This window comes from Artemia sp. Qi Xiang Cuo, chromosome 2 (assembly GCF_049724085.1).
Source record: "Artemia sp. Qi Xiang Cuo chromosome 2, ASM4972408v1, whole genome shotgun sequence".
Taxonomy (NCBI): Eukaryota; Metazoa; Arthropoda; class Branchiopoda; order Anostraca; family Artemiidae; genus Artemia; species Artemia sp. Qi Xiang Cuo.
Window position 1 is genome coordinate 22,175,981 of NC_142795.1, and position 72,089 is coordinate 22,248,069.

Here is a 72,089-nt window from a genome sequence, read left to right on the forward strand (position 1 = left end):
TAGCTAAATTATTGTGCTAGGCCTACCTGTGAATTTACCAGCCTGTCAATTAGTACAAGCTATGTAGTCTTCTAAGTCTTGTAATTAAAGAAAGAGTAGTAGCTTGGTAACACCTCCCTAGCATAGGCTAGGCCTAGGATATTTTTGACCCTGGATTTAGGCTAGCCTACTCCTGGAAGTTTCAGTCACCTAGGCCCTAAGTCAACTTTCCAAGGCAGATAGAGGGCCCTAATGCAGCATTTTGCCAATGATCCTTTAGTTTCAAGTATTAGCATATCTATCCTATAAAAGAGAGCAGGTCACTTCCCAAAAACAATTATTCACCAACATATAGGCTAAACTTACCTCCTATAGTAGGTAGTCTTCTTAAGGATCGTGCTCCTATCAACGCATTTCGAGCAACAGAGTAACCAACATATGCAAATCCAGCAAATATTGCAGAGCAAACTGCTATTTTACCTGTTTGCTTGTCATTTGAGAAACCAACAGAGTTCATATTTATTAAATATTATCTATACGCATAAGACCCCTAAGCAGCGTTGCTCACGCTTTGAGATAAATTGTACAAGTTTTCCGACCAAAGCTGTAACACAAGAGATTAATTTTTACTATCTGAAAGTAGGTTAAAAATTCGCCGCTCGCGTCGCTTTGCGACGCCAGCAGGTGGTTATGTTTAATTGATTTTGCTGAAAACTGAGAAAAAGTTTTAGGGCAAGAGCAGGAAAAACAAACCCAAGGCAGTAGCAACGTCATAGCCTGAAATATGAAGAATGATTATATAGACATTCTCAGCTTAACAATATAGCAGTACCAAACCGCTAACAGCATTTTAGAAGAAGGTTTCATTAAAATTTCTGAAAGCATTCTCGAAGCTGATTGTTGGGATTAATCCTTTCTGTCGAAATTTTGAGCATTAAGGCGAATAATGGATAAAGTAAGAAAGCCAATAACGTAGTGTCAACAGCTTATAATCCCCCTATAGGATGAGTAACGAGCGGCAGAAGCTACAAGAAAAAACATATCAGCTATCACGCCATGAAAGTGGCTATCACCACAGATTCCCATAGGTCCACGGACTAGGCTATCCACCGGCCAGTTACGGGTTGGCCACATAATTTACTAGTCATTCTACATAAGTTCTTGGTCGATTCTGCTAATCAGAACTAAGTTAATTTAACAGAGGTATTTCGACTATATTGCAGAAAAAATCAGGTTAAATCGTAAAAAGGTAACAAAATTGTAACATTAAAAAAAGTAACATTTATGCTAGTTGATTATTTTTTGTGCTGTTTCTTCTTGTAGCCCAACTGTTTCATAACCCCTTCCACAGTTCTTCCACATTGGATGCAGAACCATTTTCAAGGATAGTTTCCAGTTCTCTGAGACGATCCGCTTTGCACTGAGAAGCCCGTTCAAGGCAGTGAAACCGAAATAATTTTTAATGCTGGTTTTGTTCAGATTGACAGCTGAGAAAGTTTGCTCAGCAGCAGTTAGAAGTCTGTAGGAGAATAAGTAGGCTTAAAGTGAAACGCCCAAGCAGAAGAAAACGCTTTGACCCATTAACATCTTTTGCCTGTAAACCCGAGTCCAAAACATGGCTGGATCTGAGTAAATCGAAGAACCAAGCTCAGAGCAAAAGAGTGATCTCTTCCACTCTTGGACGATATCTTCCAGGTCATTGTAACTAAGTAAATTCAGAAACTGAGCCACATGTGGTGCCAGGTTTGGCAGATTTTACTGTAATCCCATAGCATAGCGTTGATGAAGCCTATTAAATTTTCTTACCGATGAACACCTGGAGTTGAATAAATGCTTTCTCATCTCATCACAGAGCACGATCAAAAATTTCCTGCACTCTTTTATAAACTCAACTGCACCAGATAGAGATACCTTTTCTTTGGCAAAAACACTTCCATTCGGCCCCCACATTCCACGTCCTTGACATCAACGTAGTAGCAGGTGTCATGTGGGCTTAAGAGGCGGAATTTATTTTCTTCGGTATAACTAGACAACAAAAAGTGGGATGCTATTTTCTTGTACGCTTCAGCAAAAGGATTATAGACAAGATGAATATGGGTGTCTTCTTTATGAAATTGCTTGTTTAGGTCTTCGATATGCTTCAAAATATACACCAGGAAGGCAAAGTAAGCCTCGAAAACCGCTGACAGCAGATTTTTTTAGTATAGCAGTGGCCATCCCCGGCTTGTTGGCCTCTTTAAGACTTTCCGCACGGAAGAATAAAGTCAAGCAATCCCACTGCTCCAAATGTCAAGCTACAACGGCGTGTCTTGACAGTCTTCGAGTTGCTATACGTCTCAAAATTCGATGTTCTTTCAATTCCATTTACTTTTGCAATTCTAAAATCTCACTGGCCCGTTCTGGGCTGCGACAAATATAGCCCGTATACATCCTAACAAAAACATTCAATTTCTTTTGGAAATTGTTTGCTAGTAGCACTAGTCCATATGTGAATGGAATGACATGAACAGAACAACCAAGCACAAAAAAAAACTTGAGCAGTCTTATGACAGCTTCGCCTAAACACCACCTTGCTCCTCCATTATAACCAACACATTGTCTGCGGCAAATCCTATTAGGTTTGCCTTGGAGCTCCAATTTCTTGAAAAAGAAGTTTAGTTATAGTCCGGTAGATATATTCGGCTGTTCATCGCTGAACTTCTATAAGTCACAAGAAGGAGTCTCTTACAGGAAAACTGTCTTCTCGAACAACACCATTCAGATCAAGATGGTGAACAACTATGACCAGGCTCTTTTTGTTACACAAGTCTGTGCTTTCATCAATTATTATCGATTATTTCTGCTTCTTCATGATTTCACACAGATCTTCGAAACCAACTTCACCAATAACGGAAATTTTAACTTTTGATTGTACCAAAAAAATTTCAAACGTACCGTATTGTACCAGGACCTCTAAATTGTACTAAAAACGGTACAATTGTGCAGCTTTGGCAACGCTGTCCTAAAGGTTCAGAGGCATGTTTTATAGATATACCGTGTATATTCATAAATTATACCTTTACCAAATTATACCTTGCTTTTTACATTTAGGGCCTGTTTTCTTATAAGAAACGCTTTCCAGTTCACTTCTCACTTTCTATATTTTATTCTGGAATAATATTATCATCAGTCAGTCAATTATAATATATAGGCAAGTTTTTCTTGTCTTATTAAGGAATGATTCCTTTCCTGTCAAACCACATTGACGAATGGTAAGTACGTGCTACTAAAGCAAGTTTTTATCATCCCTGAATTTGATCGAAATGGGAAGGAATCATTGGTACCTGTGTATTATACAATATACAGTCGAGAAAAAACTAGTTGCTGGCTACATAACAACAAAACTCACTTAGTTAGGCTAGATCAAAACTCTTTTGTGTCCATCGACGCACTGTTTTGTTTTGGGCAACAACCCCTTATCTTGGAAAAATCTAATCACCTCTTCTTCAGTCCTTGGCAAATATCGAATCTTAATTTGAACATCCGTGGTCAGACACTGCCTTCTATTACTACATGTTGCAAGCTAAATTTCCTTCACTCTTTTATAAACTCAACTTCGCCAGATAGAGATACCTTTTCTTTGGCAAAAATCACTTCCAGTCCGCCCCACATTCCACGTCCTTGACATACACGTAGAAGCTGGTGTCACGTGGGCTTCTGAGGCGGGACTTATTTTCTTCGGTATAACTAGGTAACAAAAAGTGGGATGCTATCGTTTTGTGCACTTCAGAAAAATGATTATAGACAAAATGAATCTTGGTGTCTTCTGCATGAAATTGCTTGTTTAGGCCTTTGATAGACTTCAAAATATACACCAGGAAGGTAAAGTAAGCCTCGAAAACCGCTGACAGCAGATTTTTTTAGCATAGCAGTGGCCATCCCCGGCTTGTTGGCCTCTTTAAGACTTTCCGCACGGAAGAATAAAGTCAAGCAATCCCACTGCTCCAAATATCGAGCTACAACGGCTTGTTTAGACAGCCATCGAGTTGCCATATGTCTCAAAATTCAATGTTCTTTTAATTCCATTTACTTTTTCAATTCTAAAATCTCACTGGCCCGTTTTGGGCTGTGACAAATATAGCCCGTATACATTTTGTCTAAAATATTCAATTTCTTTTGGGAATTGTTTGCTGGCAGCACTAGTCCATATGTGAATGGAATGACATGAACAGAACAACCAAGCACAAAAAAACTTGAGCAGTCTTATGACAGCTTCGCCTAGACACCACCTTGCTTTTCCATTATAACCGACACATTGTCTGCGCCAAATCCTATTAGGTTTGCCGTTGGAGCTCCAATTTCTTGAAAAAGTAGTTTAGTTATGGCCCGGTAAATATCTTCGACTGAACATTGCTGAACTTCTATAAGTCTCAAGAAGGAGTCTCTTACAGGAAAACTGTCTTCTCGATCAACACCATTCAGGTCAAGATGGCGACTAATTATGACCAGGCTCTTTTTGTTACACAAGTCTGTGCTTTCATCAATTATTATCGATTATTTCTGCTTCTTCATGATTTCACACAGATCTTCGAAACCAACTTCGCCAATAACGGAAATTTTAACTTTTGATTGTACCAAAAAAATTTCAAACGTACCGTATTGTACCAGGACCTCTAAATTGTACTAAAAACAGTACAATTGTGCAGCTTTGGCAACGCTGTCCTAAAGGTTCAGAGGCATGTTTTATGGATATACCGTGTATATTCATAAATTATACCTTTACCAAATTATACCTTGCTTTTTACATTTAGGGCCTGTTTTCTTATAAGAAACGCTTTCCAGTTCACTTCTCACTTTCTATATTTTATTCTGGAATAATATTATCATCAGTCAGTCAATTATAATATATAGGCAAGTTTTTCTTGTCTTATTAAGGAATGATTCCTTTCCTGTCAAACCACATTGACGAATGGTAAGTACGTGCTACTAAAGCAAGTTTTTATCATCCCTGAATTTGATCGAAATGGGAAGGAATCATTGGTACCTGTGTATTATACAATACGCAGTCGAGAAAAACTAGTTACTGGCTACATAACAACAAAACTCACTTAGTTTAGGCTAGATCAAAACTCTTTTGTGTCCATCGACGCACTGTTTTGTTTTGGGCAACAACCCCTTATCTTGGAAAAATCTAATCACCTCTTCTTCAGTCCTTGGCAAATATCGAATCTTAATTTGAACATCCGTGGTCAGACACTGCCTTCTATTACTACATGTTGCAAGCTAAATTTCCTTCACTCTTTTATAAACTCAACTACACCAGATAGAGATACCTTTTCTTTGGCAAAAATCACTTCCAGTCCGCCCCACATTCCACGTCCTTGACATACACGTAGAAGCTGGTGTCATGTGGGCTTATGAGGTGGGACTTGTTTTCTTCGGTATAACTAGGTAACAAAAAGTGGGATGCTATCGTTCTGTGCACTTCAGAAAAATGATTATAGAGAAAATGAATCTTGGTGTCTTCTGCATGAAATTGCTTGTTTAGGTCTTCGATATACTTCAAAATATACACCAGGAAGGCAAAGTAAGCCTCGAAAACCGCTGACAGCAGATTTTTTAGCATAGCAGTTGCCATTCTCGGCTTGTTGGCCTCTTTGAGACTTTCCGCGCGAAAGAATAAAGTCAAGCAATCCCACTGCTCCAAATATTGAGCTACAACGGCTTGTCTAGACAACCATCAAGTTGCTATATGTCTCAAAATTCGATGTTCATTCAATACCATTTACTTTTGCAATCCTAATATCCCACAGGCCTGTTCTGGGCTGCGACAAATATAGCCGTATATATCCTAACAAAAACATTCAATTTCTTTTGGAAATTGTTTGCCAGCAGCACTAGTCCATATGTGAATGGAATGACATGAACAGAACAACCAAGTACAAAAAAAACTTGAGCAGTTTTCTGACAGCTTCGCCTAAACACCACCTTGCTCTTCCATCATAATCGACACATTGTCTGTGGCAAATCCTATTAGGTTTGCCTTGGAGCTCCAATTTCTTGAAAAAGTAGTTTAGTTATGGCCCGATAAATATCTTCGACTGTACGTTCCTCAACTTTTGTAAGGCTCAAGAATGAGTCTCTTATAGGAAAATGTTCTTCTCGATCAACGACATTCAGATCCAGATGGCGAAAAACTATGATCAGGCTTTTTTTGTTACTCAAGTCTGTGCTTTCATCAACTACTATTGAGAATTTCTGCTTCTTCATGATTTCACATAGATCTTCGAAACCAAATTCGCCAATAACGGAAATTTAAAACTTTGATTGTTGCAAAAAAAATTCAAATGTACCGCATTGTACCAGGACCTCTAAATTGTACCAAAAACGGTACATTCGTACCACGTTGGCAACGCTGGCCTTAAGGGTCAGAGGCATGTTTTATGGATATACCGTGTTTATTCATAAATTATGCCTTGCTTTTTACATTTGGGGCCTGTTTTCTTATAAGAAACGCTTTCCAGTTCACTTCTCACTTTCTACATTTTATTCTGGAATAATATTATCTTCAGTCAGTCAATTATAATATATAGGCAAGTTTTTCTTGTCTTATTAAGGAATGATTCCTTTCCTGTCAAACCACATTGACGAATGGTAAGTACGTGCTACTAAAGCAAGTTTTTATCATCCCTGAATTTGATCGAAATGGGAAGGACTCATTGGTACCTGTGTATTATACAATACACAGTCGAGAAAAAACTAGTTGCTGGCTACATAACAACAAAACTCACTTAGTTTAGGCTAGATTAAAACTCATTTGTGTCCATTGACGCACTGTTTTGTTTTGGGCAACAACCCCTTATCTTGGAAAAATCTAATCACCTCTTCTTCAGTCCTTGGCAAATCTCGAATCTTAATTTGAACGTCCGTGGTCAGTCACTGCCTTCTATCACTATATGTTGCAAACTAAATGAGCTTTGTGGCCATGTAACCGGTTTGTTCTCGAGTATGTACTGAATGATACATAAGTACCGTATCATTGTTTAACAGAGCATGAAAACTTTGTCATCCTATATAGTTAACAACAGGTAACACAGCAGTAATAGCAGTACTTAGTAACATAGTATTAGCAGCAGTAGTTGTAGGAACAATAGCAGCAGTAATAGTGTATTATTACTAGAAGTAGTAACTGCAGTATTAGTAGCAGTAATAGCAGGTACATTTTGCCTTTTGGTCAGATGAATATCCAACTTATGATGCCCAAAAGTTTCCTCTTGATACGGCAAGGCGTTCCAAAAATATTGCTTATATGCCCGTATCAGCAATCTTTTTGCAAGCAGTATGTTTTTATTTAGTTTGAATATTCCCTCAAAGTTTTCTCAGAGGCCTATTTTAACATCTTCAGCTTTAGTAGTACTCACTACAGAAGTAGTAGTTTTAGTAACAGTAGTGATAGTAGCAGCGTACAAATACTGCCTTTTTTTGGTCAATTCATCATCTCCCTTATTATTTCCTGATTGTTCCAAATTAATGTACCGAGTCATTCCTGAGTTACACCCTTTTGACAACCCATATACACATAACGTGTTTTGATTTAGTTCAACAATCCCCTCAACATTCCCTGAAAGACTCATCTACTTGCCCTTTGTGTTTGGGAAAGTAGAAGTTAAACTTGCATACCTTTCGCAATAACATATACTAAATGTAAACAATGATCGAATTGCCTAACTTATAGCCCACGCCCTAAGGGTTCTGGGGGGAGGGGACTGACATCCCCAAACGCATAATTAATTAACCTTACAAAAATATTGAAACAAATGTCTCTAAGGTTGTATTTGTATGTTTGTTTAGGGAAATGATGGGCGTTGGGGGGGGGGGGGTGGCGGTGGTTGCCCTCAAATCAATTTTGGCTCTTAAAAAGGGAACTATAACCGTTGCCTCAGGACTCTGGGGGTTGTGTCAACCCCAGAAGAATTGTTATATGTATTAGGACTAATTTGAACGAAATGGCTATCTCATTACTTCAGTTAGACGTATTATATATATATATATATATATATATATATATATATATATACACACACATATATATATATATATATATATACACACACACACACACACACACACACACACACGTATACACACACACACACACACACACACACGCGCGCGCGCGCGCGCGCGCGCGCGCGCGCGCGCGCGCGCGCGCGCGCGCGCGCGCGCGCGCGTGCACGCGCGCGCGCGCGCGCGTGCATATATATATATATATATATATATATATATATATATATATATATATATATATATTTATATATATATATATATATATATATATATATATATATATATATATATATATATATATATATATATATATAAAGTAATTTTTTTAAGAAAAAAATGACGTGTTTAGTATGATGGTTGCTTTTGTTGTTTTGTTGTCTTTACGCTAAAGTTTTTTATTGTTTAAAAAAATAAAGTTGTGAGACAGAGTCAAACTTTAGCGTAAAGAGCGAGGTGTTGAGGAGGGGACAGCCCCTTTCATATACGGAATAATTTCTGTTCGTTTAAAGTTTTAATGTCGCTCCTTCCTTTCAGTTAAAAAAACTTGTTTTTTTAGTTAATTTCTGAACGTTTTTGAATTAATGCAGCTTTGATTTTGGCTCACCGTACATGAATAATTAAAACGAAATTCGCATATTAATTTTCCTTTTTTTGGCTAATGGGCTTTCTCGAAATTTTGTTCTGACGTAACTTACGAATTGACTTACGTAACGAATTTCTATATTTGTATGTTTTTATTACGTATATTAGGAGTTCGCTCCCTGGTCAATACCTCGCTCTTTACGCTAAAGTTCGAATTTTGTTCGAATCACAAACACCTGAATCACAAATGCCGGTTAATTAGAATAGATAGCTTTTTGAAAGTACTAAAAAAACTTTACTGTAAAGAGCGAGGTATTGACTAGAGGGCGAACCCCCACATTTACGTAATAATTTCTGTTCGTTTTAAGTTTTAATGCTGCTCCTTATTTTTAGTTGAAAAAAAACTTGTTTTTTTTATATAATTTCTAATCGTTTTTTAAAAAATGCTGGGAAATCTGGCGCCCCCTTCATAGAAATCTTCCTTCCCCCAAGTAAATATCCTCCATGGAAAGATTCTCCCCCTTAACCCCTACTCTGACCCCGACCCCCCACTAGAATAAAATTCCTCCTGAAAACACCTGTATACTTCCCAATAACCAATACTATATGTAAAGAATGGGCAAAGGTTATAACTTGCAGCCCTCCCCCCGGGAACTGTGGGGAATTAAGTCATCCTCAAAGACATATGAATTAGATTTTCGACTATGCTGAACAAAATGGCTATCTCAAAATTTTGATTTGGTGACTTCGGGAAAAAAACGTTGGAGGGGGCCAAGTTGCCCTCCGATTGTTTTGGTCACTTAAAAAAGACACTAGAACTTTTAACTTCCGTTCAAATGATCCCTGTCCCGATATTCTAAGGTTACTGGATCTATAAGTCCATCCCTGGGAAAAAAAGCCCAAAACAAACAAATAAACAAGCATCCGTGAACTTTCTTCTGGCAAAAAAATACAAAATTCCACATTTGTGCAGATAGAAGCTTGAAATTTGTATAGTAGGGTCTCTGATACGCTGAATCTTATGGTGTGATTTTTATTAGAGTTCTATGACTTTTAGGGGTTGTTTCCCCTGTTTTTGAAAATAAGGCAAATTTTTTCAGGCTCTTAACTTTTGATGAGTAAGACTAAACTTGATGAAATTTATATATTTGAAGTAAGCATTAAAATCTGATTCTGTTGATGTATCTATTAGTATTAAAATCCGTTTTTTAGAGTTTCGGTTACTATTGAGCCGTGTTCTTCCTTACTTACAGTTCGTTCCCACGAACTGTTTGATTGCAAGACGAAGAGCTACATTGATCTTAAGCCAAGAGTGGTACCGAGATTTAATTACTGCCATAGCTAAAAATGTTTTTTTTCACATAAGTATGTACTTGAAAATTGAATCATAATTTTCATAGCTTTCTCACTCAGTAATGGGTATTCATTTTTTAGAGAGACCCAAAAATGAGCTCTTGATAAAGAGGACTTGAATTTCAATTTGAGACTGTCATCACAGGAAAGATCAATGAGGATTTCTGTTTCCTTTATGCTTAATTTGTCCTCTTCGACGTTGGATACAAGTGCATCTATTATCCACATATTTTCATGCCTGTGATCTTGTTTCCTTGAGTAATAAAATTGAAAATATTATGTCAGTGACTGTAAGGGCTCTCGAATAGTCATGATACCCCTAGAGGGTTTAGATTCCATAAATTTTCTTCCATAAATTCATCAACATTTGTAGATGTCCGTCTGCCAACCGCGTTTGCCAGAGTGATTTTCTGTCGAAAACCGTCTATCTTTCCTTATAATGTAAACACATCCTTAAGTTGTCCTTGAAAACAGTTCGTTACCTTACTTACAGTTCGTTACCACGAACTGTTTGATTGCAAGACGAAGAGCTACATTGATCTTAAGCCAAGAGTGGTACCGAGATTTAATTACTGCCATAGCTAAAAATGTTTTTTTTTCACATAAATATGTAGTTGAAAACTGAATCAAAATTTTCACAGCTTTTTCATTCAGTAATGGGTGTTCATCTTTGAGGGAGACCCAAAAAAGAGCTTTTGATAAAGAGGACTTGAATTTCAATTTAAGACTATCATCAAAAAAGATCAATGAAGATTTCTGTTTCTTTTATGCTTAATTTGTCCTCTTCGATGTTAGATACAAGTGCATCTATTATCCACATATTTTCATGCCTGTGATCTTGTTTCCTTGAGTAATAAAATTGAAAATATTATGTCAGTGACTGTAAGGGCTTTCGAATAGTCATGATACTTTGACGGTTCAGATTCCATAAATTTTCTTCCATAAATTCATAAAAATTTGTAGATGTCCGTCTGCCAACCGCGTTTGCTAGTGATTTTCTGTCGAAAACCGTCTATCTTTCCTTATAATGTAAACACATCCTTAGTTGTCCTTGCAAGATCATTTAATAGAGAAAAATATTTGCCAGGTATGCCAGCTTGGCTACCCACTCATCATCAGACAAGAGTCCTTGAAATTTTTGATTATTTTGCCGCTGAAACAAATAATCTAATTTCTTCACGCAAGACGAACAGTCGGCTCAGCATTTTGCCCCTTGATAGCCATCTTACCTCTGCATGAAGAAGAAGGTCAGTATGCTGGGAACCCATTTCTTCACAAAGCATTTCAAACATCCAAGAATTCAGAGCTTTATGTGTAATTTCATTCACAAGTTTTATGGCACTGGATAATACTTCGTTTATTCCTGCGGCCTTTTTTTTTTTTTTACCACAAGCTGCTCACGATGTAAAATGACAAAATGTCTAAGTGGCCAAAATTTTCACTCATACAACAGCTCCTGAGTAATGTCCAGTCATTTTTGTAGCACAAATGCCAATACCTTTTTCCACTCGATTTCGTGTTTCAGGAATTTAACTATCAAGGGCTTTAAAAATCTAAGAGCTAGTTACTCTGCCCTGCAAGTTCAGCGGGGAAAAAAGTTGTTATTGTAATTCTCCTTGAAACTTAACCTTTACAACACAAAAGACAAATGCTTTGTTATTGAGGTCTATATATTCATAAAGTTGAATTGAATAAAATGGTGAATTTTTTCAATTGTTATAACTTGATTTTCAATATCTTCAGCAATTTCTTCAATTCTGCTGCTGAAAGTGTTAGCAGACATAGGAATGAACTTCAGTCTCTGATAGTTTGTTTTCACAAAACAGCTTCACAGTTTAGTAATATGCAAGGTTTCATTATGTTTTCTCCTATCGTATATGGCTTTGTAATTCGGAGTACTATCAAGTAGAAGCCATTAATAGGGACTTATCTTCACCAGCCATATTTTTTAAAGCCCCTGTTTCCTTTACCATACCTTCATGCGCTCACTAAAAATATTCAAGTGGTTTGTCAACTAAATATGGGTGTTTTGATTGCAAGTGAATTCTAAGTTTTGACGGTTTTAAAGCATCGTTAGATAATCTTTCATGATAAATAACACAAAGAAACTTTGGATCCAGCTCACTATCAGGTTCTTGAAGAAATCCAAATTTCAGGTTGTCTGAATCACATTTTCTTGACATTTTGCGTTTTTCTTTTCGCCTCTTTCTCTGACGAGGACGCTCTGGTAAGTCTAATTCACTGATCAGCTGACTATTATTGCTAAGGTCAACCTTTCATCTTTAATTTTTCCAAAGAAGTGCAAAATATTCACTTGCCTTTTCTCGCTCATTATGGGTCCTTGCCTATTTTTACTCAATAGTTTCAGTTAAGTCCATTTATTAAATAATTTTCAAATTAGTAGCTGTGTACTACACATGTTTCAAATTTGTGAACACGTACTCACATAAGCATTAGTTTACTTTCATAGAATCAAGAAGCTTATGTCGGGCCGCAGAAAATCAGGGACGTACAAGCCTCATAGGAACTAAACTAATACTGGAGATTGAAAATTGAAATAGAACGAAAATTTTTCGCAGAAACAGAAAGGCGAAAGGATATGCATCCAGTCATAGATGCATGTTGATTCAAGAACGTACAACAACATTTGTTTTTAGCGTTTTTTAGTTGCAATAAAGCTATATAATATTAAACGTAACTTTTAAATTCTTAATAAAGTTTCCATCTTTTTTTTTCTTTTTTTATGTTCATGAAATACAATAAATACACATTGTTTAATAATGGTCCCTTTTCTTCGTGTACCACCTAAACATTTTCATGGACCACCAGTGGTCCATGAACCACAGGCTGGCGACCGCTGGTTTAGAGAACTATCTGGAAAATTGAAAGGCTTGATCTGTCAGTGTAAGGAAAGTTAGTAACCAGCATTCTATGTTCCTTGACAATAGTAGTAAGGCCAACACTGATCCAGATGTCTCACCAAACCTGGGGGTCTGTATCTGGCAAGATGTCGCCCCTAGTGCTGTCATCTATTCCACTATATGTGTAACAACTACGAGCACGCCCTGTCTAAGGCCTATGACAGCTCAGTGGTTGTTATTCCAATTTCTTTCACTGAGAGGATATAAGGCGGAATTTTAAATGCATTTTATAATAGTAATAAAGTAGAGCTCAGAGAGATAACAGAGTGAGTATATTTTTCTCTTCCAGTTTTATTTGACAAAACATACTCTACTAATAGAAATGAGTGATTTGTTTACATTATTGGAAGTTGATAGCAGTGCAAATTACAAGGGGGTGTCTGCTAGCCCTCGGATGGGATAAGATTTTCACAAAATATGAGATATCATTCAGTAAATTCATGATAGATTGTTGCTAGTGCTCACCAGTGTTTTATCTAAGTGCACACTGATTTGCCTAAATAAATTATGCAATACACAATTTTTATAGGATAATCCATCAGTAGGATTTGGCATTTCATTGTTAGATTTCTTGACTGCCACATGTAAATCTATATATGTGGATGACAAATCCACGAAACAATCTTCACTGGATTAAATTTGAAAAGGAATGTTTTCAGAGAACGGTTGTTGTGGGTGGAATTGCTCATAGTAACCATGTTTTACACTGACCATTTTCGGAGATATGTCTTTAATGTGTTCTTCGAGACACAACTTAGTCTATAAGGGCCTTAATGGCTTGACTGCAGCTGCTTTGTTAATAACCTCTGGATAATTAAAACTGTGCCTATTTTACTGCTTCTACTTTGAGAAAAAAGTAAGGAATTCCAAATATTTTGATCTCACCCTTTTATGATCTTGTCAAAAAGCCCTGTAAATGGCCAACTACACTGTAAATGGCATACATATTCTCACTATATATATATATATATATATATATATATATATATATATATATATATATATATATATATATATATATATATATATATATATATATATATATATATATATATATATATATATGTATATAAATATTTATATATATATGTATTTATAAGCGGTCATGAACTGACTACACATAAGGGTGTATGCAAATTTGCCTGGAATGATATTTGCAAAAAAGGCATAAAAATGTAAATATCTGCATGTTTGCAAAAGTTTTAAAGTTGGGGGGGAGTGTAAAGTCTATGACTGCGAACTATTACACCAGAAAGTTTGTTTTAAGTTTGAAAGTGGTCGTTGTTTTGGTTGTGACTAGATTCATTTGAATCAAGGCTATGGCGAACTCAAAATACTTTTTAATAATACTAAAAAGAGTTATCATCAACTGTCGAACTCTCTCCCGTGTATTATCACTATGAATATTGAGCTCAAAAAAATCGAAGTTCGCTACACCAGCCCACTGTTTCCACCAGTCCTCAAAACCGACATGAATACGAATTATCAACGTCACCGAAGAAACCCTTTCAGGAGATATCCATATTATGTTCCAGCTCCCTCCCATTTAAATTGCCAAATCAGTCTATCTCCTCAGTCCCATTATTTACATCAAATGAACCCAATAACTTACAACAAGTCTACAATAACAAATCAAGAAACCCTGGTTTGATACATTGCTGCTCCTCCTACACATTTCCTAGAATCCTTCTAGCGAATGTAAGGTCACTGGTAAATAAAATGGATGAATTTCAAATTAGTCTTGAAAAAAACCAGATAGATATTGCTTGCCTTACCGAAACATGGTCTGCAACTGAAGACTTTTGTTCCATTCCAAATTATGGTTCCCATTTTAAGCCCAGGATAGACAAAGATGGTATCCCTCTATCTCATGGTGGAGGAGTAGCTTTTTTTGTCGGTCTACCCTTCCTAATCGGGTTCTTTCATTTTCCGAAATAGTGAACAACTCCAAAACCGAAGTTCTATGGCTATGGACCTGGCCCAAAAACCTCCCAAAAGAAGTATCTTGCATGATTTTTTTTAATATTTATTACCCTCCTCGTAGTGGATTTAAGAAGAAGCTGACGGCATATCTGCAACTTTATACTGACAAAATTCACTGAAAGTAACCTTATGCTGCAATTACATTGTGTGGTAATTTTAATGAGCTATACCAAAAGTGGCTTAGCTCTGCTCTTAGCCTTGATCAAGTGGTCAAGTCGCCTACTCGCGGTGATAAAACCCTAGACTTAATTTTTACCAACATTGAAGATAACTACTGTGTCCCCAAAGTGGCCCCTCCATTAGGAGCAAGTGACCATCTATGCATCTTTTGGACCCCCTTATCTTCCTTTCCCCTAAGCAATTTATCAGTTACTCTTATAGACCCATTACTGACGAGAAGGTTGCCCATTTCAAATTAAAACTTAGTTCCAAATCTTGGGCCAATATCCTATGTCTTACCAGTGGTAATGAAATGGCTTCTAAGTTTTCAACGGAACTTTCCCAGTTATATCGTGACACCTTTCCAGTGAAAAATGTTACTCGCAAATCTAACTGTAAACCGTGGATAAATAAAAGAATTTGTACCTAATAAATTAACGAGATAAACTCTTTAAGAAAGGATTTTTCTAAGAAATTCGAAAACTTCAAAACATCATTGTCAGCAAAATCCTTAAAGCAATAAAGGAGCATGGCGCTCACGTCCTCAATATGCTATTGTATTTTGACACTAGGAAATTCAACAAAACTGACCAAGATCTGATAGGAAAGGTCTCTTCAAAGTTTTTCTTACTGGACAGTAATCGTGACCCAGTGGGTGCGGATGTCATAAAAGATCATTTTGCTTCAATTTGTAAAATTTACCCGCCACTCCAGCATATGCCGGCCAACAGTGGAGTGAGTGACATTCCTGTGATTGAAATTCATCAGACTCAACTTAAACTTGAAACTCTTGACTTAAATAAGTCAGTATACCCAGGTGATATCCCTACTAAATTGATTGTGGAATGTGCCCAGTATTTAAGCGTACTTCTACCTGCTATTTTTTACCAATGTTTTGTAGATGGTATTTTCCCAGTTTGTTTTAAACGAGCTATTATATCTCCTATACCAAAAACTAAGCCCCCAAAAGTTCCCTCTGACTTAAGACCAATATCAAAAACCCCAATTTTCTCTAAATCTTTGAAAATTTTATTTACTATTTCCTTTTTGACGATATTCATGATAAAATGAACCCAAATCAGTTTGGCTTTAGGCCGAATCATAGAACCACGCATTGCTTAATTTATATACTTTATACTATTTTCAAACATGTTGAGTTGAATAGTTCCTACGTTGAGGCTGTTTTTGCTGATATTAGCAAAGCCTTCGATAATTTGGATCATCAGACAGTTATAGATAATGCAAGGGCTTTAGGTGCAAGAGATTTTGTTTTACCTATGTTAACTAGCTTTTTGTCTGGCCGTGAGCAATGAGTAGTCCTCCCTAATGGGGATTCATCGGGTTTTTTATTGATTCCCTCTGGAGTACCTCAAGGGGCTAGGTTAGGTCCTATAGCATTTTTGATGGCTTTTAATAATGTTTAACCAAGTTTTGACAACACTTTTGAATTTGCGGATGATTTGACATTACTGAACCTTTGTCACACATCTAATACTTTGAATGTTACACTCGATTCACTAATTAACAATTTAAAGAATGATCTGGACAATGCTAAACTCAACTTAAGCATAACCAAAAGCAGTTTTATCTTATTTCCTTTTTAAAAAAGTATACACCCTATAAATAATTACCTTTCAATACCAAATTAAAAACTGTTAAACTGATTAGTGTGCAGTTGGACAATGACCTTAACTAGACTTCCCACATTTCCCACTTATTTAATTCAGGTTGTTTTCTCTTTAAATCTTTCTCTCTTCTCAAACGTTGCTCCATATCAATCCAAAACCTTAAAATAATTTATTGTTCTTATATAAGACCCTGTCTGGAATATGATTGCCCTGTCTGACACCCTGTGTTGACCAAAGACCTATGTTCTAAAATTGAAAGTGTTCAAAAAAGAGCAGTAAAAATTATTCTGGGGACGGCCTATACTACATACAATGAAGGTTTGGCTAGACTTGAACTTATTACATAGGAATCACGACGTCAAATCCTTACCATGAACTTTGGTCTCAAGTGCCTTAGTTCTGACTATCTTCAAAGTTTTCTCCCTCCCTTTAAAGAAAATCTCCCAACCTTTCCTATTACAAGACTCAATGCTCTTAGAGCTCCAAATATCCATCGAGATCTGCATCCTCAAATGTTGACCATAAGGCACAAAAATTCTTTTGTCTCCTATTTAGTTTCCTAAGTTAATAATTGATGTAACTTTTGTCTTATGGTTATCCCATGACATCAGTTTTATTATTGATTCAATTTTTGTTTTATGTTTATCACATCAAATTTGTTTTGTTATGGTAATTCTGACGTGTTTACGCTAGCTTTTGTGCTATTTTAGCCAATAAATCATATTCATATATATATATATATATATATATATATATATATATATATATATATATATATATATATATATATATATATATATATATATATATATATATATATATATATATATATATATATATATATATATATATATATGTGCTACCGAGAATATTTTGTCTGAGACAAAAAATTTCCTCTTGCATGATTGAGAAAAGAGAAAGATGAGATGAGAAATCGAGGCTACCCTTGATCATATATCTCAGGAGCAAAAATTTAATTTTGGTCAAAATTCGTTCTCGTTTGGTTAAAAAAAAATTCACACACTCATATGAGTGTTAAATGAAATTAACCAAAACCTTGGGAAGATAGGGCAAGAAAAGAATTAACCTTGCAAACATTTTAGTTTTTCCTATTTTAAACTCAATTCAAAAACAGCAGATACAAATTATAGTGAACTACTACTTACACAAATACTTTTTCTACTCTAGAAGTCCTAACCTTAAGTGATAGGCATTTTCAATTCATAGACAAATTCGAAAAATCCATCGTTTCCTCCGAAGGACATTATTCACTATGCCCCCTTTCACCTGCACCAGTCAGTGCCAACGGGGTCCACAAAAGTCGATAAGTACCATCCGCATGCAGAAAAAACCGTCCCTTGAACTCTTTTGTGGCTTTTGTTTTCAGTGGCCTTAGCCAATAATGACCTTTGTTGGTCATTGAAATTAGTTTCTGACCAACAATGTTTTTGTTTATTTGCAAAAAAAATGCCATTTAGTGTGGCATCAACTGCGACTACGATCGTTGTTTTGGTAATAAACGATCGTGAAATTATTTAATTTTTTAAAATGAATGTCTTCAAGCTATACTTGATTAAATGAAATTAAACAAAACCTTACAAAAATCATGGCGAAAAAACCTAGTAAACATACTTATATCTCTTACTTGGAACCGTATTTGTAAAAAAAGCATGAAACGTAGGTCATTTTATAGTCGAATTCAAATAGTTACAAAATTTCGAGCGTCATTTTCATGGTTGTAAAAAAAAATTCACCAACAATTATAACTACAATTTAGCCCAATCACAACCTAAACTAGCAAAGAGGTTACAATAGTTGCTCAACAGATTCTGCTCGCCTTGCACATTTCTGGTGGGCTCAAGAAAATATCCATTGATTGAACAAGTCGTAATTCCAAATACCTTGGATAAAGTTTAGCACCAGAAGGGGCCACTCCTAAAAAAGAAGGTAAATTTATTGAAAGTGATAAGGGCCAAAAAGCCCCAATACAATTCACAAAATTACTAATGGACATGGGAAGGCTAAAAAGACTTAGGGAGGGTACTTTTTTTGGTTGATTCGCAAGCTGAAAGATACACACAATTTGGTGCTATTTTCAACGCTCTAAATTTTATTGTGGCTATATTCACAAATTCCATTTTGAACACTCTTAGAGGAACCCTTAATGTGAACCTCTGTTCCTCAAGTTTTTGGTAGAGATACTAAGATAAGAAATATACCATTTGATCCAAATTCAATGCAAAGTTGATATTACATTCATCTATTCCAGATGGATGGATTTATTTCATTCAACTATAATAGACTGCTTAATCTTACTTCACCATTTTTCGATATTACCATGAATCATGATGCAGAAACACAGTTAGCTTACAAGATAGAGCAAAAGAAGAAGGGGGGGCGATATTGTATTTTTGAAGTTATATTAAGAAGCTCTTTACTTTTAATCTTAACAAATACTTGTTATCTTTGGAGCTATTTGTTATTTTTTCCTAAAAAAGGGAGGGGGTAGTTCAACTATTTAGCAAAATTAAATATCTTTTGACAAGAATCTATAATCTGATCCCTAGAAGCTTAGAAAGGCCCAACTAGTAAAGTTTTCTGGCCAGTTTTGTGCGACAACAAAACATAGACAAATAAACACGGATACGTGATCTTTCTTCTGGCAAAAAAAGCAAAATTCCACATTTTTATATAGGAGCTTGAAACCTCTATAGGAGGGTTTTCGGATATGCTGAATCTGACAATGTGATTTTCATTAAGATTACTTGATGGATTGGGGGTGTTTCCTATCTTTTTCAAAAATTGACCAAATATTCTCAGGCTCGTAACTTTTGATGGTTATCATTAAACTTGATGAATTTTGATATTTGGACTATTTTAAATAAAATGGCTATCATAAAATTTCTATTAGGTGCATTTTGGGAAAATACGACGTGTGTATATGTGTGTGTGTGTGTGTGGGGGGGGGTATCTGCCCTCCGATCACTATGACTCTTAAAAAAGGCACTAGAGCTTCTGATTACCAATCCAATGAGCCCCCTCCGAAGTGTATATGATCAAGCTTTTAATAAAAACCATAAACACCCCCAGGACAACCCTTGCCCTGTGGGCTGTGGGGGGTTGTCATCCTAAAAGACATAATTTCTTGACCTTTCAACTACGTTGAACAAAATGGCTATCTCAAAATTTTGATCGGAAGTGTTTGGGAAAAGATGGGTATGGGGGGGGGCATTTGCCCTCCGATCACTTTCGACTATTAAAAAGGGCATTAGGTCTCTCAATTTCCAATCGAATGAGCTCTTTTTGAAGTTTTTACTACAAAGCTTTCAATAAAATCTTATATGCCCTCAGGGCATAACTTACAACCCTTTACCTGAGGGTTGTGGGAGGGGGGGGGGTGGGTTGTATGTTATGTCTTCAGGACATAACTTACAACCCTTGACCTGGGGGCTATGGAGGGGTTGCCATCCTCAAAGACATAATTTCCAGGACTTTTAAACTACGCTGAACAAAATGGCTATCTCCAAATTTTGACTGGATGTGTTTGGGGAAATGATGGGCGTGGAGGGACAGTTTTTTGCCCTTATATCACTTTGGACTATTAGAAAAGGGCACTGACCCTCTCAATTTCCAATTGAATGAGCCCTTGTCGAAGTTTCTACGACAACTCCTTCGACACGAAGTGCCCTGGTCTAAAACAAATAAATAATAAATTGTGCCAACATCGTTCTTTACTTAGGCAGCACTAATGCGATGCCTATGATTACCATGAATCAAAAAGCAGAAATCACAAATATCTTTTGGTTCTTTAAATATCTTTTGACTAGAATTTATAATCCAACCCCTAGAAGCCCAGAAAGAGCCAACCAGTAATTTATTTGACCGGTTTTTGACTGACCAGGCTTAACCTTTTCTATGCATAGGAGTTAGTACAGGGACTTAAGAATTTAGGCGGTATAAGATATTAAGAACAAATACTTGTTCCGTTATATTTCGACAATATGTGTTTAGACAATAGTTAACGATCGTATTCCGACAGTGTATTGACGTAGAACGAATGTATGTTATTATCTTTATTCTACAGCGAAAGATCATAAGGAGCCACACAGTTGCGTCACTATTCAGTTTAGGGTCTCAAACAGTATGACCTTGACGTTAACGTAGATCTTTTGCTAAATCGTTCTTTCCCGTTCATTTTTGTTCTTCATAATTTTTTGGGTCTTTGTTGTCATTCAGGAATCCATTTATCCGTGAAAAGTTTTTTGCGTCTGCGGCAGACTAAGTTCAGTGAAAAGCATAATCAGAGGTTACTTAACGAGACAGAGGTACTACCAATCCGACTGGTGCATAAGACAATAGCGGTGCCTCTGCACACTATTGACAAGAAATCCAATATCTATGTGGTGTCAAACAGTATGGATAACTTTTAAGAGTGGAGACTGACATTTTTATCGAAAAAAAAAAAAAAAAAAAAAAAAAATAATATCATCGAACATCCGGCGTGTCTTTGTATTTTTTCAGGTGAAACAATAATAAAAATTGATTTCATTGGTGCAACTGGGAAAATTACTGTAGTAATTAGTGTCTGATCTCTGTTTCTGACAGAAAAGCGACTACAAAGTATGAAAAATGCAGATTTTTTTTTGTCTATACTGGCGGCGGTTTTCACTCTTATAAATTACCCATTCTCTTTGGGTAATATAAGGAAGTTTTAGAGGGGGAACTAGTTGTCAAGATAGTAATTAGCTGTCCATCTAATGGGTATTACATCTTATAGACAGATATCAGACAGAGTCGTAGTGTTCAAAATAGTCATTTTCCCTTTGTGTGTCATTTGATCATTGGACACCATTTGGTTGACACGATTTAGTTGTTTGTTATATTCTGTTGATCGTAGGTCTTGAACACAGTTAAATACACTTTAAATCATACAGTTAAGAATTCAAACTAGAATTTACGACAATATGGATTCGTATATTTGGAAAGAGCATCGAAAGACGCACCGAATGATGTATTTACCTTCTAGCTAGCAAATTTAACAAAAATTTTAAGAACGCATCCTTCTCTAGAGATAGCCCAGTTAATTATCAAATCTATGATTAAAATAGTTCGAACGTACATTAATGGGTGCCTTTCATCCTGTACAATATCTGCTTAAGCCAAAATGATCCCAAAGCGAAAGAAAAGAAGGTTGACCAAGGGATAGATATAGTCCTGAAAACTCTACTGGGACTATTTTACTGTCGTCCTATCATTTCCGTAAATAAAGATTTCCCTGAAAATATAATATTTACATAATGTTCATTCTTTACGAGACGGAAAACCGTCAAACGTTTCTAAGGTAAGTCCAATCGCTGTTAAGACAACAAGAATAAGGACAAAGTCATTCACGACAACATTAATGGATATACAACATTATGGGATAAACTTATTTTTACAATACTGTATTCAATTGTTACTAAGATCAGTATGATTAAACCCTACGTATTCTACATTTCTGACACAAGAAAGGGGGAAGATGTCCCTACATTGGTTTAAAGGCCCGTATCTAAATCCACCCCAAATAATAAACTTTTGAGATCTTGAGTAAACAAAATACTTTTTTCGCTTAACAGAAAAAAGCTAACAGTATTACAGCAAAATACAAACTGGAAACCAATCACAAAAACAGAAATAACTAAAACAAACACTGGAGTAAAAAAACGGGTTAAACTTAAGAAGCCTGGCAAAGAATAAAACTAACAAGTTATTACCCCTTCCCCCAACCCCACCCCTCGTTTCTTCTTCTTTATTCTTTTCTAGTTGGTAAACCTAAGAATTAACTTTAAAGAATTACGACAACTTTGTATCTATATCAGACAGCTCAAGAAATTCCTATAAAAAAGTAGAAACATTAGTTTTACACAGAGACTATCAAACACACACACAACAAGTGTTGAACTTGATAGCTCTATTCCATAAAAAGATAGTTTAATTTAAAAGTTATTTATATCCTCAAATAAATTATGACTTGTGAGTCTGGTTTAAATAAAACTGGAATGTGCCTTGGTACACTCGTACAAAATAACTTAAAAAAAACCAACTATTTACATACTTTTTCCTGATTTGTCATTTTTGATGAATGTCGCTTTTTAACGGTATTTTGTCAAGTTCTTTTATTCACAGGGCATTAGACCCCCCCCCTATTTTGTTTTTATATCATCACTTAGTATTCATCATTATGAGCAAGGATGGGTAGGGGGTGAAAATATGGCCAAACCCTTCTTTAAAAAAAACGTGCTTGCTTACTCATCATTTTCATTTTGCGTAAATTTCACAGAAGAAAACTATCTACACTTTCTCGTGCTTTCTTTTCCAACCTAAAACACTACTATTACTAACTGGCCAGACATGATGAAAAAAAAACGAAAAAAACAACAGAAAATTAATGTAACTAGGCTAAATTGAAGACTAAAAAATAGCAAATATTTTTTCCTGAGATATAAAATCTGAGCACTGACAAATTATTTCCGCTTGAGCGTACTAAACATGAAGGACGTTTAAGGCCATCTGTATTTAAACCTAAGCTGTTTTTACCCTGCTCCATATAACTTATTCAAAACAAACGTGAAAAGAAAGCACATAGGAAAAAAGAAAGCGAGCTCACTTTTGGCATGCTCCATAGTCCTCTTTAAAACAGCTTGCAAAGAAGCCTGGGTTTTTTCCAACGATACCTTTACGTCATTGTCAGTTTTACTTGTCCATGCCAAAAACAGGGCAGCGAAAAGATCCCCGGTTCCCGTGAAAGTATCTCTTATGCAAGGAATAGTTATTCGGTACATTTCATGATTTCCACCTTTAAAGAATTTAATATAAATAGAAATTAATGTCATAAAATTATATAATAAAAAATGGAATCGTTAAAAAGTGTTTTCTTTTTGCTAGGTAAGTCAGCCATTACCTGTCAAGCAAAAATAGTTCAACGAATACGAAGTCCCTCAGGAGGGGGGGGGGGGCTCGCTCAAGTCCCTCCTCTAGAAGACCGAACAATGTAGAAGGTCCAAATTTTGTGTAGCATCTAATGATAATATTGTCTATCGTTTGTGGTTTATATTAGTGAGGGAGTTGTTATAAAGTTAGTTTTTTTTTACTTTGGCAGTTTCTTAAGTTAATAGAGGGACCTGCCTCCTAAACAACAATCCACGAGAAAATCGACCCGGCTTTGTTAACCAGCTTATATACCGCCCTTTAGACTTTAGAAGACTCAATAAATAGATTTTCTTAAATGCACAGATTACCAAATCAGATCGTAAGTGTAGCTTACGCCCAGAAGAAGGTAAGTTACAATGGGAATTCGTGCAGAATTTAATCCTGTTAGTTCTGATTATATCTTTATTTTTTTCCACGATCTTAGGTTTTTTAAATCTTCCAATTTGGGTTTTATTTCGTTTTGCTTTCTGCGTTGTTTGTTTCTCTCATATCATCCGGCTTGTTTCGTTCACATTTAAGCTAAAAAATGCGAACATGTTCCTTTAAACTTTCTCGTATAGCGCTGAAAAAGGGAAGCAGCTGTCCTCCCGATTTATTTGTTTCGTATTCTTCAGTATTCTTGTTGGCTTTATAAAGCCCATTTTCGGTTTTTCTTTATTTTTTATTCTTTGCTATAGATGTGAATTCCGGGAGAAAATGGGAAAATTTTCTGAGAAAGACACCTTTTTATAGGATAAATGCGATTTATTTTAAGTTTTAACATTGCTCTACTTTTATTTTGAGATAAACCATTTTCTAAATTCTTAATTTCTTTCTGTTTGCAACATTATATTCGAGGTTATCCTAAATATGAGGCTATTACTCAATCGCCTCAGTTCCCAGCTCCTTGGACCTAACTTTGCCCAAACAATTTTATGGTTGAAGTATCCATTTTTCCAGAGGAGGGGGGGGTTCTCAGCAAGTATGGCTCCTGGGAACACCACACGTCCTCCCACCTTTGTGCAGATAAGCATACCGTAAAGTGAAAATTCTGAGAAAATAATAGCTTTAGAACTATAAAAAAAACTATTTCTTTAGCTCCTTAAACATATTTGTATTCGCCCTTAAAGCATATATGCAGTTGATACAAAATAAAGGGTTATTTTGCTAAAATAAACAGTTTTTAAGCTTCATTTGACCGAGATAATCCGTCTGAGACTTCATTAATATCGAGTTAAGTTGCATACAAGTTTTAGCGTAAAGGTCAGTGGATATTATTACGAGTGGGAAGCATGTACCTGAAGCCTTAAAAGACACATTATTAGGTCCACTCTTTTAAATTTCAGGGATAGGTCTTGCAGATAAATGTGAAGAAGAGGGATGAACCTTTTATCCCCAAATCCCCCTACCTTCCGATGGATAAATTTGGTCTAAGTTTACAAAATAGATGCTGGTGGGTGACACTCCTGTCTTATTGCAAAAATGATATGTTTGACATAAAAGACTGAGTTCACAACCTTAGTTCCACAGAAGACTCGGTTATTTTATGCCATCTATAGTATGTTCAATGTTATTATGACTGAGTTTGCATCTTTGCTGGTAACTTGAAAAAGTTTCTGAATTACTTTAAGGTTATTTTTTTCCTGTTGTTGTTTACCATCTAAAGATAGATTTTTTGCCAAGTAGTGTTTGTATGACCTTCTCTAATTACTAGAATAAGCCCTTTTCCCTTGGTATTTTCACTAGGACCATCTTTTTTTGTTGATTGGCACGTCATCTATAGTATCAATTTTTATAGCGCCAGTTTTGATTTCTTATCGTTCAGAAGCGTACTGGGAACAAGCAGAAGAGGGGAAGCCACCCCCCCAAGCGACGTATTGTACCCGCCGGTATTAAGTTACCCGTAAATTGCGGGGGACAGTTGAGGGGGTCCTTACACTTCCCTTGTTCCGAGGTTCCTTCACTCTGTATGTATTCAGCATTCGGTGCTGATGACATGGACCGCTGGGTCACTCGTTTATTCCCCTGTTCTGAATTTTGTCCAAAACAGTATCGAAAAAGGCTTTTCAGATATTATGAAGAAACATATGTCTGAATTTTTCACGCTCGCCCAGGTTTCTGATGCGAGGAAGCAAATCTTCCATTTTTGCCATTCTGGGGAAATTCAGCATAAGAGAGTGGGTACAAATGCGTTTATTAATAGTGTCTCTGATATTATCGATACTATCGCAAAGTATGATGCTGATTATGTTGGTCTGCCAGTCTTTGTTATCTGCAAACCTAGTGAAGTACCACTTATTCTTGCCGATGCTTTTTGTGCGTTGAGTTGCCGTGGAAACTCCTGTTTGTCTGAGTTACGCTCTTTGTCTGAGTATGTGAGAGCTCTCCTGCCTGGAACAATTGGATGTCCTCCGTCGTTAATGCAAGAGTGTTCTGTCTCTTCAAAACCATCCTATACAGATATTCTAAAAAACCCACATACTGACCTCAAAGATCCTATTGAGCACAGAGTTCCTGGAAGGTCATGATGGTATCGTAAGTGTGAGATCTGATCCTGTCATGAAAAGATGGGCAGTCCATACCCGAGATAAAGCCTCAGTCGTCTCTCTCGCTTCCGCTGCAACTAGTCAGCTAAATTTATCCTCTCATGTCCTTAATCAAAAAGTGTTTGGTATTGTGATTAACATCCCTGTTCTTCTGCAAAAATTAGAGCTTATTAGTATGATTCCCGGTCTTGTTGATGCAACTAAAATTGGAAATTCCAGATCCTTCCGCCTTGAATTTCTAGACGATGCTGCCTGAAATAAAGCTATAAATGAGGGTTTGCATTTGGGATACGAGCTTTTTAAAACTAGACCTTTCCAAAAGTTACCTCCTAGATGTTACCGTAGTCAATCGCAAAACCACATTGTCAGAAATTGCCCACTCTCATCAAATAATCAAAAGTGTTCACGGTTCGCTAGTGGACATGGTAACAAACACGATAATCGGTGCTATGAAAGCTTGAATTGTACCAACTGCGGGGAAATCATGTTTCCTATGTTGTCAGCTGCCCAGTGTTGAAAAAAGCTCTGAATAAGGATAAAAAATGATTGCTAGTGGCAATAGATTTCGCTTTGTTTCTCTTAATATTGACTGAACCAATGACAAAGATCTTCTTATTGATGAGCTTCTTGATTATGATATAGTTTTCCTACAGGAACACTTTCTAACTAAAGCCAATACAGATACTCTTAAATGGTCACCCAGCCACCACATTTATGTACGTTAAGCTAAAAAAACGCACGATCAACCCTCTGGGGGCCTTGCAACTTTAGTTCACCTCGCTAAGAAACCTGAGCTTTCTTCTGATCATAATTTACTGGCCATAAAATGCGGTAATATGGTCTCATCAATGTCTATATGCCATGCAATCGCAAGAACATTTCTTCCCTCTCTGTCTTCGCGGGTTCTTGTAATCGACTCAGGACTCTTCTGCTAAGAGTGACGAATCAGGGATTAAATTAGATTGTGGCTGGTGATATCAATGCCAATATTTTGTCCCAATCTGAAAGAAGTGACCTGTGAAAGAGAGCCATTGATCAGACAGTTTGTGGTATTAAACTATAAGCAAAAATCATAAGTGGTCACAGTCTCAAGTAGTCATAGTCACAGTTGCAAGTAGTCGCTGTTGCACCAGTAGTAGTAGTTGCACCAATAGTAGTAAAGTTTAAAGTTAATAACCTGTAGCCGTTCCTAAGATATTGTAGATACGCACTTTTGATAGTCTGGATGCACATATGTTTTAGTTGTGTTCAACATCCTCCTCGACTTTTCCTGAAGCTCCAGCCTAATACACTTAGCCTTTGGACACACCTGGGATTAAACATTCCCCCTTTCCCAATAATAAATCCTATGTGCAAACAATGGACAAATTGTATAATTTACGATCAATGCCTCTGGGGCTGTAGGGAATCAGGTCAAACCCGGAGGTACAGTTATTTGACATTTACACTATTGAACGAAATTGAAAAAATTTGGTCGCATGTCTTTGGCGGGAGCGCAGCTACAAAAGATGTGCGAGGGGGGTTGGAGGCCTTCCGATAACTTTTAAAACGGACATTAGAACCTTCAATTTCCAATCCAATGGGTCATCTCCAAAGTTTCAACGACTACCCTTTCCATATGAAGTGGTTTCAGAAAAAAAGAAAGAAATAATACATTGAAGGGTTAGGGCTCTTTACTACAGGCTACACCTAAGCGTTTCGTCTGACAGATACCTGCCAAGATTTCGCTCAAGATTCTGCCAAGATAGCGGCAAAACTAACAAGAAACTAGATCTAGACATAAATATTCACTCACCCATATTAAAGAAAAATAAAATTTACCCAATGACAAGCCAGATTTTATATCTGCTAAGCTAAAAACTTCTAAAATTGGGAGCAACTTTTTATATATTACTCAGACCCAAAAATTCTAACTAAATTTAAGCTGGGCAATTTATTTATTTTGCTGTTGTACTAAGCCTACAAATATTGGAAGATATAAGTCCTTCATTTTCAATTGAACTACATGTATACAACTACCATAAATCTTTTGATTTTTTAATTTAAAAATTTTTTCAATTAATTTCAATAATAATAATAATAATTTGATTTTTGTAAGATTGTTTAACGCTATTGTTCTGTAGCAAATATAGTATGTCGTGCCGTTTTGAATTTTCTTTTCGCACATATATTATGTAAATTAGATGGTGCTTTTATCGTTTCTTAAATTATCGCCTTCGGCTCCCACCTTGGACCCGAAACTCGTTTGTGTTTAATCACTATAGTATAACTGTACTGCTGCTTCAACAAGTATTGAATTTTAATGATTAATTTGTCACAAGACTGGAGCCATATCTCGCAGTGGTAAGATAATGGGCACATTAAATAGTAAATGTTTGTGTTTATACTCGTTCACTTAGAAGTCTTTTTTTTTATTCTGGTCTCTTTCGTATATTTGCTTGTCTTGTATTTTGCAAAGCGTCTAATTGTTGTCTATATTGTTTTATTATTTTGCTTTCTTTTACTGCTCCATCTTCTTGATTTTGTATGATGAGTTTTTAAATAAATAAATTACCTGTAGCAATACTAGCGAAGCTAATAAGTTCATCATCTGACCCCAGATCTGTACTTGAAAGAACAACAATCTTGACACCTTCCTTGTGAAAATAATTAATTACTCGGACTGCATCTTCTTCACTTGCAATTTTGATTCCGGTCAGAAGCCTATAAGATTACAATTCATACAAACAAATGTATAAAAAATGTTTTGACACTCAACGACAGGGGGTTTCCATTCTTTTCCGTAAGTCTTAATCCCTTAAATCTCATCCCACAGCTATAAAATTCCTCCTCCCCCCCTAGCGTTGACAACAAGGATTTTGCCAAAGCATTATTTTTTATACCATTATGCCTAAAAGAATAGGTTGAGAAAAGAGTGAGGGTGAGAATGAGAAAAGAAAAGAATAGCTCATATATTCATGTTTTTACAACAGAACGAAGAGCTTTAAACTTTTTGCAAGAGCAGGTTTTGTTCAAGGATTTGAATATGAAAAATATGTAAGAGTTGGTGGCGTCAATTCACAAAAAAATTGGTGGGAGGGGTGAATATATTTACCAAAAATACAAGGGGGCGATTTTACTATTTTTTCATTGAAAATACCAAAAAGGCAATTTTGTTTGAAAATATCAAAAATGGTATTTTTCAAAATCTAAGGGACAGGGGAAAAAAATAATGGGGCGAATTCCCTTGCCTCCACCCCATTGCCAACAATGATAAATATGGCACTCAATAGTCGCCAGAGTAGTTACTCCAACTTCAGATCGAGGTTGGTTGAGATATGACACCGCCTTCTGCTAGATCAGAAGAATTTAGGTATATATTCCCTATTCCTCCGCACAAAGATTGCATCGAAGTCCAGATTCCCAAAAAGCTAGACTAGGGCATGAGTCTTCACTTTCGACAAAGTTTGGTTTATATTTGACCACTGTTTCAGGTAGATGTTCATATGACATGAATTTACTGACCCTATCTCCTCTCCCCAGAGAGGGTGGATTGTGTTCAAACACCCAAAAGCTACGAAATTTCCTCTTTACGTTCCACAAAGTTTGATTAGTTCTTTTTGTTATATGTTATGATATAAAAAAAAATTGTGTAGAATTACCCAATTGTTGCCCCAATTAAAGGCCATTTTTTATCCTCCAAAACAACTCTTTACGGTGATTAGAAAATTATAGGCATACAGGAAAACTGCTCTTATTTTATGCCTGAAAAAAAAAAAGTCTGAAAAAAGTTGAAGTAAAAGCAATTAGCGCATAATATCCCCTAAAAAAGATATAAGCCCAGGTAAGGTCCCCAAAAAGAACAGCCAAGACACTTATTCTTACTCTCAATTCAGTTTGGTTGATATCCAACAACCCTTACTGCCAGTTGCCCTGATTACAAAAATTTGAAGACCAGCCCCGCTCCTTGAATATCTAAGAACTTTGGGTCGGTAAATGGTCCGCAAAAGTTATAGTTAGGATAGGCCGAGGATTGGTCAAGATCCAGCAATGCCTGCTGCTAATACTGAAGATAACTTAGGGACCTCCTCCCACAGAGGGGTTGTTTTGTGTCCAAAAACCCGAAAGAAATAATTCGTATTGAGTTTGGTTGAGATGTGAGACCTCCTTCTGGCAAATATGCAAATGAAAAAATTCCAGAAAACCCGCTCCCTTTTGGTGTTAAATCACTTCTGGGTTTGTTTAAATCTATTTGTGCGACCGAGCTTAATATGTATACAAAAATTTCAGAACATTTGAATAAAATCGAAAAGTATAAAAAAAAAATCAGAACTTGGGATGGTAACATTGATAAAATCCTTGGCGTTTTCAAAAACTGGAATCGACAGCTTAGGGGGAAAAAGGTAAAACCATAGTGTCGCTGTCACAGCAAAACTATCCTGTATGTAAATTTTTCCACAAAATATCAATATTTTTCTGAGTTTTCTCATCATTTATTGTGCACCCTTCCACCATCCATCTATTATTTAAATTTTTTGAAATTGTACACCCCTCCCCCTTCTCCTTAATCTGATCGAAGCTAAAAGCTCCATAAAAAAAATGGCCTTGGCACACAATAATACCTATAAAATAAACAATTAGAAGTAGTTTACTAGCAGGTAGATATTCACAATCAGCAAGCTTATATAAATAAGAGCTAAAGAACTACAGGAAGAAAGTAAAAAAATTTCGGTGTTTTCATATAATACCAAAATTAAAAAAAAATTATTGAAAAAATATTTCGAGTCCAAATTTCTCTATTTTTCTAAGTCAGTTTGGACAAAATCCTGAAATGCCAAATTTGTACCCTTAAGAATTCAGATAATGATGTGACTTTTGGTGCCATAAATCCACCACTATATTACATTACAAACTCAAATCAATAAAAAATGTATATATATATATACCAGACAAAACCAAAAGAAAAAACAACAAAAACAAAACAGCAAATAAAAATATACCTGAACTTACTCTGCCTCATACTGATTTGGAGTGAGAATGTCAGCTACTTTGACCACTTCTTTTGCATAAATTGGAATTAGCTCTTTAGGCACATACATTTTTCCGTTGTCACCTAACACTGGATCACATACTGTAAAATATTTTTAAATAAACAAAATTCTATAAACTCTATAAGTCAGCAATAAGGAAGACTAAAAGTGATTACGCAAGGATTGGTGGTCGAACCGCGCGGTAAATCCGGCGAACCAGCAAAAATAGGGTAATTACACGAGAAATAAATGAAATTCAAAACAAAATTATTAGATCTATTGTAGATCCTCCCTTCAACTTGTTCAGTGACTGCAAGGTAATTGAACTTGGCTGCCAAGTCGTGAATAGTATAGAGCCGTGACACCATTGGTTATTAATAATTAACTGTCAATGTAAAAATGTAAAAGTAAACATTCAGAATTCAGAACATTAACATTGTCGGACGTCCAATAATCCAAATACCAATCAAGCCACCAGAGTCTGAAGTCACAAACCATCATGGTCTTCAGTTAAAAACTTGCTTAGTCAGAGGTCCATTATTCCATTAACCCAATTGCCATCAAAGATTGTTTTCTCGTCAAACACTTTAATTTAAAGTGAATCTTTACAGATAGTTATCTTCAACGTAGTTATATGTCTCTTCAACGTGATTATTATATATAAATTGCAATTCTAACCAGTTTCAACTATGAAATGCATTTCAATCACTAGAAAGCTTCTGAAGGACAAGAGTCAAGATATAAATGAACTGGACTAGAAAAAAACAGTGTTTTCACAATCCACTGAATTCTAGTTTAAACTTATTTTTTTTTTTACCAGAATAAATACTCTCAAAATGGCCCTCAATGAGAACGTTTAAAATAAAGATTTTGTTCACAAAAGTGGTTAAAACTTTTTAAATTTCCGTGTTATTTGTTCTTTCATTTTTCATTATGTAATGATTCTATGCTAAGTGTCATAATTGACATGTCACCATGGCATGATGTCCTGACTAAAAAAAAAGTTAAGACAATTTTGTTTTTTTGTAGTTGGACCAATCTTGGTGAAAAGTTTACCAAAATTTTGAGGGACAAAAGACGTTATTTTTAGCCATCCGGACTTTAGTACAAGTTTTGATCCGGTGTTAACCAATGTCAGTTTTACCTATAAACAACCACGCTCAGGTCGCTATGTACTTGCCCTCGACTCATCTTCTTCAACTTGTTTAATGACTCAAATTTGGACATTGATGCTAAATCTTAATACAAATTAGGATCATTAGCATCGTTGAGCTCAAATGGTATTGCGCCCCAATTTACTGAGGAGCAACTGAATAGAGGAAGAACTGAACCTAAGCACAAACTACTTACATTCTGTGTAGGGGGTGGGGGGAGGAGATGATAAACTAGGCCATTTGTGTTTAGACCTAGGAATATTACACAGTTTACACAAAAAGAGGCTGCTTAGATTAAACACATATACGGTACACAGAGAATTGAGAATAATATCTTTTGATCTTCTGAGGACGTTAATAAAAACTATAACTGAAACAATTACTTGCCATATAGATTAAAACGTGAATCACCATCTTGAGGTATTTCAGTCAATATTTTAGTCCCTCGCCAAATTCTTGAAGGCTTCTTTTATCTAAATCTGTTTACATCGCATTGTCAGTGTTTATTAACAAATTTTTGGAGTGAAATAAAGTCAGCTTTTATTTATTTTTCAGCAGATTTATTGCGAAAATATTTCAAAACTGATGAAACAATATTTTTTTCTTTCAATATAAATTCTGTTCTTTCAAAACTGCTCTTTTAAATCGATATATAATTATATAAATCACTTGAAAGCCGGTGTTAAGTTGGCTTAAAAAGAGATTCTATTATCCGAACCTCTTTACGTGGTCTTGTCAGTGTTTATTAAAAAAATTTTGGAGTGAAAGAACTGAGCTTTTGTTTATTTTCAGCAGATTTTTTACAAAAATAACCCAAAAACCGATGAAATGATATTTTTTCTTTCAATAAAAATCCTGTTCTTCAGGAAGTAAGTAACAAATTATATTAGGTTGTTTTAGATATTAGAGATAAGTAAATCGATATATCATTATATACATGGATTAAAAACCGGTCTTACGTTAGGGTTCTCTTTCCTAATGTCACTTGACCGTTATCTCAAAAGGCTATCAACCAAAGAGCATTATAATTTTTTGTATTAAAAGCAGTTGCACTGAAGTCCAGAAAACAAGTATGGTAGTCATTGTGAGATTTTTACAGAGAGAAGAAGCATGTTTTGTAAAGATGTTACGACTATAGAATGCCCGTAATTACCTCACTCATTCTAGATTCAGCATACTTACTATAATATAATCTTGTAATATATTTAGGTTATCAAGAAAAATCTATGCCCAAGCCACATTTTGTTATACTACATTATTTATTTCCCCCTAATAATATGGTGCCGCCCCTTTTCCCTCCAATTGTTTTTGTTCACTGGGAAATGGTAATGGACATGTTATCCTTCTTTTCCAACGAATTAAAAATTCAATCATGACAGCAAGTTTTTATCTTCTTCGTATTTCTTAAGTAATTTCTCTTCAAAATGATACATAAAGCCATAAAATGACATAAAACACTGTACACAAATAGAGAACCCAGATGTAAGCGAAAAATTTCCCCCAGATATTTACATCTTACTCTTTCTTCTTTTACTAAAACTATAAGATTATAAACTCCTCCTGTGCATTTTGGTTCCTAGAGGTACTCCTTCAAGGCTCTGAATTCGGTCATGTTAACTTCTTTCCAAATTAGGAATTTAATCCCTTCCAGTATCATCCAAAATTTTTCTTTTGGTTTAAGTTTTGAATTTTTTAAGACTTTTGTCATGATTTTTTCCCTACATTTCAAATTACTTTAATTAATTCCACAAGCATTGGAAATGTCTCCTCTTGTTTCACAATTCCATTATTGTCCCTATGGTCTTTCAATCTCAATCTTCTCTAACTTTATTCCCCTCCCTTTCCCTCTCTCTTCGGGTGCTAGCGTTCTTGTCTATACCGCCATTTACAACTAATTTTAGTACAAAGGCTTGATAAATTTAAAAAACAATAAACGCCAGGTCACGAATCGGCCAGGTTCTTCATTGCTTTAAAGTCTCATTTTCATCAAAGATACGGACAACTTAAAATGGCCAAAAAATGGTTTGACATGAATATACCTTTAGTCGTTTTTTACGGTATTATACTGTTGTATGTGTTTTTGCTCCATCATATTGTTTATACCGTATTTCTATATCGCTTATAGAGCTTAGCATAGAGATAAAAATAATTTTATTCCAAGCTTCCACTTCCCTTGATAAAAAAAAAAAAAATCTACTTCAATCTTAATTCTGATTGACCAGCCCTAAAATAGTCTGAACGTCTAATATTGCAAGGCTCTTTAGAACTTTGCATGAGTTTTATCATTAACACAGTAGCTGAATGCAATTCTGTTATATCAAAAGGAACAACTATAGTGTGTCTCTGGAAATAGTCTTACCCAATGAGCATGGGAAACTGATAGAAGAGGAAAATTTAACATGTTCACATGGGTGTCAAAGAGGAAGCTTTGACACGTTCACAAGGGTGTCAAAACTTTGACACATTTACATGGGTATCAAAGAGGATGCTTTGAAGCGTTCACTTTAGTGTCAAAAAGGAAGTTTTGACACGTTCACATGGATGCAGAAGAAGAAGCTGTGGCATGTTCACAGGGCTGTCAAAGAGGAAGCTTTGACATATTCACATGAATGTCAAAGAGGAAGCTTTAACACGTTCACATGGGTGTCAAAGAGGAAGCTTTGAAATATTTCACGGGTGTCAAAGCTTTCACACATTCACATTGGTGTAAAGGGGAACTTATGACACGTTCACCTGGGTGTCAAAGAGGGAGCTTTGACACGTTCACACGGGTGTCAAAGAGGACGCTTTGAAACATTTCATGGGTGTCAAAACTTTGACAAATTCACATGAGTATCAAAGAGGAGGCTTTGATGCGTTCACTTTAATGTAAAAAGAAACTTTTGAAACATTCACATGGTTGTCAAAGAGGAAGCTTTGACACGTTTTCATGGGTGTCAAAGAAGAAGCTTTGACACGTTCACACGGGCGTTAAAGAGGAAGCTTTGACATGTTCACAGGGGTCTTAAAGAGGAAGCTTTGACGAGTTCACAAGGGTATCACACCTTTGACAAATTCAAAATGGCATAACAAGATGTTTGGACACTTTCGCAAGGTCGTCAAAGAGGGGCTTTGGCACGACCAAAAGGGGGTCAAAACTTTAACACGTTCACATGGGTGTCGCATCTTTGAGAAATTCACATGGGTGTAACAGAGGAAACTTTGCGACGTACACGTGGGTGTCAAAGAGGAAGCTTTGAAACATTTCATGGGTGTCAAAGCTTTGACGCATTCAACTGGGCGTCAAAGAGGAGCTTTTGACACACTCACATGGGGGTTAAAGAAGAAGCTTTGATAGGTTCACATGGGTGTCAAAAAGGAAGCTGTGACATGTCCACATGGGTGTCAAAGAGGAATCTATGAAACGTTCACACTATTGTCAAAGAGGAAGCCTTGACAGATTCATAAGAGTGTCTAAGCTTTGACAAATTCACATAGGCGTCACTGAAAACTTGGGCACTTTCGCATGGTCATCAAAGAGGAGGCTTTGACATGTTCACATGGGTTTCGAAGCTTTAACACGTTCACATGGGTGTTATAAGTATTAAAAAAAACTAGCACCACTGACAGTCCAGCACCAATGGCATATAGCCTAAACTTATTTGTATTCAACATAGAATTTCATGAAAGCAGAAATGTTCTTTTACTTGTAAACTTTTTTTTATTAATTGCACATTTTTTACAGCGAGTTTAGAATGTTAAATACCGAAAAATTTTAAGAACATGCACAAGTACGCCTTTAATATTTTTTTGGTAGAAGCTGATCTTTCATTTGACACCCGAGCTAAAAAAAAAAAAAAAAACAAGAAAAATTGGATAAGATTTTCATTTATGTCATTTATAATTAACATGGTTTTTCTAGATAACGTTAAATAGTGTTGATCTTTTTCTTAGAGAAGATATTGAGTCTCCTTCCTTAGCATATTCTCGAAATCTTTTACCTAGAGCCCTATTCTCCCTTTTATCAGCTTGTTTGATAACAAATAAAAGTTAGAAGACAAGCGACAGTGAGAATCCATATATTGAAGCCTGCCGCGTGCCAAGTGCCAGGGCCTGATGTCTAAAATTATAAACGTAACTACAACACGTATAGCTAAAAAAAAACTCTTAGTTACCATAGACTAGATTAGGATTTACTGACTTAAGCTCCTTCACGACTTCCAAAATTTGACGAAGGAATGATTCGTTGGCAATATATCCAGTCAGAAGATGAGAATACTGTTTTAGGAGATCATTGTCTCGGAGACCCTTAATTTGATCATCTGAAAGTATAAGATTGCATTAAAGAAACTTATACTCATAATCCTAAGAAGAATCACAATCCTATTTGGCAAAATTACATCGAATGATCATGCTAATTAGATAACAATGTAAAATCTGCCAAATAAATCTATAATTTCTTTGATATAAATTATTAGCTTTTAGTTAAATTACAAAACCAAACTGGAACTGTCACTACGTAAATAAAGATAACAAAAAATAATAATAAATAAATAAATAAAATTTGTAAACAAAAATAAAAATCAACAGTCATGAGCAATATTTATAAACTTCTCCCGTCAGAGTTCTAATTTGTGTATGCCTCTGGCATTGAATTCTTTAGATTGATCTCGAAGCCACTTCCGCACATAATTTTCAACTTCATCATTTGATCGAAAAGGTTTTCCACGTAGTAACCACTTTAAGGGGTACGGCCAAATGTAAATCTGATGGACGAGGTCAGGGAAGTAGTGGTGACTTGGAAGGGTCTCCCAACCCAGTTTAGAACAGTTTCTAGATTTAGCAGAGATCCTTATGGGTGCATGTTTTCGTAGGAAAAAATCACACCTTCGTCAAGAGTCCACGACGTTTCGTTCGAATGGCTATGCTTACTCTTTGTTATCATATCATTGTAATGATGTGATCGTTACATATGCTCATTAGGTTGTTACTGGCTCGTAGTGTTGGGCGATACTTGTGATACATCAATGTATCGGACCAAATATCGATACCGAATATCGAAACGCATTATCGAAACCGATATTTTTTAGGGGTCTCTAACCCCCTGCATTCCCTGCGGAAAATCCACCACATGAAAATCTGCAAATTTTAAGCATACATCTTCGAGATTCTTTGCAGGTTTGAATTCTTTCATCTAAAAATGGTTTTATTTATCCTTATCTTACATCTTACCCTGGCATCTTTTTCGCAAGAATTCAAATCCGGGTCCCGAGTCAGATACGTGTGAATTATTACCAACTGAGAATGAAAAGTTCACAACAAATGATGTTATAATGAAAAGTTTGGATTTTGAATGTTGTCAAAGCTGAACTAGCCGATCACACAGGGTGAATTTTCTCAGTCTGAAAAATTCTGTAAAGGAAAAGGAGCTATCTGTCACAGATAAATTAAGATAAGATAATCTAGCTTAATTGTAACTAAACATATATATATATATATATATATATATATATATATATATATATATATATATATATATATATATATATATATATATATATATATATATATATATATATATATATACTGCTGATGCTATTAATGCTCATCTTATAAAAATTGCCGCTGAGTGGGTGATGAAGAAAAAGGTTGAAAAAGGTGCTCACTATGTTGCGTAGTCTCCAAGATTTGAAAGGTGGTAACAAGCTCGCTTGCGCTTCTCGGTAAAGGGGACCTCATACTCACTTGTAGTGACTCGGGTGTTATTTCAAATGTGATTGCATTACTGAAACCCTTTGAAGAGGCAACTATTGAGCTCTCTTCTAAAAACTACCCCCAATTTCGAAAGTCCTGCCTTTGTCTAAGATTCTAAGACACCACCTTCTTCAGGTAGATTTCGGTGGATTCTAAGATGTGGCTGATGAGCTTCGAAAGGTTTTTCTGAATAAAATGCATTGTAGGTTTATAGGCCTTGGTCAAGTCACACCCGTCGCAATTGCCACACATGTTGACCTGCGATTTCACCTGAGGATCTTGAGCAAGCCGTGGCCAGAATTGCAAACGGGATAGATTTGGCATTAATTACTGCTGAATTTCAATCCAAAGATACCAGAACGGTGGTAGTCTCGGTAACACAACCATATCGTAATCAAGCTGATCCAAGGGGCTCACATAATGAAGTTCTTATAATTAATGCAGGACATGCTTCGACAGCCGATCATGGGTCTGCAAACTTTCAATAGGGAGCCAACAGTTTCAAGAGAAACTTGTCCACTCAAGTGGTGGAAGTCTCGTGCTATGGGGTCCCAAAAACACCTGTAAGAAGTTGCATTGAAATTCGTGTCTGTGCCCGCTATCAATCTCCCTTCTGAAAGAGTGTCTACCAAGGCTGGTCAGATAATCACTGAACGGCGGAACCGACATGCTCATGTTTTGGAATAGCCAGTAGTTTATTTTTCTCTTTTCCTGAGCCCGAATAGTTTCAAACCTGGGTTTTATTATATTGATTTATGTAATCGAACTTTATTTTTATTGTTTGATTTTATATTATTTGAATTTTGAAAAAAAAGTTATACAAAATATCCTTTATTTACCATTTGTGTTATTGAAGTTCTGCAAATCCACGAGATAGCAAACAACTGATCCGAAATATCGATATCGATATATCGAAAGTAAAAATATCGATATATCGATTAATCAAAATATCGCCCAACACTACTGACTCGTTGATCATCATGACCGTCCCAATAGGCAGGCTTCTGTGAATTTCAGAATACTGTAAGCATGACTTAAGGTGGGATTTATCTTCATGACCATGCTCGTCTACAAACTGGGGTGGGAGATCCCTCCAAATACCCATACTACCCTAATTTTGCCTTTCAGACTATCATTTGTTTATTTCCCTTAAAGAGGCTCTACACAGAAAACATTTTCAAACCAATGAAGAAGTTGAAAATCTGGTTCAAAGGTGGCTTCGATATCAATCTAAAAAGTTTTATGCCATAGACATACATAACTTCAAACAACGATGAGATGGTTGCTTAAATGTCGCTGCGTTGAAAAGTAGCCAAAGTTCTGAATTGATTAAATAAATCGTTTCTGAGCTACAGCGATTTGCCTTGTTACTTATTGAATGTAAACGGCTAAATAAAAGAAAAATCTTTACTCGTAACTGGAAAAAATTAGCTCACCTAATATTAAAAAATTGATCGTAAAATGATAGAAACTACTGAAAGGGAAAGAGAAAAAAAAAGCAGGATATTGCACCTTTTATATAAAGGTTTATTCAATTTTTGCTCTTTATCAGTCAATCCCAAAAGAAGGTAATCTACTTTTCAGGAGAAGATTCATGTCACATATCGAGTAAAATATCTTATATCGGGAACCGTTAAAAAAACAATTAAAGAAGACTAGGCCCATCGATTCGCATTTCACAGAAGAAGCTTATAAAGTATCTAAGCATTTGAGGGGCTGTGGTTGGCTATCCTACATTCAGACAATAGTTCCTCAACAAGTTTCTAAAAAACTTTAAGGTTCTACTAATACGTCAATCCACCTCTCCCGCCAAGAAATGATTAGAAGGACTTCACAGAAAATAAAAGAATAGGCCTAAGTCATAAAGCTCCTAATAGTTTTTATACCGATCATGAAACCAGTAACTTTTACAACATGATTGTAACTCTGCAAAAAACTCAAGAAAGCTTAATCTTCAGTAAAGCGACAGTTTTTTTTATGATTCTACAAATATAGGAAAATGTCAAGAGCGAGTTTGTTTAAAACAGTTTTCCAAAAACCCATTGCATAAACCGGGAAGCAGTAATTTTGTTGGTTTTAAGGTTCAACTTTGATCTTTACTTTCATCAGAGAAACTTTTTTATGAACCAATATTAATAACCTAATGCAGGTAAACGAGGAAATTTGTTTTGGATCGGAACAGCATTCCAAGATGGCCAAATTCTAAAAGACGACGGAACAAGTGAACATTTTTGGAAAATATGTGGGAAATCTTTTAATACAGGGAAATATCACGAGCAATATCGTTTGAAAGAGTTTTTCAAAAATATATTGCATAAATCGGAAAGCAGTAATTCTTGTCTGTTTTAATTGCTCTTTAATTTCATCAGTTTTTTTTTTATTAATAGCATATAAGGTATTCCAGACACTCCGGGCTCCTAGTATAATAATAACTTATTGTTGGGCTACTCTCTGTACATAAAAAAAAACACCAAAGACAGATTATGAGAAAAAAAAAACAAGTAAAAAAAATAATAATAAGTAAGACATTGACGGGAATTTTGTACAATTATAAACAATTTAGACTTTTAAGCATTCATTCAGCTTGTTAGAAATACTATCTGATTTGACAGTCTCAAAACCACTATCCTATCAAGAAATATAGCTATTACGATTAAAAAAGGAAAGCTGAGAAATTATTTGAAGTATTTAAAGAAAAACAATCGGATTAGCTTTTTACCACAGACAGAGAAGAGTTATATAGTATCTTATAATTATTCAATATAAATACGCCATAGTTAGATTTCATTGTAAATCCAAGTATCAGTAAAGAGAACAAGAAACAATTCAGCAGAACCAATTTCTATAGAAATTTCTAAGTATAAGCAATTCAGCCATAGTAAAAGTAATATTACTTTTGATTAAAAACGTTATGATTTCATTGTCACTATTTCTTATAACATTCGAAGTTAGTTGATAGTAATCGTCTTCGATTTTCTCAACCTCTGCATTTAGTGTTGACTGTGTTTTTATAGATATTAATTAAAAAAAACTTTTTCCACAAAATAAGTTTTTCAAAGAAAAGTAAAGAGCTCCATTAAAGAAAAAACGAGCAAAAATAAAATCAAATAATCTACCAAGCGTGAAACTACCACAATCTGCATCGATAAATAAATGAAACCCACAACGAACAGAAATTACAATAAATAACCGAGTCAAGCTCAAAACGAGCAGAAATTAACATGAGTTGGGCTCAAAACACCTATGTCTTCCCAAGGCCAGAACAAAATTTGAACTTTACTAAACAAATTAAATATTTTTACTTTTATAACTTTAATAAATAAAAATAATATTAACATTTTGATTACTAAATATCAATATATGCATATTAAACTGACAATGCACATTCATTTGTATTTTTTTCAGTGCAGTGCAAATTTTGTTCTGGCCTTGGGAAGACATAGGGGTTTTGAGCCCAACTTATGTTAATTTTTGCTCGTTTTGAGCTTGACTCGGTTATTTATTGTAATTTCTGTTCGTTTGGGTTTCATTTATTTATCGATGCTGATTTGTGGTAGTTTCACGCTTGGTAGATTATTTGATTTAATTTTTGCTCATTTTTTGTTTAATGCAGTTCTTTACTTTTCTTTGAAAAACTTATTTTGTGAAAAATTTTTTTATAATTAATTTCTGTTCGTTTTATATTGGCATAGTCTTTTGAGAGAAAAAGAAAATAATACTTCAAATTTTTTCGTTTTTTTAAAAATTTATAGTCTGGCCTGCTATTTGTATGCTTGATAAAAATTTTCAGCAATATTTAACAAAGTACACCTTTTTAAAAATCCGGACACAAATAGTTGGGTTTAATTTATTTTCATACCTTCTCTAGTTGCCATGAAATGGAAAACTTGATACCATTCGCAAAAAAATCTGTTTACTTTCTCTGATAGCTTGGATACACTTACGCTATTTTGATTTGGTTAAATTTTAAGAGCAGGAGTAGCCCCGAAAGTTTGAACATAATACCGTTCTTGTCATACTGCTGAGATGCCTTATGGGGAATTATCATTAACCCAGTGCATTTTGATTTAATCTCAAGGCAACATTTAGTTTATAAACATAATTGGCAAATAGGGGGGAGGGCGGGGGAGGGGGATAAGTTGCCCTCCAATCACTTTCGACTATTAAAAAGGGCATTAGCCCTTTTTATTTTCATTCAAATGAGCCCTTTTCAAAGTTCCCACGACAACTCCTTCGATACGAAGTGCCCTTGTCTAAACAGCAGCAACAAAAAAATAATACATTACACCCACATCGATCTTTACTATAAAAATGTCAAGCCTTCCAATCATTTTGACTATTAAAAAGGGCACTAGGTATTTCAATTTCCAATCGAATGAGCCCTTTTTGAAACGACAACACTTTCTATAAACACCTTAAATGCCCCAGGGCACAAATTACAACCCTTACTCTAAAGGCTGTTAGGGTGGTTGTCATCCTCTAAGACCTAATTTCCAGAACTTTCAACTACGTGAAACAAAATGGCTATCTCAAAATTTTGATTGGATGTGTTTGGGGAAATGGTGGGCGTGAGAGGGGGGTTAATTGCCCTCCAATCCCTTTCGACTATTAAAAAGGGCAGTAGCCCTTGGAACTTCCAATCGAATGAGCCCTTTTTCAAGTTTTTTTGGTACATTTGATTTCTTTTGATTTAAGCCTCAAATTCACAATGGAACTAGAAGATTTAGGAAAGCTGACTTGCTTGGATGCTTTGATTATAAAAAATACTCTAAGCCTTGAGTTTTTTATGTACAGAAAGCCAACCCACAATGATCGTTATCTACACTTCTCTTCAAATCACCCTCCTTCTGTTAAAAGAAGGGTCATAATCTCTTTAGTTGACGGAGTTCTAAAAATCTGCACACATAATTACCTCAATTGTGAATAAAACTTTGCCAAAGATAATTTATTCTGCAATTGCTACCGAATAAACCTTAATGAAAATATCATAGATTGACAATTAAAAAAGATAAAACAAGAAAACAGGAAACCTGTCCTCCTTCACTCAATTATTCTAGTAATTGAGAAAAAAGCTTTCACCACTCTACCATACATTTCAAAACTTAGTGATAAACTTGGAATTTTTTTTAAATAAACACAATCTCTCTGTTTCTTTCAAAAGTGAACAAAAAGTTGAACATTTTTTCAACTCAGGAAAAGATAAAACTGACCATGTACTGGGTAGTGGTGTCTACAGAGTCCCGTGTTCATGTGGAAAATTTTACATTCGTAGGACCCATCAACAATTTGGTGAACGTTTGCATGAACACAAAACTTCAATAGATAAGACCCTGAGATAGAAAAATAAAAATGACAACTTTGATTCCGCATTGGCCAAGCATATTTTCGAAAATCCTACACATCTTGTTATTTTTGAGGAGGCAACTTTAATATCTACTGTAAATGGCCTACCGAAATCTTTCAGGGGTAATAGAGATAAAAAAAAAATATATAAACAGGAATTTGGCTATAAATAGGGACACCGGAGACATTTCATTAAGCCCAATTTATAACAATTTAATACTAAAAGAGTCTTTTGATATTTGCACAAAATCAAATTTAAGAGAACCTATTAACATATCTAATGAAAACCGAAATGGCAGAAGAGCAATAAGTATTGCTAGGCAAAAGATTCTTGCACAATCTCTTAGGTAAAATCCTTTTTTTCATTGGTTTCGGCTTTGGTCTTTCATTCAGTGTTTGTTCGGATCTTTTCTAGTGAACTCTAAGAGGTTACATTCTTTTTTTTTTTTTTTTTTTTTTTTTTTTTTTTTTTTTTTTTCTTTTTCAGCACTGAGGACAACTTGGTATAAGTTCTTGTCGAAATATTCTCTTGTTTTCGCCTTCAAATTTTACCCATGGATGACAGAATCCTCATTTTCTCAACCCTTTTTTGGTTTTATTTACCATTTATTATTTCCTTTCCTCACTTAGCTTCATACGTCATGTTTAGCCAGTGTGGTCTTAGAAAGTATGTACAATCATTTTTCGACTATTAAAAAGGGCATTAGCCATTTCAATTTCCAATCAGATGAGCCCTTTTTGAAGTTTCTACGACAACGCTTTCTTTGAAAACCTTATTTGCCCCCAGGGCATAACTTATAACCCTTGCCCTGAGGGCTGTTGGGGGGTTGTCATCCTCAAAGACCTAGTTTCCAGAACTTTCAACTACGTTGAACCAAATGGCTATCTCAAAATTTTTATTTGATGTGTTTGGGGAAAAGGTGGCGTGAGAGGAAGATTAGTTGCCCTCCAATCACTTTCGACTATTAAAAAGGGCACTAACCCTTTTTTCCAATCGAACGAGCCTTTTTTGAAGTTTCTGCGACAACATTTTCTATGAAAACCTTATATGACCCCAAGGCATAACTTACAACCCTTGCCCTGAGGGCTGTGGGGGAGTGTCCTCCTCAAAAACACAATCTCTATCCGGAAATCAACTAAGCTGAACACAATGGCTATCTCAAAATTTTGATTGGATCTGTTTGGATACATGGTGGGCGTGGAAGGGGTGTTAGCTGCCTTCCAATCACTTTCGACTATTAAAAAGGGAACTAGCCATTCCAATTTCCAATCGAATGAGCCCTTTTCGAAGTTTCTACGACAACTCCTTCGATACGAAGTGCAGTGGTATGAAAAAAAAAAACATTGTGACAACATCGTTCTTTACTTAGGCACCGCGATTACGCTGCCTATGAAAAAAGGCAATTTCAATTTCCAATCAAATGAGCCCTTTTTGAAATTTTTACAACAACTTCATATATAAACCTTATATGCCTCCAGGGCATATAAGGTTTATAAAGGTTTATAAGGTATATATTCGACTATTAAAAAGGGCAATTTCAATTTCCAATCAAATGAGCCCTTTTTGAAATTTTTACAACTTCCTATATAAACCTTATATTCCCCCAGGGCATATAAGGTTTATAAAGGATTATAAGGTTTATAAGGTTTATATTCGACTATTAAAAAGGGCAATTTCAATTTCCAATCAAATGAGCCCTTTTTGAAATTTTTACAACAACTTCCTATATAAACCTTATATGCCCCCAGGGCATAACTTAAAACCCTTGCACTGAGGGCTCCGAGGGGGTTATCATTCTAAAAGACATAGTTTCCAGAACTTTCAACTACGTTGAACCAAATGGATATCTCAAAATTTTCATTGGATTTTTTTTGGGAAAATGGTGGGCGTGAGAGGGGCGTTAGTCGCTCTACAATCCCTTTCAACTATTAAAAAAGGCACTAGCCATTTCAGTTTCCAATTGCATGAGCTCTTTTGAAGTTTCTACGACAACAATTTCATTAAAAACTTTATATACCCCCATGGCATAATTTACATCCATTGCGCTGAGGGCTGTGGGGGGAGGGGCTATCATCCTTAAATACCTAATTTCCAAAACTTTCAACTACGTTGAATAAAATAGCTATCTAAAAAATTTTGATTAGATGTGTTTGGGGAAAAGGCGGGCGTGAGAGGGGGATTAGTTGCCCTCAAATCACTTTCGACTATTAAAAAGGGCAGTAGAACTTTGAATTTCAATTTAAATGACCCCTTTTTCAAGTTTCTACGACAAAGATTTCAATAAAAACCTTATATACCCCAAAGGCGTAACTTACAACCCTTGACCTGAAGACTGTGGGGGGAGTGTCCTGCTCAAAGGTATAATTTCCTGAACTTTGAACATCGTGGGATAAATTGACTATCTCAAAATTTTTATTGGATGTGTTTGGGGAAATGTTGGGCGTGGAAGGGGTGTTAGTTGCCTCCCGATCACTTTCGACTATTTAAAAGGGTACTAGCAATTTCAATTTCAAATTGAATGAGCCCTTTTTGAAGTTTCTACGACAACGCGTTCTATAAAAACCTTATATGACCCCAGGGCATAACTTGCACCCCTGGCTCTTTGGCCTGGGGCGGGGGGGGGGGGTGTCAAACTGAAAGAAAAAATGTCCAGAACTTAACACTACGTTGATTAAAATATCTAGCTAAAAATTTTTATTGGAAGTATGTGGGGAAAAGCCGGGCGCGAGAGGGGGGTTAACTGCCCTCCAATCACTTTCAACTATTAAAAAGGACACTAGCTCTTTGATTTCCCCTCGAATGAGCCTTTTTTGAAGTTTCTACGACAAGGCCTTCTATAAAAACCTTATATACCCCCAGGCCATAACTTACAACGCTTGCCCTGAGGGCTGTGGGGGAGTGTCCTCCTAAAAACATAATTTCTGTCTGGGGATAAACTACTCTAAACAAAATCGCTAACTCCAAGTTTTGATTGAATGTGTTTCGGGAACTAGGTGACGTGGAAGGGGTATTAGCTACTTTCCAATTAAATTCGACCGTTGAAAACCCTACAAGTCTCTCCGGATTTCAAATGATACAGCCCTATTTAACGTTACGATAGCAGACTCTTTGATAGAAGGGGCCCTAGTCTCAAGTAAAAAAAAATAATAAATAATAAATAGTTCCAAAATAGCTATTATATGCCCCCGGGGCATAAATTAAAAACTTTGCCCTGAGGGTTGTGGGGGAGTGTCCTCCTAAAAAAGATATTTTCTATCGGGAAATCATATACGCTTAACAAAATAGCTATCTCAAAATTTTGATGGGATGTGTTTGGGGGAATGGTGGGCGTGGGGAGGGGGCTAGTTGCCCTCCAATCACTTTCGACTATTAAAAAGGGCACGAGCCACTCCAATTTCCAATCTAATGAGCCCTTTTCGAAGTTTCTACGACAACTCCTTCGATACGAAGTGCCCTGGTATGGAAAAACCGAAAAATAAATAATACATTGTGTCAACATCGTTCTTTACTTAGGTAGCGCGATTGCGCTGCCTATGATTTAATGATAGGATATTCCTTTTCCTTAACTTTTAGTTACTGTATGTCAATAAAATTATTCAAGTGTAAGTAATTGGCTTAACAACGCTTCTTTTATATATCACATTACAGGTGGTTAAAAGTTCTGCCCGTTCATCATTACCATTTATTACGCACTAGTGTAATAAATATTGATATTCACTTTTGATTGTTTCTATCATATTCAGCTCGGCTTTTGTTTTACAAATCAGTTGATGATGCTATAGAGACTTATAGAGTTTTATAGTGTTATACAGGAAAGTGTTAAATAGCGTTGTTCTCCACTTATAGAAAATATCCACATATTAATCCACTTATATCAAAGATAATCAAGGAGAGCTTAAAGCTTCCTTTCCTACACCTTAAGTGACAAGTTTTCGACAGCTTTTAAGTATGTCTTCTAAGGAAGCGATACTTAAATCTATAGCTGCTTTGTTTTTGGAAAACCTTACATTCGGATTTCCTCTGCATTTAAGAGGAAATTCAACTCTACCAGAATGGTTGCCACATATTTTCAGAGCACTATTTAAAGGGGTTTCACTTAGATTAAGCAAAGGGTTGATATTAAGAATTTTATTTAAAGGGTCTATACCAGCTCAATCAGAGAGAAGTATTATTAGCTTTACGCAATCAAAAGGTACTTTACAGACTTGTAATTGCATCAGGGTTTCCCGCTTCACGTGGCATCAGACAATTAGATTTTTAGTGGGAATTTATTTAACCGTAAGCTCCCCAGACTAACGGCAGCTAGGCTTGCAAAATCACATAACTGACCCCCATCCCTAACCAAAAGATTGGCGACATCAGAATTCAGACCTACGTCCCAAAAGGCATAGGATTGGAAGTCCGCCGTGCAACCCACTCGGCTATGGTGGCTCTACATGCAACAGATCCAGATTGATAGCTCCTTTGCATTTCAAGTACTTTCCCCCTATTATTAAATGACCAATCACACTGACCAATAAATAGTCTTCAACCTTTTTTGTTCTTCAGTTTTGATACTGCAGGGTCACTTAAGAGTTCAAGCTAAAATCTCACGCCTCATATCTTTTATGTTGATCCGCTCTTATTTACCGTTTTTGGCGATAACAAAACGATGAACTGTCCTCCACAACACCAACTTGCATCGCAAAGCAGGGACTATTTTAATGGCAAAATTATAATATTTGAGGTACAAAGTTCAAAGTTCAATTTATCTTAAATTGAAACTGAATGGCTTTACGTATTTCAAAACACACTAGAGCACCAGCTAGAAAACCCGCGTGTCATTGGTGAGGTTGGCATTTCAATTGCAAAACGTTTTTGGGCCAATATTTGTTTTGTCTTTATTATAAGCATCATATTTTTTCGCCAGAAGTTTCTATTCTTCTATGGGAAGGTTCTCCAGAAAAAGTGATTATGATGAAAAAAGGGTTGACAGATATGTTATCTATAGGCCTACGACCAAAAAATAACTTCTAAAACTTAACCTTACCAAGTTCGGTCGAATTCATTATTGTTCCTTTCCAGCTGCCATAACCAGTATGGTTTGAAAATTGCACAGAGTTTATTGCGTCAACTTCAAAACCTAGAACCTAAAAATAATTTCATTAATATTTTTTCAAGTCAAATTTGATGGGATGTCAAAGGATTTACCAATTGGGGAGGAGCTTAGCTGAAACCCTACATACGTATTCGTTTAGACTTCCTCAAAATGACGTGGAATGAGGAGGAGGCTTCAACCAATCTTTGGTGGAGATATTCTCCTCAATCCTTCTCTGTGCAAACATGAATAAGACCCGAGTTGATATCTCACAAAAAACAACAAGCACTGTGCTTGACGTCATTGTAGGCCTATTTTATGAAAGTGAAGAGAACAAAGGTAGGTACACTATAAACTGTTCATTTACAACAGAATTTTAACAACAAAAACATTTTGAAATTAATTACAGGTGAATCATCTATCCTACGTTTGATTTTATCATCTAACATCCTATCACCTATCATCACATCATCTATCATATATCTTCATATCATCATCATCATTATAATCTATAATCAATCATCTACCATGTATAAAACAACATATAAGTCTGTGCATTATAGCCTACATATTAAGTGCAAAACTCAAAGAGTTAACAATCCAAAATTTTCAGATAGGGAGGGAAAGGGGCTAACTAGAATTGAGAAGACCTGTTTGTTTATTGTTATTTTATTGTTTTTACTTTTTGCTTAGCAGACTCATAAACAAGAAATGTGCTTTTTGTTTGACATATTTATATAAATTTATGTGAGAACTGCACTTGACCCAGGGGAGGGAAGGCTGGACTGACTTGACAACAACAAACTGTAGGCCTAATGAAACTGAGCCAACTGAATCACATAACCATTCTTTGTGAGTATTTTCTTTATTAATGGCAGTCTATTGTCAGAATCTTAGACGCTTTGAAGCATAGGCACTGGAACAGTTGAAGCCCCCCCCCCGCTTTTGTTTGAAACTCTAGTCATTCTGACATTAATCAAGACTGGTTTGACTTGATTCGATAAGATATATTTTGTTCAGTCTGACAAAGGAACAGAACAACGGCACTTTGAAGCAACTGTTTGTTGCAAAAATATTTTATTACAAATCTTAAACTCATTGTCAAAAATATAGCTCTTCCTTTCTGTCATTGATCAGGTCTCATTATTTCCATATATCAGTCAGGTCTCATTATTTTTATATATCATTATAAAAGCACTGTAATTTATATCCTATCATCAAACAGTGTTATTGTTTGTTTGCCACTTTAAAAGATATTGTCGGCCACAGGACAATGTTCCATTTCAAAAATATTATCATTTTTATATAGCTAGCACCAAAGCCCTTAATAATAGGCATTAGAAGTGAATAAAAAACATTTACTCCTTTGTCAGAATTGGAGAAAAATTGTTTTGTCCCATCCAAATAATTTGAAGGGACAAAATGTCCCTCTGAGAGACATCTTATAGGAATTTTCATAGGGACGTTCTCCCCTCTCCACAACAAACTGTCCCTCATAGACTCAGCACCAACCCCAGTCATGAGAGAAAAACAGGGTAAACTAAAACTTTGGAAATAGAATTTTACAAAGAGAAAAGATGCACCCTCTCCTTTGCTCAAGTTCTTTTTCTATCTGTTTATGTGGAGCAGTACCGTAAGTGCAACGTTCTGTCTATACAATTTTCCATGATTTTAATCTAACCTTCTATGGCTGAAACTTTCTATAGTTTTAATTTCATGGGTGTGAATTTTCTGGACCAATTAAAACTTTCCTCCAGTTAGAATAATTTATGAAGAAACAACATCTTCCTTGCTTGACAGGGAACAAAACTTGACTTATGTTGAGGACAAATTTATACTCAACAAACAAAGCAAGAAATAACAACAAGGGTAGGCTATATTAAAAAAAAAACAATAGCATTTTTCCATGACGGAAAAAAAGTAGCGCTTTTTGCAGTTAAACTTTTGATACAAACAAATCCAGGAGTAATCTAATGACACAATGCCATTGAACTATCCTTGAAACACCAAACCTTCATTAAAAAAAAATACAAACTGTCAACCAAAATACCTGCAAAGGAAATGTAGCACTCTTGTTTCCAACATAACCTTGAACAACATGACTTTGGATGGAAAGAATACGTCCACTCATTCTAATTTAGAGCTTGAAATTAGAATAAAGGTGTAGTTTCTGGTAAAAAACTATGTGCCAAAAAGAATGCCTGGAAAACAAATAAATAGATAATTATATACATACAAGGTTGGATAGTCTATATCTTTCAGAAGACTAAACATATTCAAGCAGAGGGCAAGAGGAGGGGCATTTAGACCAATCTCAGGGAAGAGTCTCCACTACATATGTACAGTAATGTGATTAGAAAATAACCAGACTGAATTTTGAACACTTTTCGTAGATTTACTCTACTTCCATGAACTTCCTACATATTAGAAACCTTTATACCTTCAAAATAAACCCCTCCTCAATCCCTAGACTGCTCCATACAAATATTCCAAAGTTGGAAGAAACGCTGCATTTTGTCTCCAGATGTGGTCCTAATAATTTCCATTACTATTTCCTTTACAACGTCTACAGACTCAAAAAGCGCTCCTTTCAATGTTCCATTGACCTATGAAACCAAAAGTAATGCATATAGAGAAAGGTCAGGCAAGTAGGGTGAATACTCCAACACAGGATTTCTCTATTTTGCCAAAAAACCCGTTGATTGACAGTGACCACAAAGTTTCATTTAAGTTTTCTTTGAAAATGTGTTCTTAAGAATTGTCAAAACCTTTTCAGGTTGAACAGTGATCCAAAACCTCTTTGCAGTAAATTCTTTGACCTTCAGAATCCCATTCAATGTACAATCCTTTTGACGTTGAAAAATGCAATCATCATGGCATTGAATTTTGATTTGCTCAATAATATTATTTTTTCACCTAATGAGATAAAATGGATTGATGTTTGATTTCAGGGTGGTACATGAAAACCATGATTCATCAAAAGTTATTACATTCTCTAAAAGGGCAGGGTCCTTTTGGATGTTACCTAAAATTTCAGCACAATTGGTCATCCAATTATCCTTTGAATCATCAATGAGGTTTTTCACAACCAAATACAAAAACGCTTTGCTTGTGTTACAATTATCAGGTAAAATTTCCTCAGCAGTTTCTTTGCCAATATTCCCAGCATCTGCTTTTATACTCAAAAAACAATTTTCTTGAATAAAATAGACAACCTACTTCAATGTTTTTGACAATACTATCTCTATGTAGTCAAGCAACGCATGGATAAATTGTAACATCCTCTCTCCCCTCTTTAAATCTTATCCACCCAAAATTTAAGTTTATGACAAACTTGCAACCATACACTTTTTACAACAAATCTATTATTTCTGAGGTGAATTTGCTGAATTTAATGAGAAATTCCACATTAAAATGTTGGTCCCAATCAATACAAAGCATTTTTACAAACTAGGGTAAACACACAAGACTCTTCAAGACTCTCCAAACAATAATGGCAGACACAGATTAGATATATCAGTTCAAAAAGCTCACTAAAGCAGGTAAAATATAAAAGGACTATCCAGTGTTTAATATTCCAGGTAATACTGTTTCTTTTGACTTGCTCAGACAAAAAATTTGGGACTCTAGTGTCCTTCTTGAGTGGAAAAAAGTCCCTTTGATCAGCTTTTTTTTACCATTTTGTTTCCAGAATAAGAATGTTTGCTCACATAACACCAAAATGTCACCAAAAGGTCAATTGGGATGGTCAAGTACATATAAGATAGTTAAATGTCGGACACAAAACAAATCATTTCCTAATTGCATGGTGCCACTTGGTGGCACATCTTGGCCCTTAGCATAACAAATTAAAAAAAAAAGTTCCAATCAAATTTTTAGGAAATAGATTTTCCCTGGCAACAAAAGGATAAATCTTCCTATTTTCATTGAGTGTAAAACAACCAACAAGACATAGAATACTGAAGAATGCACAATCTGTTGTTATTATTGAGCCAGTCAATCATGAATTAATAATATTTGCAGATGAAATTAACTTGTGTCTGAGATACTATCTAGCCTTTATTATCCTACCATCTTATGTCACTACAATTGTGGAGCACACAAGGATAGTTACTAAATTTGACCAGAGGATAGAGTTTTCATCATCAGAGCCAAAGGATAAAACCTTGAAATATTGTCAGGACGATTTTCCAAAGAATAGGTTGGGTGATAGATTTTCGAATTAGAGGACACACCATGAAGCTGTACTGCAAACGAGCCAACCCCAGACTACGGAACAAGTTCTTCCCGAGTAGAATTGTGGAGCTCTGGAACTCCCTAAGCAAAAAAGCAGTCTCAACCCTTAGAGGGGAGGCTTTCAAGGGAGCTGTGGACAAAAATTGGTCTTCCAAGCCAAGGCTTCAAGAATGGGATGCGGCCAACGCGTTGGCTCAACATCACCACTAATCAGAACCTACAGGATAATGCCTTATTTGCTGGATGATGTGATTTAAGGTAATTTAAGATATTTAAGGTAACAATAAATTTAAATACTTTAAATGTTTTACTTTGTGGTAATACCTTCATTAATATGAAAATGAATTGGTGTAAATTGATTTAAGGACAAGAACTAGAACTACAGAATGGTCTAGGTCTGAAAAAGAAACTTTGTATTGTTTACTTTTTTGAGGATGAGGATGTTACCCTCCCAAACAGGGCTGACAAGTCAGAGTTTTAGTAAATTTTTGCTGAATAGAGTTGGAGTTGCAGTTGGTATATTGGAAATGTCTAGATTTGGTTGGTTATAGCTTATAAAATATTGTTAAATAAAGCTTTAAAATTGGGATATGGAGTTAGAGTCAGATTTTTAGAAATTTATTTCTGATTGGAGTCATAGTCATTACATTGAAAATATCTGAAGTTGGAGACATTTATAACTTGTGACCAACTCTGCAGCACTGCCACCCAAAGCATAAAGACAGGAACTTGACGACACCATTGCAAGCCCAAAATTTGTGCCGTAAACTAGGGTTAAAAATCAATTTTAAGATTATTACTATCTTCAATATTTTCACAAAGTGGTTGAGCAATTGGTGAAACAATTATTTTTATTTGTAAGGCTCAATTTCTTTGTTTAGAATATGTAAGTTGCAATCTTGCAATTCCTGAAACAAAAAGATCAATAAACAGATTTTTATTCTATACTATTAATATAACTTCAATCACATGTTCTGTGAAAGTGCTTTGAAATCAGAGTTTGTTTAGTTGATTTCAAAATTTTCCTATCATTCAGACATGTTTTGTTTTCAAAAATGCATATGTTAACCTCTCACATCTATTTTATTTTTTTTGAATGGTAGATCAATTAGAAAAGTGAATGGTAAAATATGTAATACTAAATAATTTAAGCAAGAACTAATATTGTTTGGACCAATTTAAAGGGGCGTTCAAAGAACATGTAATGGAATTCTAGATTGTATAATCAAGTCAAAATCTTGTAAATTCGCAATTAGCAGAATTTGAGGCTAAAAGCAACTTTCTTTTAACCTTATTCATTCTAAATCTGTTTTCGGAAGTCAACAAACATCATTCAATTGGTTAAAGGTCAGTGACCTTTGGAGGAGAAAAAGCTAAATACTTTGAAAGAACATCCAAACAAGATTAGGTTGATATAGACACTAGTTAGATGCCAGTAGTTGATTTCTAAATATTTGTCCTTAGGAAAGAAACAAAGTCAGGTGAAAATCTAATTTTGTTAAACTTAATCTATTGTAAAAAAAAAAAAAAAAAAAAAAAAAAAAAAAAAAAAAAAAACAGCTCTGCCAGATAATCCTCAGTATGACAAGACTACTAATTACAGCTGGTGCAAACACTGATAATATATTACTTAGTTAATAAAACGCTTACAATATAAGACATAGGCTAAGCCATATTTTAACCTGAGACATTTAACAAGTCAAAATCCAAACTGATGGAAGGCTGAAATTGGAAAACAATAATCAGAAAATGAACAATTTGTTATACAAATCCTGAAAAAATAATAATATGCAAATGATCCAAAGATTCTTATTTGAGAAGTTTTCAAAGATGGAATGTAATTACAAGGAATTCAAAACAAGATCAAAAGAGCAAAATATACAATAAAAAAATTTCAGACTAATAGGCATTTTTTTTCTTCTTGAATATATTTTGTGCAGGTTAAATGCAAAATTATCCCTTGAAAACCTTTATTTTTATGATGTTTGCTGAATTTACTGGAATTTATTCTTTCCCAGATGTTCACATGAATGGTTTTTTAGCCAGCCTTAGGAACATTTACTGTTTTGTAACAAAATCTATAATTGTACTGCATTCCAATTACATTGATTGGCAACTGTGTTTATGGCCTAGCAAAATGCCTTGTAACTAGGTAACTGTTAGTATAGATGCAATTTAAGCCCACTTGGTAACAGTGACCACAGATAGATATGATACCAGTCTTCTGTGGTTAAAAGTAGACAGTGCTACAAAACATCAATTTATGACAGAATATGAAAGTGGGTTAGGTATGACAAGCAGCATGAGCATCCTAGCTCAACTCCTTTATGTACATATATACATATTAATCACCTTTCTTGTCCTGTCTGGTTCTGTAGTTAACTCTAGATGTATGAAGCTTCTCAGAGGGGCAATGTGTTTGTCTTTCTTAGGGTAACTGAGTAAGAAGCTTATATTGGGGTTGGTCAACATATTTATATAGGAGTGGCATGTAGCCTTCTGCTAGGGTAGATAGCCTTTCATTATATGGTTTCTCACCAAGTCTAGAGAGACACTTGGTGACCTTAATTTGTATATGTTTAGCTGTATATAACTTTTGTAAACAGGATCAGAGGCAGGTTCAAAAGCTAAGAACTGATCTCACAATTGCCTCATATATCTTCAAGATGATTACACATGATTGGCTAGTAATTGCACTTTTAGCAAGTCCAAGGCTTGAATTTGGTGTGGAAACAGTTTGTGCAGTGTGTTTGTGGAACTTAAGAAGTTTATCTACAGTAGGGTCTGACTGATATGGATTATTGGGGTCTGATACTGACATATTAATATTGTACCAATATAATTTACTGTTCAATTCCCCTCCAGAAAAAGAACCTTACCTAAAGTTTAACCCTGCATTCTCTGCCCATATTCATACTCACATGTCTCTCCCTGGCCTATTACATGCCAAAGAACAGCCTTCATAATTGACTATAGATCCCAAGCAATGCAAAAGAGATTTATTTAGAAAAGATTTAGAAAAACAATTAAACCAAATAAAGTTCTAGTCTGGAGAGGGCTTAATAAGTCTAGTTCAACTGGGACAACTTGTAATGCAGAAAGTGCAGCTTTTCAGCATTTCCTCCTTTTAAAAACCTTTGTTTGTCATCATAAATGCCCCCAACTGTGCTGAAAATTCTTCTGCTTGGGGCAGAAGAGGGCAGACACCATAGATCCAAGCAATTTGTACCAGTCTCTTGAAATGCTGTTATTCTGCCACCACTCTAACATACAGATTTTCTTTTCCTATTAATGAATCAATCATGTACTTTTTTAGTTCCTGGTTCCTTGCTGTGTGTATTCTGTTTTGTTTTAGGTTAGCCTTGTCTTCTGTTGCAGTGGCTAATTTTGTTTCTCATAGTGTGTGACTCTGTGTTTCATCTTTTAGCCACCTTTTAGTGTTACTGAGTGCCACTTGATTTAGAGGTTGGTGCTTGTATCTGGGATCTAGAAAAACAATGAGGAACAACATTTCTGGTTGTGCATTCTTGAACTCATATGACTGCACCTTGAACATTACTGCACCAGGTGCATATTGATAGATATAAATAATTTGACTCACCTCTGCTGCTGTCTCCACTATAGTCAGACTTAGCTGATGGCACAGCCCCCATGGACTGGTCAAGCAAAAATTACCGGATAAAATCTGGCACCATCTTCTGGATAAGTTGCACATGAGAAAAAAAAGGCCAATATCCAATATTTTTTTTACAATATCCAATGATGACACTGACCCCTATATCAGCCCAATAATATTGGCTGGCAAAATATTCTGATAAGGCCAAATCTATGGTGAATCCCAGTACCTCTGCCACAAAATAGGAGAGGAATGGGGGATAATGTCTGACTATCATTCATAGTATATTGGTGCTGAAGAGTATTAGTACCAAAAAAAAGTGATACATTTTGAAATTAAAGGAGAGAAGCCACCTGTTTGTCTATGCCTGTATGCATTTAAGGTTGGATTGTATTGATAATCTGTCAGGTACACCAAATAATTGTGTATCATCAACATACAGGGTTAAGTGGTTGTTGACTTTGGGTATCAAATCATTAATGTAAAGAAGCAAAAACGTTGAATCACAAACAGTTTCCTGGGGAACACTGCTTAGGACTTTATAGGCCTGTCAGTAGGGAAATTTGCCCACCAGTTGTGAAGAGTCATATAGTCTGATATCTATCAGCCAAGAAGTTCATTGGCTAATCTACTAATTCTTGGTTGATTCCTGCTGCTGTTAACTTAGAACAAAGCCAATTTATGTGGGACCTTCTCAAATACTTTGACTAGGTAAAAAAGAATGAAGCCAACAGAAAGGCCTTTATCTAGTAACTGGGTAAGTTGATCATAAGTATCTAGACAATTAGTTTTTAAAAATTAATTAGGAAATAATTTAGATTATTTGTTCCTTCAAGTAGGGTAATTCAACCATAGCTGTAGCTTTTGTAAATACTAGGTATTCCTGGTGACAGCAACTTAAATTTTGATTACAAACAATGGTGAATATATTTGCTTAAAATTAGAAAAAATCCATAAAACCAAAATGTAACCAAGCAGTGGTGTTGGTTCACAAAAATCTAGAGGATAGGGCAAGGATTGTTTCTATTTGTTTTAATAAGGATGCAAAAAACAATAGTCATTCAAAATCTGGGAATTGGGCCTAGTCAAGGGGTAAGCATCTAATACAAGCCAAAAAATATGACATAGCCTAAACATATCCTTGATAAAACAGCATTTATTAAAAGCAGTAAATTTTTACTGAATCATATTATTGAGTTTCAAATAAAGTGAATATACCATTCCATGCCTTTTTTTAATGCTGATTACAAATATAACAATCATTTCTATCAGAAATGAATTTTAGCCCTACTTCCCCTATATATATCAATTCAGTATATATATTTGAACATATGGGGGTGGGGGTTAGGTTAGGGAGGGGGGGCTGAAATTCATTTCCAATAGAAATGATCATTAGCCTATATTTGTAATTGGCATAAAAAAAGGCGTCAAATGATCTATTCACTTTATTTCTAACTCAATAGCTTAATATGATTTGGTAAATTTTAGCTTAAAAGGTAGGTTTCCTGTTTGACAAAAGCTCTTAAGACAAAATAGGCTATCCATGGATAGAGAAGGAACATTGTCAGAGTAACCTATTTAAATCTTGGGAACACCAATTGGGAAACATAATGGTAGAGTAGGCTGATAACCCAAGCCTAGTACTTGGCCAAATATTTTTGTCCACAATTAGGCTTCATTGTTGACCATCAATGAATTTGAAACTGTTAGCCTAGGCCTATTGTTGCATATTATTTAAGTTAGTATAACCTACTGATCAATAGAACTGAAATAGGCCTACACCTAATGGTGGGATAATCTTCTTTCTATGGTGATTAAACTCTTAAATTGGTAAATAGTTCTTTGACTTTAAAATCACGGGTCACTTCAATGACAATAATGGTGACCGAGATTATTTGCGGTACGAACCGTTTTAGATCTCACTTGAGATTAAAATTAAAAAGGCACATTTACCCCACTCCCAAACATAGTTTTTTCGTCCTACGATGTAGGGACTGCCTGCCATTGGACAAAATGATCCAAGGACGCGAATCCTCGTTCAATAATCTCTTTAGGATTTTTCAGATGATTCAGGAGTTCACACAGTTTTTTGCCTTTTAAACTTCCTTGGAAATGTTATGCATTGCATTTTTTTTGCTACAATTATCTTAGCGAAATTCGAACGACTAGCGTCGTTGTCTGACTGAAGCTAGAAATGCACTTTTTCTTTTTGCTGATTAAGAACTTTTAATCTTTGCGACTAGATTTAGCTTAATTACAAGACGTCGGAATTATCTTTACCTTTATTTTGGTATTTCAAATACATCACATCTTACTCATGGTACATATCACACTTCTTATCAATTAATGACGTCACGTCATTAGTAACTGCCCTTTGGGAGTTTTGAAATTTTTCAATTATTTTTCTTATTTTATTCTACATCCCTATCTAAAATTCATCTACCGGACTAAGATTATTTTTGGTTCTAGGTTAGCTACTATACTAAAGGTTTTTTTTTTCTATATCTAACACTGATTACTTTTACTTTCCAATAAGGTTGGGACTATTCTACTTTTACATTAGTTTTTTTTTTTTTTGTCTATATGACGTACCTCATACTATATACACAACGTTAAGTGAATAAAATGATAATATTACACCTAATTATACTTGTGGTACATACATGAATGATTTATAACATACAATATTTGATTCATCATATTCACTGATGACATTAAAAAACTTTCACTATTGGGATTTTTGGATTGTCAAAGCTGTTAGAAAGTAACCATGTAGCTTCACATCTATTCGTCACCTTTCGTGTCCTTAGTGTACTACAACCTTTCGTTTTAAATTACTGTCCTTCACTTCTTTTGTCCTGGCAAAAATTTCGAAGCACTTACGTTATGGTTTCTTCATGGAACAGTTTGAGTCTAGCTATCCTTACAATGTAAGTTTTCCCTAATAGTCAACTGGGAAATTACCGTTAAATATCGTTCTAATAGTCAACTGGGAAATGATGCTTCCCACTACAGGTGTTGTTGTTTTTTTTCTTCTCAGCATACCATTTTTAAGATTTTTGAGGCACATAGAGAATGTATTCTTGCGTAAAATTGTTCATTTGTGCCTTTTGAAACGGGTTGTCGTCATACTATAGTGACTCTCTTAATATATTGTCTTTAAATTCAACTTCGAACCTCTTCAACTATCATCTAACTTCAAATATCGTTAAATATTGTTTATCTTGTACTGCTTGATGGTGTTCTCAGAGTCAAAGTTCAAATTGTCTTTAATTTCTGCTTCAAATATCTTCAAATGTCTTTAAGTGTCATTTAACTTCAAATATCGTCTATCGTGTGCTGATGGGGTTCTCAGAATTAGACTTCAAATTGTCTTTAATTTCATCTTCAAATATCTTCAAATGTCTTTAAGTGTCATTTAACTTCAAATATCGTTTATCATGTGCTGATCGATGGAGTTCTCAGAATTAAACTTCAAATTGTCTTTAATTTCGTCTTCGAATATCTTCAAATTTAAATATTATTTAACTTCAAATATCGTTAAATATTGTTGTCTTGTACTGATTGATGGGGTTCTTGGCAGTTAATTTGTTATATAGTTCGTTAAAGCACTTGATACTGAGGTTCAAATATAGTGTTACCTGATACGTACTATGGTTCATGGTCGAAGAAAAGACGATCGAAGGTCACTGTTGTTTTCGTAGACGAAGTTTGGATGAAACTTGCCTGGAGTTATGGTGAGTACTCTTCATTGGTTGAGATATTATAAAATATATGTTAATGGGTCGTATTTGTACTGGGAAGCTTATTGTAATGCTCAATGAACAAAATTTCCATTTAATTTCCTGTAATAAAAATAGCAAGGCATGATCAAAAGTTATCTAAAGTGAATACACTTAGTACAAATAATTTACTTACTAGTTGTGTTTATCGATTTATAATTTATGATACAGAGTTAAATAAATACATTAATGTTGGCATTAACAATGAAAATCTAAGACAGAAATTTCTTCAAATTTGTTTTTAGAACGAAAATATCTATATCAAATAAACATAATTTACCCTACGGTATTAAGTTTGAGGTCTAATTTTACGATATTTTTTTTTCATGCCTGCATTGTTCACGCAAGTCCGTGCTGTATAAGAAACGCATGTTGCAGCGTCATAACCACACGGTTTTACGCAAACGATACTACAATGGGGGAACAAGACATAACAAGGACTAGTGGAGACCCCATACCCACTCGTCTTCTAATATCCGCCCTGTTTCTAGACTTGGACGTTCTCATGGGGTTCCGGGTTTAACGGCTGAAATGCAGAGGTTCTTAGTCTCGGGATTTTTCCGTAATTACAAGTCAACATTGGTGCCTCTTATTCATCTTTTGAAAAAGGTAATTAGATGCAGGATTCCATGCTTGCCTCCGTAGATTCCGGTTAATGCTTGGCAAAGAATATAAGCGTAATGAAGAGTTGACATCAATACCTTTTTATAAGGCTATTGTTTGAGCAAATCCTTCAGAACTAAATAAATAAATATTATATTGAAGTCTTATTAGAATCCGTTAAGCGAAAAACACCTTCACATTCATAGGGAATTCCTTGTGGGTTTTACTTAGTCGCCATTGGACATTCACAGGGTTTCAATCCATGTATCTTAACTGATTAAAGTGGTTTAAAATTTTACATACTACTATTGAGATATAATTTCAAATCCGTCGTGAAATTCTACATATAAACGTACCCATAGGTTGTTTGGTTATAGTTACCAGTAGTTGGCTATTAGTAAATATTATCCTCGAGTAAGAAACGCATGGATGAGCAATGTGTAGGCCTAAAATAATTATAAACTGCACTAAGATAAAATATTTCATATAATTAGACGCTTCTGTACTGGTAGTTTTTTTTTTTGATAGTATCCATCTTGGTTAGGACATGGGTCGATTTTTCATGGAAAACCCGAGGGAGACCTGAGTTAGTATAGGTAAGATATAACGTGACTGACTTGCGAAAATATGCCACAAAAATTAGAGCAAAAGATATGTCATAGATAAACCAATGAAATTAAAGAACATTTTTGTCGCAGAACTATAGAACAGTGATCTCTCTGTTATTGTATGCGTCATAGATATAAACTAATGAAATTAAATTTTTCGCCAAGGAGCTAAAGACATTAATGTCTCTGTTTCTCTTTGGAAGTAATGTTTAACACAGAGCTGTAGGACAGCATACGTCATAGATATAATATAATGAAATTAAAAAGCTTTTCTCTCTTTTTTTGCCTCAGAGCTATAAGAAAGTAAACTCTCTGTTTCTCTTTCAAAGCATTCTGATTCAAAAACGAAAACTTAACTAGCTCACAGAAGTTTCTATTCAACCTTTAAGTATTGTTTTGACTGGCCCTGATTGGCATAAAAATACTAATTTCTTACACTTGAAGGATTGAAAAATATTCCTTTCTACGATCGTGTAAAAAAAATAAAAAAAAACAATCATGGGCCTTGAGTTCCTCCTCGGGCTTCAAACAAGACGTGGTCCAACGCCAGTTGTCGTTCTCAGTAGACCATTAGCTTCCTACCTTTGGTTATTTTCTGTGATCGTCAACGTTTTGACATCACTCGTATTATTTTTTTTTTCATTGATATTTACTTGGTTAACTTTATTGCACACTGTTAAATTTATTATGGTGGATCACTAGTTGATTTTCACAAGGGATCTGAAATTTTTTCTTTACATTAGTTAAGGATATTTCCATCGGCCGGGTTTTTTAACCGTTCAACCTGACTGTTTTGTTATTTTCTCCTCTGTTTCTTTTGGTTTTTTCTTTTTAGGGTTTTCTAGTAAGTAAAGGTAAAAAATTTTTTATTGTTTTTTCAAAAAATATTTCCCTTTTAATTTCGTTTGTTTCCCGTGTGAGGCTGCTGAGGTCGGCCTTGATTTCCCTATTTCTTTAGCTACTATTTGGTCTGATTCGCCTTCAGACTCTTCGGAACTAGTTTCCGACGAATCCAGATTAGAACTTTTAGAGGTGGCACTTTTTGTGGTATCACCTGCCATTCCTTCGTAAATTTCTACTCCCCTGGAAGTAGAAGGTTTATTCCCTAAGTCCTCGTTTTGAGTCCTCAACTCGGGAGATTTGAGAGAATCTAGAGAGCTTTGGGAGAAATCAATAGTTTTTGCGGGATTCCGCAAGTTTTTGAAGGCCATGTCCTCAGGGGGATGGGGCATTCTTTGCAATAGGGATTCCCTCCGTGAGGTCCACGTCCAGTTGTGCTTAGGTTTGACCTTGGACACAGTTATATCATGATATTGACCGTGCTGGTCATCCTTTGGAGTTTTATTCCCGGGCAGAGTACTTTGACTCGTTTTTATTGGAAAATTTATGAAATCCATGGCCTCCCGCAGGTTTGTTTTAGTTGAAGTTTTGAGGGGGGATTTCTTTATAGCAAGGCCGGGGGTTTATACAGCTCTTTTTAATTCTTCCTGTACAGAAAGGGGCCTTTATATCGGTGTTGTATGGGAAACCATATCGTCAGAAAATTTGTTGTGGGGATATGGGATCGAATTCCTATCTGGGATAAATTGGTTTATTAGAGATATTGTAGACTCTAAGTCTCCCACAGTCGACAATTAATACTTGATTGGGGTTTTTGGCGTTTTTTTTCTTACTGGTCTTAGGGATTTTATCTCAAGGATGACTAAATTTTCAATTACTAAAAATTCTTCGAATTTTTGTTCATCAATTTCATTTTCAAAATAATCTTGTTTAAAATTGAAAGGTTTTAGCACTGCTAATCTTGACCTAGGGGGCTCATTCTCCGAATCTTACAAATCAGTAGAAGAGGGATGGGATAACCATCTCTCTGGAAATTTGGCTGTTTTGATTCGGCTTACATGCGCCTTGTAAGTTTTTCCACTATCGGGGTTCTCCATTTTAAAGGTATATTCATTATCGTACTTTTTGACTATTCTGTACGGCCCAGAATATTTGTTGGAAAGTTTATTTCCTTCCGTTTTTGCCTCGTTCTTTAGGTAAACGAAGTCTCCTACTTTGAAATCTATATTCCCCATAAATTTGGGTTGGTTTATTAGATCTTGGTTTATTTTACATTTTTCCAACTATTGCATAAATATTTTATAAGTTTTCCTCATACTATTTATGAATTCTTTTTTATAATATTCTGAGTCGTTATAATATTTCCGAGATTAAATAATATAAAAAAACGGGATTATAAAATCTCGACCAAAAAGTAAATAAAATGGATTGTCTTTGGTTGTTTCGGAATAAGCAGTGTTAATTACGTTGGTTAAATAAGGTAAGAATTTATCCCAGTCGCTCCTATTGTCTTTTGTATAAATACTTAGAACGTTCGAAAATATTTTATGTCAGTTTTCTATTTTGCCATTGGGTTGTGGATGGTACGGTGCTGTCACCATTTTCTCTATATTAAGGAAACTTATTAAATCTTTTGTTACTTTTGCAACAAAATTGCTCCCGTTGTCGCTCAAAATTTTATTAGGAATGCCAAATTGTAAAAATAATTTTGCTAATGCCTTACTTGTGGCATAAGCACCTTGATTTTTTAATGCTTTTGCAAAAGTAAATCAGGACAAATGATCTACAACCGAAAGAATACACGTATGGCCTCTTCTAGAAACAGGTAAGCCTCCATTTGTCCCATACAGGTCAAATGAGATGATATCGAAGGGGTACTTTGCTACTGGGACCCTTCCCAGTGGGGGATTTGGATAAGCTGGGGGGGTTTTTCTCAAATTACATGCTTTGCATGTACTTACAAATTCTTTAAGTTTTGTCAGTGCCGATTGTATGTAAAAGTATTGTTTTAACTTATGGAACGTTTTCATAATTCCTAAATGTCCGCCTGTGTCCGATTAAAAATATTCAAATACATGCCCTATCCAGATTTGTGGTAATAAAGGTATTATCGAGGTTTGGTTTCTATTTGTCTCAGCAGTCACAATTCTACACAGTATTTCTTCATCAAGGTCGTAGTAAAAATTGTCTATATCTTTTCTAAGAGTTTTGAATTTATCTGGTAACGCCTCATCATTCAGAAAATAATCAATTAGTGCTACACACATTTCGTCCTTTTTTTGCTTTCTTTTTATATTTTCCAAAGACAAGGGACAATAGTTAATCTTATTTTCTTTTGCTGCGTCTTTGACTTTGTTTTTATTACATCCTTGTTTGCTTTTAGCATTGATAGCATTAACTTCATTTTCTTCAGTGTCCGACGGACTATTTTCTGGACATCTATTCAAAAAGTCGCAAGCTGCGTTTTGTTTTCCCTTTAAATGTTCAAATTCATAATCTAGGTCTTGAATTTTCATAATCCATCTAGCTAGAATGCCCGTGGGGTTTTTAAATGTGCGCAGGTACTGCAAGCTTTTATGGTCTGATCGTAATATAAATTTTCTACCAATTAAATAATGTCTAAATTTGTCCAAGTGGTAGATAATATATAACAATTCTAAGTTTGTGGCGGAATAGCTGCTTTCGCCTTATGATAAAGTTTTACTCGAATAGCATATAATTTTTTCTATTTGTTTGGGTGTTCCCTTTAGAGGGATAGGGTTTTCTACCGGGATTTTTTTGCGAAGGGATAGCGCCTATGCCCTTTGAGCTAGCATCAGTGGTAACGATGAATTTTCCGTTTTCGAAATCAGGGAGTGATAAAATTGGTTCAGAAGTGAGTGCCTTTGTGAGTTGGTCTAGGGAAGTTTGAGCTTCCTGGGTCCAGGTAACACTATGGGAGTTTCCTTTGGTTAATTCCGTGAGGGGTTTCGCAATTTGGGAATAATTGCGTACAAATTTTCTAAAGTAGCCAGTAAGTCCTAAAATTCCCCTTAATTCTTTCATAGTTCTGGGGGGCTTGAAGTTTTCAACACATTTTATTTTATCAGGGTCTGGGGATATCTTTCCCTGGGTTACTACTACTCCTAAAAATTTAATTTTGGATTGAAATAAATTTACTTTCTCAGGCCGGCATTTTAAATTGCCTTGCCTGAACTTCTCGAACACATTAGCTAAAGTTGCCAAGTGTTGCTCAGTGTTTTCCCCCACGCATATAATATCATCGACAAAATGAATTATGTTCCTTAATCCTCTTAACAGGTGCAATAGGGGTCTACATAACGCGCTTGAACTTGTTTTAAGCCCAAATGGTACCCTTAAGTATTCGTAAGATCCATATTCGGATGCTGAAAATGCAGTTTTATGGACATCCTTTTCGGCTATTTTCACTTGGTGGTAGCCTTGGGTAAGGTCCAAAGAAGTAAAAATTTTGTTTTTGCTTGAAATTGAGTCAAGAATTTCGTCTATTCTTGGTAGAGGAAATTTATCGCTAACTACTTGTTTGTTGAGAGCCCTATAATCCACAACGAGTCTGAGATCTCCATTCTTTTTTGGTACTAAGATCACTGGTGCACTATACGGACTTATACTTGGGCATATAATTTCGTTTCTTTCTAATTCATGGATTTTATTTTTTAACCACTCTTTGTGCTTATATGGCACACGATATGGCTGTTTTGCTACGGGATTACCAGTCGTTAAAATTGAATGCTGATAAAATGGAATCAGCCCGATAGCATCTTCAGATGCAGAAAATACATCCTTAAAACTCCATAATAATTCGCATAATTTTTTTTTTAAGTTCCATATATGTAATATGATCCATTTTAAATTTGTTTAAAAATTGCGATTTAGTTAAAGGATATTCATTATTTGAAGTTTTAATACCGTTAACTAGGTTTCTTTTAGAATTTTCCCATGTATTTAAATCATTTTCCGTTAAAACCTCGATTTGGACTAAACAAGTCCCCTTTTTAATTGTAATTGTATCGTTTTCATGGTTATTGGTTACCCCAATAAAACCTTCCCCTTTGTCATAAGATATAATCTGTTCCTCGCATGACAGATTTTCGGGTATTTCAGACGGTGTCGCAAACCATATTTCTGATTTGCTAATTATTGGCTCGATCATTTGTGATATTTGGATTTTTTGCATCGTTTTGGGAGGGACTTTTGTTTTCCTTATCGCAAATCCGTAATATTTCTCTTCATTTTCATTGTTTATTAGATTCATGCTGGCGCTATGCTGCGCCATTGCGGCATCTTTTGGCGTCACTTTGGGTTTTACTATGTTTTTCAACAATTCCACCATTTTCTTAATTTCATTTGATCTGTACTGTCGCATATCTCCTATTTTTATTTTCGCAGATTCAATACTGTTATTATTTAAATTTACTTCATGTCTGCAATATCTTTCAGGATAATTGAACGAATTCCCAATCAAGCCATGTCTTGGCGAGACATGGGGTTCAAAATACTTCGATATTATACCACTAGAAATTTTGTTTACTGTTATGTTATCTTCGTAACCTCTGTTACGATTTCTTAAGGTAGAAATTTTTTCCCCCACCTTAGCTGGGTATACGAACTTCTCGTTGGCTACGTCTAATAGTATTCTATTATACCTTAGGAAATTTGTCCCTATAAGGGAGTCATAGGGGAGATTATCGCATATAATGAAGTTTTTCGTGAAGTTTATGCGGTCTTTTTTTACGTTTAGGCACATTGATACTTTTGTATGTGATTTACGACCTGTAATGCTTGTTAAATTGGGATTATTATGGATCTTTTGTCGCCTAATGTGCAGAGGTAACGTATTAAATACGCAAGAGTTTATGATATTTACAGTAGCTCCACTTTCAACTAAGGCCGTAAAGTAAACGTTTTCTACACAAAAATCATTAATATAGGTAACTTGTTAATAATATCACTACAAGAAGGCAATAGTATTGTTTTGGAACTATTAAATATCCCTGGCACCCTCTGAGTCCAAAGTCTGTTTCTGAGAGGCCTGAAGTGTTTCCCTGAGAATTTATTGCATTTGTCGGTGCCTGTAATAGATATTCAGATGTATTAGGTTCCATAGGCATATTTAAATGATTTACGTATTCCTGTCTTCGCCATGTATTATTATGGTAACTTGGATGTCTCGTGTCAGTGCCGTTTGCTGGCGCTGACTGTCGGTGCCGTTGGCTTGTAAAATTTTCATTTCTCATGGGCAAATTGTTAATATTTTTATATTGCATTCTCGCATTATATTGGCCTTGGCGAGTATTTGGGTTTTCAGACCGGTAATTAATTTGCCTGTTGGGGAAAGGGTTATACAAATTTGGTTGGTACGCATTATAAGGTACTGATTGGCGCAATCCCCCCTGGCTATAGTCTATTGCACGACCGGTGCTAAAATTTGTTCTTCTGAACAAATGGTTACCGTAATTTTGCGTATTACTGACAGCATTTCTTGGTATGGGATTGGTGACGTAGTGGCACTCTCTTGCTATGTGGCCAACACAATTGCAGTTATAGCACCTTATTATTGTAGGGTTAATGGGCTGAAAACGTACTGTTTTCTGCCTAGCGGGTTCTGGCGTTTTGTTTCTTTGTGCTACTGGGGAGTTATCCCTTGAAAAGAAATTGGGGGATGCTTGATCGCCCGTGAAGATTAGGTTCGCCGTTGAGTAGTCTAGGTTATTTATTTTTTCACTACTATGATTAGCAACCATTTTATCAACTTCGATTAGTCACTCTACCTCTTGGACTGCAAGATTCAACGTCTGAATATTCTTGGATATTACTACTCTATATAGTTTTGGGGGTAGCCCTTGAAAAATGAATTTAGTCTGACTTTTTCATACAGTTGCCCAGAACCACTTCTGTATTTTGCTTCTACAGAAATGCGTATATTATCCAGATATTCTCTTATATTTTGTGAAAAATCAAAGTTCACTACTCCATGTTTTAATTTATTTATTGAACTGGTTTCTATAAATATCCCTTTGAATGATTTTAATAAGTCATCGACCGTATTTATTGGTAAGCTGGCGTTATTCACTCTGTTATGCTCGACCTATTTTAGAATGGTTAAGACCTTGCCTCTTAATCGTAGTAGGAGCATGTCTATTAATGCTCCAACGGCTGTTTTTGTTAATTGTACAAACTGGGTCAATTGGATATTTAATTTGTCAATATCTGATTGACCATTGTATTCCGGGATAGATTTTGCAATCTCTATATTTTTTGCGACTAACTTTTGCACTATTAGTAATTCATTTAGATCGTCCATGTTTTTTTTTTTTTTTTTTTTCGTTTATATAAAATTAAAATTTTAAATAAACTATTTTGGGGTTGGCTATTATAAACAATGATATATAATGGGTTTCCTATCGTAGCCAAGCGGTTATAGGCCTAATCAATTTTCTTATATGTCTGTATCTTTCCAAAAATTAAATTTGAATTACAAAGTTTAAATAGCCTAACTAGTTCGCAGTTTTCCTCCAATTTCCGACGCGCGCCATTTGTTATGTAAAGTTTTACTAGTAATTAAGGATTTATTGAACTATATGTTTTGACGTCTCAGAGCTTTGTTTCCACGGCACAATTAAATCTTGCTTAAGAGATACGAATTCTTATAGGTTAGCAGGGGTTAGAAACTCTTTCTAAGCTGTGGCGATGAAAACTTTTGGTGCTTGTAGGAATGGAAAAGCGTGGCCTCTTCTTCTCGGACTATCTGGAGATCAGATTTCTTTGGGAGCATTTACCTTAGAGACTGGCGAACTAATTACCTATTATCGGACTTGACTCAGACATACAAGAGAAACAAATACATATAAAAAGACAATATATCTATTGAACTCACATTCTTAGTTGCACAGCAACGGGTCACTTCAATGACAATAATGGTGACTAAGATTATTTACGGTACGAATCAAATCAGGTCTAACTTAACATTAAAATTAAAAAGGCACATTTACCACACTCCCAAACGCAGTTCTTTCGTCCTGCGCTGTAGGGACTGCCTGCCATTGGACCAAGTGACCCAAGGACGCAAATCTTCGTCCAATAATCTCTTTAAGATTTTTCAGATGATTCAGGAGTTCACACAGTTTTTTGCCTTTTAAACTTCCTTGGAAATGTTGTGCATTGCATTTTTTTTGCTACAATTATCTTAGCGAAATTTGAATGACTAGCTCCGTTGTCTGACTGAAGCTAGAAATGCAATTTCTCTTTGTGCTGATTAAGGACTTTTAATTTTTGCGACTAGATTTGGCTTAATTATAGGAAATCGGACTTATCTTTAGAAGGGACCTTTATTTTGGTATTTTAAATAAATCGCATCTTACTCATGGTACATAACTACATTCTCGTATCTCAACCTTTTTCGATTAATGTTTAATGAAAATCAATATCTGTAGTCCGGTTTCTAGCTCTAGCACTGACTTGCCCGAGTCAAGCCCTCCTTTAGAATGGCGCTTAAGGCCACACTTGGTTTTCAGTGTTGCCGAAAGAGTCACTGCACTCAGTCGGTTTCGCTTATCAGTTTTCACTTCCTTTAGCAAACTGAAGAGACGCTCGGCAATAACGTTTGAGAAAGGGAGTGAGAAAAAGTACTGAACCATTTTCTCAACATTTGGGAACATCCGACTACCATTTGGTGACTTCGTTTGCAAGATGTGGCGCCAGTAAACGACAATGTCAATGTCATCTTTTCAGAGAATGGAAAACGGTCAAGAATTTGTTGAACAGCTTCAACGTAGAAATCCCTTACGGAGCGACGAATTTGGAGACTTTCCGCTACAAAACGGCCACTGGTAACTTCTCTCGTTTCGAGCCCCAAAAGGAAATCGTACTCATTGTAGCCAATATAGACATTTTCGTTGGGAAGATAGTTCACTTCGTCATGCGGATTGATGTCAAAAGGGTTGTCTGTTCTAACATATGAAGGCTTCATAAAGTTCATGGCTAATTTCCGAAGAAGTTGTTTCACCTGGGTTTTCATGAGGTGAAATAGGGATTTTTCAGACTGGAAGTTGATGTTGAACTCATTCAGCTCTCCCAACACGTACTCGACAAAAAACATCATAGCCCTCGAGTATGGGTTGTTTAGTGTCATTCTTACATGATCATTAGCATGCGAGGGATCATCAAGTACCAACGAGTCCCAGTACAACGTAAGAGTATCCCACTGTTTGAGAATACGGCGTGCACAGTTTTGAAACGACAACCAGCGTGTTGGAGCCAAAGCAAAGAATCTGTGCTGTTCCACTTGAGTAAAGACTTGAAATTCGTTCCTATATGCATTTTGGAGATTTGCACTGTGCCTGAACTGATTGCACACAGTCCGACATAGATCTTCGAGGCTCTTGGACAGTTTTTTGCAAGCATGACTTGCAACTAGGGCACACAGCTGGCAGCAACATTTTACAACTGTAACCCAGAGATATTTCCCTTCAACAAGTGTTTTGACTGAGTGGTTTATCCCCATCATAGCATTCGTTGTGTCAGAGCAAAATCCGACCCAGTTTTATAGAGGAACACCCGCCTTCTTAACATCATCCATCATCTTCACCAGCTGGTTGAATAGACCAGACACTGATCCGTCACTGCATTCGACAAGAGCGAGCAAATTTACCTGCACATTCATTGCTTTTTCACAAAAGCTGACACAAACAGAAAGTTGTTTGGCTACAGAGGAATCTGTGGTCTCGTCAATTACTATGGAGAAAAGATTCGCTTTCAGGTTTTCAAAGAGCTTTTCATGAAAATGACGGGCCATCACTTGTCGAGCAATATTAGTTGCTTTAGTTCTACCAAGAGTGGCCTGGCTTAGAAGATCTGGGCCTGGCATACGTTTCACAAGTTTCAGCAAGTCTTCAGAAAGCGAATAGGGTAGATCGTGCTCAACGAGAAATCCCACTAGCTTCACTTCAACAGTGGCCACTCTTTCGATTTTTGAATCACCAGAAAATGAAGACTCAATGGCATAGTCTTAGAAGACGAAGCTATCCAGGCTTTTTTATTTTCTTTGTGAGCTTTGGTCTGTTTGTGCCTTTTTGCGTCGTGTTTCCCTTTTTTACAAACGAAATCCCTTTTGCAGTAAAGACAGTGAGCTAAATATACATTGTTTTGACCGGTCTGCACCTTTTCTTTTCGTAATTAATTAAAAAAACTTTTTCCACAAAATAAGTTTTTCAAAGAAAAGTAAAGAACTCCGTTAAACAAAAAAAAGGAAAAATAAAATAAAATAATCTACCAAGCTCGAAACTACCACAAATCAGCATCGATAAATAAATGAAACCCAAAACGAACAGATATTAAAATAAATAACCGAGTCAAACTCAGAACGAGCAAAAATTAACAAAAGTTGGGCGCAAAACCCCAATGCCTTCCCAAGCCCAGAACACAATTTGCACTTTACTGAAAAAAATAAAAATGAAGGTGCATTGTCAGTTTAATATACATATAGGCTACTCATCTTTAGTAATCAATATGTTAATATTATTTGATTTATTAAAGTTATAAAAGCAAAAAAAAATTATATTTTTTCAGTAAAGTGCCAATTCTGTTATGGCCTTGGGAAGGCATAGGGGTTTTGAGCCCAACTCATGATAATTCCTGCTCGTTTTGAGTCTGACTTGGTCATTTATTTTAATTTCTGTTTGTTTTGGGTTTCATTTATTTATCGATGCTGATTTGTGGTAGTTTCGAGTTTGGTAGATTATTTTATTTTTAGTCATTTTTGTTTAATGGAGTTCTTTACTTTTCTTTGAAAAACTTATTTTGGAGAAAAAGTTTTTTTAATTAAATTCTTTTTGTTTTATATTGACATAGTCTTTTCAGGGAAAAAGAAAATAACACTTTAAATCTTTTAATTTTTTAAGACTTTATTGTTTGGCCTGCTATTTG

The 72,089-nt window shown here is 35.4% G+C and overlaps 2 protein-coding genes across 4 annotated transcripts in view; both read right to left on the bottom strand.

Annotated features, from left to right (window-relative positions):
* Nucleotides 1-514, bottom strand: part of LOC148955003 (uncharacterized) — a 77,530-nt gene extending 77,016 nt beyond the window's left edge. The window contains exon 1 of the mRNA XM_089099634.1: nt 346-514. Coding sequence (XP_088955760.1) covers nt 346-496 — 151 coding nt within the window. The 5' untranslated portion in view covers nt 497-514. The remainder of the gene's footprint in view (nt 1-345) is intronic.
* A 17,808-nt stretch (nt 515-18,322) lies between these two features.
* On the bottom strand, nt 18,323-58,200 carry Pdxk (pyridoxal kinase). 3 transcript variants are annotated; one of them, XM_089099648.1, is made up of 8 exons: nt 58,068-58,200; nt 50,513-50,663; nt 48,415-48,514; nt 36,463-36,609; nt 31,135-31,255; nt 28,700-28,848; nt 23,298-23,486; nt 18,323-18,586 (listed from the first exon to the last, which is right to left on the bottom strand). In XM_089099648.1, the coding sequence occupies exons 2-8, from the start codon at nt 50,591-50,593 to the stop codon at nt 18,471-18,473; spliced, it is 903 nt and encodes a 300-aa protein (XP_088955774.1). In that variant the 5' UTR covers nt 50,594-50,663; nt 58,068-58,200; the 3' UTR covers nt 18,323-18,470. The 3 variants fall into 3 exon arrangements, with proteins under 3 accessions (XP_088955774.1, XP_088955781.1, XP_088955782.1); XM_089099655.1 differs by having other exon boundaries at nt 58,097-58,196; XM_089099656.1 differs by lacking the exon at nt 58,068-58,200 and adding an exon at nt 56,300-57,583.
* Between the last annotated feature and the right edge of the window lie 13,889 nt (nt 58,201-72,089).

What these genes read in the sequence shown, in the direction of transcription:
- Pdxk (XM_089099648.1), bottom strand. Translation starts at nt 50,593, where the DNA reads ATGAGTGGACGTATTCTTTCCATCCAAAGTCATGTTGTTCAAGGTTAT. An exon ending in CTTCGCTAGTATTGCTACAG is followed by an intron (nt 23,487 to 28,699) that starts GTAATTTATTTA and finishes AATTCTTTAAAG; the next exon opens with GTGGAAATCATGAAATGTAC. An exon ending in GACTATGGAGCATGCCAAAA is followed by an intron (nt 18,587 to 23,297) that starts GTGAGCTCGCTT and finishes CTTCTTTTTTAG; the next exon opens with GAGTGGCCCCTTCTGGTGCT.